The sequence below is a fragment of the Saccoglossus kowalevskii genome, chromosome 18, assembly GCF_978046115.1.
Source record: "Saccoglossus kowalevskii chromosome 18, keSacKowa6.1, whole genome shotgun sequence".
In the NCBI taxonomy this organism is placed as follows: Eukaryota; Metazoa; Hemichordata; class Enteropneusta; family Harrimaniidae; genus Saccoglossus; species Saccoglossus kowalevskii.
In genome coordinates, this window is record NC_140658.1 from 20215899 (window position 1) to 20287987 (window position 72089).

General features: G+C 35.8%; 4 protein-coding genes and 1 long non-coding RNA gene across 5 annotated transcripts; 2 read left to right on the forward strand and 3 right to left on the reverse strand.

Moving 5' to 3' along the window:
• Nucleotides 1-8547: 8547 nt before the first annotated feature.
• Nucleotides 8548-23626, forward strand: LOC102808374 (methyltransferase-like protein 27). The gene is made up of 5 exons (XM_085493288.1): nt 8548-8744; nt 19759-19881; nt 19989-20124; nt 20376-20468; nt 20620-23626. Exons 1-5 carry the CDS (start codon nt 8622-8624, stop codon nt 20796-20798), a joined length of 654 nt encoding a protein of 217 aa, XP_085349414.1. The 5' UTR covers nt 8548-8621; the 3' UTR covers nt 20799-23626.
• A 1041-nt stretch (nt 23627-24667) lies between these two features.
• On the reverse strand, nt 24668-37980 carry LOC144346753 (uncharacterized). Its single transcript, XM_085493287.1, has 7 exons — nt 37809-37980; nt 35220-35355; nt 30080-30187; nt 28747-28854; nt 27044-27094; nt 26191-26263; nt 24668-26082 (listed from the first exon to the last, which is right to left on the reverse strand). Exons 1-7 carry the CDS (start codon nt 37893-37895, stop codon nt 25965-25967), a joined length of 681 nt encoding a protein of 226 aa, XP_085349413.1. The 5' UTR covers nt 37896-37980; the 3' UTR covers nt 24668-25964.
• LOC146731661 (uncharacterized) lies at nt 33613-35196 on the reverse strand. The gene is made up of 2 exons (XR_014927093.1): nt 34274-35196; nt 33613-33785 (listed from the first exon to the last, which is right to left on the reverse strand). It is a non-coding gene; the product is annotated as an uncharacterized LOC146731661 (long non-coding RNA).
• Nucleotides 37981-50741: 12761 nt separating the features above from the next.
• LOC100366648 (uncharacterized) lies at nt 50742-55699 on the forward strand. Its single transcript, XM_002732289.3, has 7 exons — nt 50742-50759; nt 52463-52589; nt 52723-52941; nt 53724-53936; nt 54467-54697; nt 54975-55187; nt 55578-55699. Exons 1-7 carry the CDS (start codon nt 50742-50744, stop codon nt 55580-55582), a joined length of 1026 nt encoding a protein of 341 aa, XP_002732335.2. The 3' UTR covers nt 55583-55699.
• A 7151-nt stretch (nt 55700-62850) lies between these two features.
• LOC102805396 (uncharacterized) lies at nt 62851-70974 on the reverse strand. The gene is made up of 10 exons (XM_085493360.1): nt 70203-70974; nt 69400-69521; nt 69087-69256; nt 67837-68075; nt 65887-65925; nt 65622-65688; nt 64663-64916; nt 64305-64472; nt 63994-64134; nt 62851-63234 (listed from the first exon to the last, which is right to left on the reverse strand). Exons 1-10 carry the CDS (start codon nt 70950-70952, stop codon nt 62869-62871), a joined length of 2316 nt encoding a protein of 771 aa, XP_085349486.1. The 5' UTR covers nt 70953-70974; the 3' UTR covers nt 62851-62868.
• Nucleotides 70975-72089: the final 1115 nt, after the last annotated feature.

The window sequence follows — 72089 nt, forward strand, 5'->3', positions numbered from 1 at the left end:
AATTTCAGACTTTGCACACACCGTTTTAAAAATAGTGTGCACCGCACACTACCCGTGATGACCTTGAGACTTGTGACGGGAGCTTTGTACCGATGTCAATGCAGACACTGGTTAATTTCAATGGGGTTTGTTTGAACGAACGTGTATATCTTTGTCCAGCCTGGGGGCGGATCATTAATTTTTTTAGGGGTATGTAAACCAGGGATTCCGGGCATTACACCTTAATTTAAGAGAAAGCATAAAAAACGTCTGTGCGATGCTGGAATCAGGGTATGAATTATATATATAGATTAATAAATTGCAAATTTAGAAGTAGCCTATTAAACAACTTGAATAATCTGAAATACATCTCTGCTATTTGAAATGTCCAATGTGAAAAAAATTCAACCACAATATTGAAGTTGATAATAGTAAAAACAAAACTATAAAATACAAACAAAATCTTAAAATCGTGTAATTATTACGCAAACTATATATTTAATATCAGAGTATTATTGTTCAAGTGCTTCCTGATACAGTATTGACCATGTAGAAAAAATAGAATTGTTGATATTGGCTGTCGAGGTGTTCCCTAATACATAATAATGGCTATTTATGAAAAAAAGGCATTTCTAATTTTTGAAATTGACTATGGTGACCCATAGCACGACAGTGGCCTTATAATACCAACATACATCGTCGTGAAATGTTATTTGCTGTCACTTGCCACTATATATAGCACCAACACATATAAATGTTGACATCGCCTGCCAATGTGAATCACAACACAACATTGGCTATATATACGTGTTTTGCCTTTCGATGAATACACAATATATATGGTGGCATATCATCATTGCTCACCGTCTTACACCCCATGTTTTATTTTCCATCAGCTTGACGAATTCCTGATGAATTGACGAAGATACCTCCGGTACACTTAATCAACATGGAATCCGTAACAACATTCGACTTAGCCCTGTCAACTGCAGAACCTGTTACGAAGGAATCAGAATGCCATATCAAGAAAAAAAAACCTGTTACTCCTGTGACGCATAGCAAGGTAGATGAAATTGAATATTTTCAAATGATAAATACAAACGGCAAGAAAAATAGGTCGGGATGCTCTGAGATAAGAAATACCAAAAACAAGAAAAATGAATCGGGATGTTCTGAAACGGGGAATCCAACAAGCAAGGTAGATGGATCGGGATGTTCTGAAATAGGCAAGGAAGATGGATCGGGATGTTCTGAAATGGGAAATCTAAAAAGCAAGGAATATGGATCGGGATGTTCTGAAATGGGAAATCTAAAAAGCAAGGAAGATGCATCGGGATGTTCTGAAATAGGAAATCCAACAAGCAAGGGAGATGGATCGGGATGTTCTGAAATGGGAAATCCAACAAGCAAGGAAAATGGATCGGGATGTTCTGAAATGGGAAATACAATAATCAAGGAAGATGGATCGGGATGTTCTGAAATGGGAAATCTAAAAAGCAAGGAATATGAATCGGGATGTTCTGAAATGGGAAATCTAAAAAGCAAGGAAGATGCATCGGGATGTTCTGAAATAGGAAATCCAACAAGCAAGGAAGATGGATCGGGATGTTCTGAAATGGGAAATCCAACAAGCAAGGAAGATGGATCGAGATGTTCTGAAATGGGAAATCTAAAAAGCAAGGAAGATGGATCGGGATGTTCTAAAATGGGAAATCCATCAAGCAAGGAAAATGGATCGGGATGTTATGAAGAGGGAAATCCAACAGGCAAGGAAGATGGATCGGGAAAAAACATGTATAAATGTGAGGAGTGTGACAGAAAATTTCCTTACATGAAGAACCTTAAAATTCACATGAAAATGCATAAGACTGAACGTCCCTATAAATGTGATAAATGTGAAAAGAGTTATGCGCAGATAAATTATTTGAACCGACACATGAGGTCACATGTGCCTCTTAAATGTGAAAAGTGCAATCAGGTTTTTTCACAGAGAAGCGCTCTGAAGAGGCATGTGAATGAACATAATCATGCAGATACCTATCCATGCAAGGAGTGTGGCAAAGAGTTCAGTTCATATGCTAGTTGCAAACTGCATGAACGTATCCACAATGAAGTTATCCCGTACAAATGTGATATCTGTGGGAAACGATGCAAGAATCTGCAATTCTTAAACCGACATTTGCAATCCCACAAACTCGGAATACCGGAACGAGAGTACAAGTTCACCTGTGATGTCTGTGGGAGACGATTTCATTTTGAATATACTTACACAATTCACATGCGATGTCATACAGGAGAAAGGCCATTCAAGTGTAAGGAATGTGACAAGGCCTTTAAAACAAAACATGCTCTGGTTGTACATGAGCGATCACACTTGGGGCTCAGGCTTTTCAAATGTGAAATATGCGGGGCTAAATATTCGGCTAAAGAACACTTAAAAAGACACACTAGGACAAAACACACTGGTGAGAGGCCGTACAAATGTGAACAATGTGACAAACGATTTTTCTCGAAAAGTGACCTCAAAACTCACTCGCTGACTCACACTGGCGATAAACCTTTTGAGTGCGGGGAATGTGGTAGGCGCTTTTTGTTGAAGACACAGTTGACGAGGCATGCCGTAGTGCATACTCATGCAAAGCCATTTCAATGCGATCAGTGCGGAAAGCTGTTCTCTTGTAAACAGTACCTGGTGCAGCACATCCAGCGACATACAGGGGAGAAACCACACAAATGCAAACTATGTGATGCAAAGTTTGTCACTCAAAGCCACCTATTGAGACACGAGGCAATACATGGTGGGAAAAAAACATGTACATGCGATGTCTGTGGTAAGAATTACCTCAGCAAGGGTTATTTAAGAATGCACATGATAACACATGAAAATGTAAAACGCTTTCAGTGTGGACAGTGTGGCAAAAAGTTTGCTTTCAAAGATAAACTAAGAATCCATCTGAAATTTCACAGTGGAATCAAGCCTTACACCTGTGAATTGTGTGACAGTAGTTACGTAACAAAATACCATTTAAAGAGACACATGGAAACACATAAAAGTGAAAAACCCTACCAATGTGACGAATGTGGTCAGAGCTACAGATTGCAAAGTAACTTTGAAACCCACAAGCGTTCACATGCTGGTGGAGAAGCGTACGAGTGTTGGTTGTGCGAACAGACGTACACTACAGTACGAGCTTTGAACTACCACACCAAAATTCACACTGAAGAACATCCTCACCAGTGTGAAGTTTGTGGGAAAGGCTTCAGTCAGAACCAGCATCTTAAAAACCACATGATAAGAAAACATGGCTATAAAAGTAAACCACGTGCTGTGAAACCGACTTGTAACATATGTGGGAAGCAGTGTACAAACCTTTCAAATCATAAAAAAATACGTCACAGTACGGAGAGACCATTCCAGTGTAAGTTATGTGATAATAACTACAAAATGAAGGCACACTTAGACAGGCACATGATTTCACATACCGGAGAGAAACGGCATAAATGTGAGAAGTGTGGTAAATGTTTCTTATTGAAGCAAGGTTTGATGGTTCACCTAAAAACACACACCGGGATAAAGCCATTTGTATGTCAGAAATGTGGCAGAAGATTTTTCTCTAAATGCATCATGCAAACACACGAGGCAATTCATTCGTCGGCCAGGCCCCATAAGTGTCCAGTGTGTGGCAAAGCATTTAAAGTCTCTCCTTACTTGAAGGCCCACATGCGAACACATGATAAAAAACAGCTGCACACATGTAAAGAATGTGGAGTAACTTTTAAGCGAGAAACTTCGTTCACCAAACACGTGAAACTACATGCCAAGGAGATTCTGGAGCGTGAGCAATATAAGTATCTGGTACGCTTTGAGAAAATAACCGATTTTATGAATGAATTGAATGGAACAGAAGTATTCCGTATTCGTTGGAAAAAGTTTAATGTTAAATGAGTAGATACAATCTTGTTTCTACTCACCCCCCAATACGAATAGTACTACATGTGTATAGCTGTGTGTATTGTTTCATCAATAGGTGATTTTCCGTACAATTGCGAGATCTCGCGAGATGCATGAAAGACGCGCGTCGAACGTCTGCCGCAAAAATCGAACGATTTGATTTTGAACTAGAATTTCTTTATTTCGTAGCTTACATTGACCGGCCGATCTTCGACAGAGGAATATTGCTTCCGAATACCCTTACTTAATCGAAATTGCCTATCATCAAATGTGGACAGCACATTATTAAGCATGGAAATGTCCCCAAAATACTTTCGCGTTTGTCGAATCCCACGCGATGTTTGACGCCACTACGACGCTATGACCTTTGTTTGTCCTGTTTTTACGTTCGATTTCACGCATAACGCGTGATTCTCGCAGTGAACGGAAAATGGTCTATTCAGTAAATGTTTAATATTTGTGTTACTATCTATTGTTACTTCACGTGTTAGGTTACACATATTGCGAGTGCATGTTTATGCACAGGTAGTGTTTGTAAAGGTGTTAGATTGGACGATACTTAATATATATATATAATGTCTGCAATGTCTGGGAAGACATACAATGACAACATTAGCAATAAATTAATTGTTGCTTATATTAGATAGTATAACAATTCATAAACATAAACATATTTTGGGTTATATTTAGATTTTTTTTTATAGAGTTCATAAACTTTTCAATAATAATATTCAATTTTTACACTTGGTTTTAAAGTTATTGGCCGACGACAATGTGGACACTATGACTCAAAAGAGATCTCACTAGAATACTGCTAGCCAGGACGCATGCAGTCCATATAAACATACGTGTTTCATTAATAATTCGATACATATGCGATAATATTGCACCATACTTGATCATGTTCAAGTAGCATTGATAAATCGGCTGAATAGCTTAATAGTTGTGATCATACTCTAATCATCATTATTTTTTACACGAATTGAGGAAGAACTCCATACCTCGTGTCGCATCGACTTGTGGTTGTTGCTAAGTTACAAAAGTCTGTTACAATCTACTTAAAACAATGTAGGTTTGCAGGAATAAACAAATAGTCACGTGACCAAGATCAGTTAAGATGAACAATAATATGAAGCATGGGCTTGAGTTAATCTTCAATTTACATACGATATTGGTATTATGAGATGACAGATTGTTTGGTCTTAAATATCTTTGTTTTTTTATTTTTGTTAGTCACTATGTGTTAAATATACTCTTTATTTGAGATAAGGTTAGAAAAAATGCCTAACTTCATAGATACTAGTAGTTAACTTCATTTTAATAGATGATTTATGAAAATGAGTAATTAATTAAATAATTCGCAGGAAAACAAGCTTGAAGTTTCCATAGTATTTTCAGATTAATGAGCAATACTATTACTTTCATGAAGATTAAATATTTTGTCAACTATTCAATGCTTTTAATATAGAGATTTCACAGATTTCATTGTAGCCGCATATTCCAATTTAAAATTGCTGTCCTAAATGTTTTTTCTAAAATAGCCTACCCTTTAGTTTTTGTGTAGAACTCGATGCCTGTTTTGATTTTATGGAAAGGGTTTGGAACACATTGCCCGCTGGTAATACATACTACGTTGCTGTTGATTGGCTAACATTTAAGCTACCGTCTTTCTCCCTTTATCACCTCCACTTTTGTCATGGCCTATGTAACTATATTATTTGAGGGCGAATGTCAGGAGAGAATGGAACATATTTTGGTAGGAGGGGCAAAGCATGTCCGAATATGTACGCAGCAAGTTCTACACAGTTTCACAAAAGACGGAATATATAAACTCATTTATCGTTTTATTTTTGTTTGGAGATATGCACGTTTTCAAGCAGTGAATTCAAGTTTTCAAATGCAATCATTGTAGTCAATATGGCCCATCACTGTCTGCCTTATATCTTATCTTACTTATATCAAACATTTTATTATTGTTTCAATTAATCTTAGGCGCGAATGGATCAATAAAGCCACAACACATGCCCGAACTCCAAATGGTGTTTCATTCTCTTACATTATAACGTTCTCGTTGTTTACCTTGCCTATGTAAAATTTGGAACAGAGAACTTGGTATCGGGGGAAAATGGCGCTCTATTCGAAAGAAAAAAACAAATCCCGTGGTTCTCTCGCTCCCAACGAGATTTCGTCCGCCATTTGTGTCTAAGGTTGATTGCCACTACATGATGTATTCTTAAAATATTTCGATAATTTTGTAAACGCTTTTAAAAACTTCAGTAACTAATGGCTTATTGACTTCGCTTACAGCCACGGTGTTCCAGTTTATCACTTAGCATTTAGATACGTAGGCTTGCGGTGTAATTGACATCATACTAGAATTCTTTTTGTATTTGAATATTATAAATTAGGAAATAATAATTTTGTTTACATTTTAGTACGTGGTGACACAAATGTAAATATAGATTAATTTGAAGTGGTAGTTTTATTAATAAAATATAAATCTAGCAGACAGAACTATATATTGTTGTGTGGTTTGTCAATCCAACAATGTACCAGTATAAAGACCTTCTGAATGGAGGATAATAATGTATTGCTTCCTTCTTGCATACTGTCACACGCAACGTAATATTACCGTAATTGGTATAGTACAGGTGTGATGGTTCAAATACCAAAATGGCAACAGTAACATAAAGACTTCCCTGGCGGCGATGATAACATACGAACACGGAGCCAACAGATGAGGTTTCAACTGGTACTGGTATTATTATACTCTGCAAACATCAAGTACAATAACGCGGTAAAACTCCAAACCTCCAATAACTAGATACTTAAACTCCAACACAATTCAACGAGATCTCCGATCTGAACTCAGTGCTGAACAACTCCCCTATATATACCTCCACTGTCTATAAATAGACCATTACATCAGCATACATAATGAGTCTGGAATTTACTATAAATTTCTAGAATGTTCCATTACCTTCTATTGCCTCCTACAGTGTTCTATTACCTATTCAACCAGTTTCTAAAAAAAATCTAGAATATTCCACCCAGACACAGTACGGTTCTAGAACATTCTCAGTGACACGGAAGTGGTAAATAAGTCGTATGCGACACATACATTCATTTGATTGTAAGCACGTACTAAAATGACAATTCTTAAAATCAATCTACTGTAGAATACTTTATTTTAGCTGAAATTAATTTTCGCTGAAAAGACATTTTGGGTGTTTTGTATGGAATTTATTTTCACTGATTTTGACGAGTTGAATGTAAAATATGGGAAAAAACGGTATATTTGCTGGATTTTATTTTCACTGAATAATTCCTTCAGCAAAAATATCAAAATTTAAAACCAAGCGAAAGTATTTTACAATAATTGAATTCCGAAGTATTTATAGAGCTCATTTTTGGCCTTAACTGCCATTTTTCGTTTGTTTGTTCTATTTTTGTCTGCAATTGTTATTTTTTGTTTTCATTAGATTTCTAAACTTAAAAGGCCAATAATAGCAAGGTAGATTGTTATAAATGTTATTGAGTTTAGCTATAAGACAAATATTTGCTTTTACAGTGGTGTCCTACATAAACGTGAATTACATTCATATTTGTCCTCTGTTACAATTATATTTTAAATGATTTTTTTTTTTTTTAATTTAAATTTGTATTTTTCTTTTTGCGGAAGCCCATGGTTCTGATCAACCATGGGAGATCTCGTTCAACTCTCGCAAACTTCAGTAACCAATCAGAAAAAGCTTTATTCATATGCAGCCATGGTTGAGATCGTGCATACTGTATACAAGGCCTTCTCTGATCGGTTATTCTAGATCTAACGAACGAGACTTTCTATATGGGTTGTTCAGGTCTTTAGGCGATCGCAGTCAGAAAAATCAAAAAAAGAAAAAAAAAACATGACTAAAATATAACAAAATTATCAATTAAATGTAGAAAAAAGGGAGATTTTGTGAGAGTGGGTTGTATGTATGATAAAGATTGTCGTATTAAAAGTGCTAACAAATATTTGTTCAGATAGAAACATTATGTTCCAAGGTAACCATTTTATAATTTGTCGGAACACGATTCCCAATTGGGTGCTACGAGTTTTAGATACGTTATTAATTGTCTCTTCGTGTTTTATAAACACAATGGATACCCATATAAGTAATATACTAGTAATCATTCCCTAAATAGAACATATGAGTTGACCCCCATAGAATAGATAACAATACGATAGAAAGCCAACACTAAGGTCGGTTATCACAGGTTTTCATAGCAACGCAACTTTAATTTGCCAATTAATAAAACTACAAATAAAACTGTAAATGCTGAAAAAATGCTGCGTTATGCATTATTGTGTTGAACATATACATTATTTACATGCGATTTTAAAATATACTAACAATACAGTAATCTAATAATTGCAACTGCAACCACTCTAACGTTTTTTCTTTCTTTCGAGAATAAAAACGCGATAAAATTACGAAATAACAAAATTACGCTCGCGAAATGGAGGAGTGGTCAGCATTTGTATTAGGTCTATTTGATTATGGTTCCACTAAGTTGAGTAGCAGAGAGACCAGTCTAAATAACACACAAATTATCATACACTTAGGGAGTAATGTGGGTTCAAGTCGGGCTGTCATTGCGTCAGAATTTGAGTCGTAATTTACTATCTACTAGATCAGTTCAAACAATGGCCATATTTTTTGATAGCTCAAAACCATTTGTTGAAAATATGAAACCTTTTTTTGCACCCGGTGTGTCACAAGCGGAAATTATCGCCACATACAATTCTCGTAAAGATACGTATGAGAAGGTAAGTCGATATCTATTCACGTCCGACATATGGTACGGTACGACATAAGTGTTCTTTTACAGTTTTATAATATGTATTTACGTCATATATGGCACGACTATTATCAAACAGTACGGTACTACATGATTACTAGTTTACAGTACGGCACGGCACGACTGAGTAATAATATTCAATACGATACGATACTATACGCAATGACTACTGTGAAACCATTTATTTTCACTGACATTTAATTTCACTATTTTGATGTTTTGATCATATTCACTGTGTTTTAATTTCACGAATGTGTCAAGAAAACAGTAAGTGTTATTATTATGTTATATGTTCACATAGATTTAATATAGTGAATTTTACTTGTCAACGAAAATAGCGACATTAAAACCCGGTGAATAATTAATGCATTTACCCTGAGAAAACTAATAATTTATTAGTTGTCTGAGATTTACAGTATTATTGGGGGGTTAAAGGGCGACGCATTGTCGCGAGATCAAGGACGGTTATGTGCGCATGCGTCTTGACCAATCAAGTGGGCATCCTCGTCCGAGCTACATATCAAAAGTGTTCTCCGTGAACACCATCGGTTGCGAAAGGCATCACACAAGAGGGTTGGCAAGGGGTATTTTCGTAAGCTGTAATCAATTGTTTTTATTTTCGTAATAATGTAATTTAAATAAATAAAAAAACGTAAATTCGTAAAAATGAGCAAGGCGTAAAATATAATCAGATTTATTCGACCGTAACTTATACAAAGATCGTATTTTTTGTAAGTGTATAAAGCATTTTCCACGTTAAATGTCGCAATAATTACGCATTTTCCAATTTCCATTCTTAAACAAAAATTATCAAGTATATTAAAAAAATGTAATTAGGAATTTGCTTTATCTGTAAAGAGTAAAATCCTATTTTTTACTGTAAATGGAACTTTCATTTTATTTCCTGTATTTAGGTCATCGCCAGTTAATATTAAAATATGTATGTATTATTAGAAACTTAAGTGGCTTATTTACTTTATACCTAAATTTGTAAAGGTAGGTAGACGTTAAACACCATATTGCCTGGCTTCCTACCTCCAATTCCAGCTCCAAACTCCAATCTTTTACAGTGTGTGTTTTGTGTCAACCACAAATAACTGCAAGTAATTGATAGATTGCGCAGTTTCTACTTCTCGGCTCTGAAAGAGTAAATAGACTTGCAACAGTATATTGGCTGTTGCACAGATCAACGAGTACAAACTGGGACGTTACCAGCCTTTAGTAAGGTATTTTAGGTGATTGGAAGGTATCGATGGTCATAGCGTCGTAGTCGCGTCAAACATCGCGTGGGATTCGACAAACGCGAAAGTATTTCGTAGCTTACATTGACCGGCCGATCTTCGACAGAGGAATATTGCTTTCGAATACCATTACTTAATCGAAATTGCCTATCATCAAATGTGGACAGCACATTATTAAGCATGGAAATGTCCCCGAAATACTTTCGCGTTTGTCGAATCCCACGCGATGTTTGACGCGACTACGACGCTATGACCTTTGTTTGTCCTGTTTTACGTTAGATTTCACGCATAACGCGTGATTCTCGCAGTAAACGGAAAATGGTCTATTAGTGCAAGTCGCGCCAAGGTCAAACCTCATACTTGTGATTTCCACAAGAAGAGCGCATTGGAATTTGGGAAATTCGATGTTTATCAACACAAATGTCGCACGTGCGCAGCGCGACAACTATCGCCCTTCAACAAAACATCGTGGGAAAACAACATGTACGTGATTCTCTATCAATATGGTGACACATACACGTATAAGCAACCCTAGCGTGCAGGAGTGTGTGTGTGTGCGTGGTTTGGTTCCTCGGATCAGGGTTAGACTTGCTTGCAGTCTGTTGCGATTCCGATGAAAAATTCTTGAAAAATAAATACAAATTGCGTAAACGAGGGGTGAACGCGAAAGTCACGTGACCGCGAAATCCCAACAGACTTGCCATCAGTGTAAGCGCCCTCACATTACCGGCCAGATTCGGGCTTGTAATGATTGACATGTCTAATTGTAGACGCCAAAATTGACTATTAGTTGGCAGGTCGGTAGGGCGCCACCACAGTTCATTTAATTGTAAGTGGAGGTAATACAGGGCGAACAAACACGTCAGGTTTTAGGAAAGGTCAGATGAAAATAGACGGCAAGTTGGCGTTTGGTAATCTTTAGGCCACGGACTTGTATGATTATTTACGGAAACTTAAAGAACAGTGGCAGGGTTTGTGAAGTTGTCAAGTTGAAGTATGCAATTAATCGTATGTATTAAAGACTGAAGTTTCTTGGTACTGCTTGTGTTGCTATATATTTACGTACACACTGTTGTGTTTGGAATCGCGTGAGTATTATCGAACATATTGACGGTTTTTGCTGTAACGTAGCGGCCACCCGCCCTTCGTCAGATAACATACAGGCTCTATGTAGATGCAGTAGTGCAATCGCCAACCGAAATTATTGCGTCAACATATGGTAAATAATCGAGGTCAACAAAGGAAGAATTCAAGTAAATTGTATATTTGTTATTAACTTGAATGTGAACCCAGTCTTGGCGATATTGAAAATCCAGGATTTCGCACGAACTTCATAAGTATTGTTGTGTTTGTGCTTTTTTAGGCTGCAGTGTAATTAGTTAAATTTAATTGCATTTTTCACTGCTGTTGGTGTTTGGCAGAGTCATTTCCCATCTGTCTCAGCTTTCTGTTTTCTTAATAGTGTAGGGTATTTATTCACAGCACCGTTAGTGCTAGACTGGTCCACAAGTGACATTAAATCTGTTTGGTATTTATTTCCACTAGAGGTGTGTATTTGTTTGTTTACAATTTGGTGGTGGAATTCAGGCATTGTTTATTCTATCATTGATTTGAAATTGTATTAAGTTTATACTTGTCAGCATAATTAAGATGGCTTCTCCTGGTAATGACAGTCCATTATTAACGTCTCAAACTGACAAGCGTGTACCAGCCATGACTGAAAAGGCTTTACAGGCGGAGAGAGATCGTTTGAAGTTAAGTAGAGCAGCCTTGTGTGGTAAAGTTACGCAAAAAACTAACGAAATTAATGAGCTGGTTAAGGATAAAAACAATGTGCTGGAGGTTAAACACAAGTTGCTGGAATGGGAGTCTACCTATGAATGCTTCAGACAAGCTGATAATAAATACCGCAGTGTTCTGGAGGAAGCAACAGGTCAGACTGATTATGCTGATTGGTCTATGCCCCGTTTGGTGGAATTTGATAGGTTTCGGGTACATACTGAAGGCTGGCTTCATGATAATACTTCCCATGACATGAATTTGAGTTTTGATGATATCAAGCCTGAAGACAGTGCTTCACAAGTCGGTTTTAGTCTACATAGAAACACATCTACTACACCAAAGTCCCATAGTAGTAAAGTGTCATGCACCAGTAGTGTGAAGTCTGAAACTTCAAAGGTCAGTGCTGCAGTTAGGCGAGCAGAGTTGCTGGTGTACATGGCAGCTTTGGAAGAAAAGCATTTATTGGAGCAGCAGGAAGCTCAGTTAAAAAGACAAACAGAAGAGCGTTACTTGCAAGAAAAATACCAGCTCGAGGAATTACGCAAGAAAAGGGAAATGTTAGATTTGAAAACCCAAATTGCAGCAGAGAATGCAAAAATTGAAACATATCAACAACATGAAGATGGGGACAATCCAGGTGACATCGCAAAGTGTTTGTTTCCACGGAAACCCTTGCCAGATGTGGGTGTTGTTAAACAAGGAGTTAGCACTGCTATATCTAACAAGGCAAGTTTCTACCCATGTGATGGACTAAGAACCAGTGTAGGCAATGATGAGGTAAATCCTAGTGATGATAATTCAAAGACACACAACAGTAATGGTGACAACAGGAAACTGGAAACACAATCAAGTACTAGTCATCACAGCAGTTCCAGCTCAGGCAGTAATGAGGATCTCTCAGCAGTTATACATCAACAAAATGAGGTGACAAAGATGTTAATTGATCACAACAAGCGAGCCTCATTGCCACCGCAGAAAATAACTCCATTTTCAGGGGATCCTTTGAAGTACAAAGCCTTCATTAGAGCCTTCAAACATGGTGTTGAGCTGAACACAGAGGATCCAGAAGACCGTTTATATTATTTAGAGCAATTTACTGAAGGTGAACCAAAGGAAATTGTAGGTAGCTGCATTCACATGGAACCGTCTGATGGATACCAAAGAGCTAGAAAACTACTAGAAGATGAATACGGTGATCATTATATTATAGCTACAGCTTACATGAAAGAAGCAGAGAAATGGCCTGAAGTAAAATCTGAAGATAAAACAGCCTTGAAGAATTTCTCTTTATTTCTTATTAAATGTGATAGTGCGATGAAAGGTGAATCATACCTGCGAGAGCTAGATCATCCTAAAAATATCGGAATGTTGGTTGAAAAATTGCCATTTAAAATGAAAGAGGCATGGCGTAGAATATCATATGGTATACTTCAGCATAGACCAGTCCAATTCCATGATTTAGTTGAATATGTGAATAAAGAAGCTAAAGTGATGTCTAATGTGTTGTTTGGTGACTTAAATGGAGCTCGCGGGAAGTTTTCAAAGAATATCAAGAAAAATGACAACACTTCAAGGAAGCATACAACGTTTGCTGTTAGTACAAATACAGGTGGTGTATCAGACGGATCATGTGTGTTTTGTGACGAGAAGACTCATGGGATACAGAAATGCAAATCCTTTGAACGCAAAACATATAGAGACAAAAAATCGTTCATCAGATCTAAAGGGCTCTGTTATGGGTGTCTTAGAAATGAGAACCATCTTGTAAAGAATTGTCCTAAGAGGTTGGTGTGTGACAAGTGTAATGGAGAACATCCTTCAGTGCTGCACCGTGAGTTCAAACCAGAAGAGAGGGTTGTTTCTACTTCCGTTGGTATGATTGATGCAGATTGCCGGGCAGCAGTGTCAACAGAGATTACCTGCAGACCAGTCATCATACCAGTTGGTATCAGATGTAAGTCTACTGGAGCAAGTATACAGACCTATGCCTTCATAGATAATGGAAGCGATAGTGTATTTTGTACTGAAGATGTCAGACAGCGACTAAATGTTGGTGGTAGAAAGACCAAGCTGAACTTACACACCATAACAGGAAACAGAATCATGGAGAGTCGCATGATTAAAGGACTGGAGGTTACAGATTTAGAAGGAAATCAAGTCATAAAGCTTCCAACTGTTTATACTCAAGATAAAATTCCTGTATCTAAGAAGGACATCCTGACTCAAGCTGACATATCTTGCTTTCCATATCTGAGTGGAGTGCACTTGCCGCATATAGAATCAGATATTGGTCTTCTCATTGGTAATAACGTCCCTAAGGCCTTTGAACCACATCAGGTGATCAACAGTAGTGACAATGGTCCTTTTGCTGTACGTACAGTGCTAGGCTGGATGGTCGGTGGATCCTTTATGGGGGCTGGACGAGACGAGGATGACTCTATTACACCAGTATGTGTCAACAGGATACAAGTTGGTCCATTGGTAGATGCACAGTTAGCTAATTACTTTAACCAGGAATTTAGCGAGAGAGCGATAGATGACAAGCCCGAAGATTCAGTTGAAGATAAACGTTTTAGGAAGATTGTGGATTCTGGGACAGAAGTTCTTAATGGTCACTTTCAAGTTGAACTACCATTTCGAGATAAAGATGTTGTGATGCCAAACAACAGAAACATGGTAGAGCAACGACTAAGACATCTGAAGCGAAAGTTTGAACGGAATGCACAGTATCGCAATGAGTACACAAAATTTATGAATGTTATCATAGACAAGTCGTATGCTGAGAAGATTCCTGCAGAAGATGAAGCTATAGATGGAAGGATTTGGTATCTACCACACCATGGGGTTTACCATCCGCAAAAGGGAAAGATTAGAGTTGTCTTTGATTGTGGTGCTGAATATGGTGGTACCAGTTTGAATAAGCAATTAATGCAAGGGCCCGACCTAACAAATTCACTGGTGGGAGTCTTGTTACGATTTCGCCAGGACCGTGTTGCTCTCATGGCAGACATAGAGGCAATGTTTTCGCAAGTAATGGTACCCAAGAAGCATCAAGATTACCAAAGATTCTTATGGTGGCCAAATGGTGATGTAACTCAACCTGTAGCAGAATACCATATGACGGTTCACATCTTTGGTGCAACATCATCTCCTGGTTGCGCTAATTACGCCTTAAAAAAGTCTGCTGATTCCAGTGAAGATACTAATGTTAGAAGCACTATTCAGCATAACTTTTATGTAGATGACATGCTGAAAGCAGTTCCAACAGTGACAGAGGGAAGAGCTCTGGCTGAAGGTTTAATAGATACTTGTAAGAAGCGTGGGTTCCGTCTTACAAAGTGGATGAGTAATGAAAGACACGTTTTAGAAGTTATCCCTAAAGAGGAAAGAGCCAGTGAGGTTAAGAATCTGGATTTGGAACAGGATAGCTTACCTATAGAACATGCATTAGGAATGCAGTGGAACGTAGAAACAGATGAGCTTGGATTCCGGAATGGCATTAAAGAAAGGCCTCCAACTAGAAGAGGTGTGCTGGGAATGGTGAGTTCAGTCTACGATCCGTTAGGTCTAGCAGCTCCTGCAGTATTGCCAGCAAAGATAATACTGCAGAATTTGTCCAGAGATAAATTGGATTGGGATGAAGAGATTCCCGACAAGCAACGTAAGCAGTGGAACAGATGGTTACATGATCTACCCAGACTAGAAGAGAGCTTCGCAGTCAGTAGGTGTATTAAACCAGAAGAATTTGGTGAGCTAACTAACACTCAGCTGCATCACTTTTCAGATGCCAGTGAGTCTGGTTATGGGACAGTGACTTATATTAGAATGGTCAACCAGAAGAATGAAGTCCATTGTGCCCTGCTGAGTGGTAAGGCGAGAGTATCACCACTGAAGACAATTACTATACCGCGTATGGAGTTAACTGCTGCCACAGTGTCTATACGTATGAACAGACTTCTGAAGAGAGAATTGGATTTACCAATTACCGAATCTTACTATTGGACAGACAGCCAAACTGTATTAAGATATATCAACAATAAGACTGCTAGATTTCACACATTTGTGGCAAATCGAATATCTGTTATTCATGAAGGTTCTGAACCAAGACAGTGGTTTTATGTGAGTACCAACGACAATCCTGCTGATGAGTGCTCAAGAGGGCAGCCAATTGGTACATTTCTGAATAACAAGCGATGGCTCAGAGGCCCAGAGTTCTTATGGAAACCAAAGGAGGAATGGCCAAACAACCTTTGTGATGCACCATTAGACTCAGATGATCCAGAAGTGAAACAGAATGCCAGTGTACACAAGATAGATGTAGATAATTTGCAGAGTCCAGTAAATGACCTGATTGAGCACTACTCAAGTTGGTACAGTCTGAAAAAAGCTGTTGCATGGATTCTAAAGGTAAAGAAACACCTTTTACAGAAGATCAGAAGTAGAAGTATGGATGAGGAGAATGTGACACATGTTCAAGTGTTGAGTTTAAGTGATCTACGAGAAGCAGAAAATGCCATCATCATTTTTGTTCAAAGGAAGGTGTTTGATAAGGAGCTGGATGTCTGCAAGTCTGCAGACAGTAGTGGTAAGAGGTCACACAAACTTAAGAGTACAATCTGCAAGTTGGATCCCATTGTAGGAGAAGATGGCATACTACGCGTGGGAGGACGACTTGATCTGGCTTTGATTCCTGAGGAGTCAAAACATCCTGCAATACTACCTAAGGAAGGCCATGTTTCCATGCTGATTCTTCATGATATCCATGAACAGGGTCAACACTTTGGAAGGATGTATATGCTTTCTAAGTTACGAGAAAGATATTGGATAGTAAGTGCCAATGCAGCTGCACGGAAATTGATTAACAAGTGTGTTATATGTCGCAGACAAAAGGCCAAAGTAGGAGAACAGAAGATGGCGGATCTACCTGCTGATCGTGTTAGGTCAGGTGAACCACCATTTACTAGTGTAGGCGTGGATTATTTTGGCCCCATTGAAGTTAAACAGAGAAGGAGCACTGTGAAACGGTATGGTGTAATTTTCACGTGCTTATCCATACGAGCAGTTCACATCGAGAAAGCCGATTCCCTATCCACAGATTCTTATATTAATGCTTTAAGGAGGTTTGTATCTCGCAGAGGAGCTGTGAAAGAGATGAGATCAGACAACGGTAGTAACTTTGTTGGTGCCAAACGTGTCCTTAAAGAAGAGATAGACAAGTGGAACCAGTCCAAAATAAGTGACAGCATGTTGAGAAAGGGAATTCAGTGGAAGTTCAACCCACCGTCAGGCTCTCATTTTGGTGGTGTCTGGGAGCGCCAGATCCGGACCATACGGCAGCTCTTGTTGGTAATTACAAAGCAGCAGTTACTGACAGATGAGAGCTTGGAGACGTTTTTCTGCGAAGTTGAACATACAATCAACAGTCGACCCATAACAAGGTCATCGGATGATGCTAAAGATATGCTAGCATTGTCTCCAAATATGCTACTTACCATGAAGGGTTTATCCCCACCACCTTGTCTAACAGATAAAAATGATTTGTATCCAGTTAACCGATGGAAGCAAGTCCAGTATCTAGCTGAGCTTTTCTGGAAACGCTGGAAGAAGGAATATCTACCCACCCTCCAAGAACGCCAGAAGTGGCTGAGACCAAAACAAAATCTGAAGGTTGGTGACGTGGTTATCATTAAGGACGATAACACTCCTAGATGTGTATGGCCCCTGGGCAGGATAGTCAAGGTGATGCCTGACAGAAAAGGTCTAGTGCGTAGAGTACTAGTGAAGACTAGGAACAATGTACTAGAGCGTCCTCATGATAAGCTTTGCACATTGTTAGAAGCAGAAGACTAATGGTAGATATTGGTGGTTTATTACAACATTGTAGTCCTTGTGAGCAGTGATGTTCTGCATGGTTTGCTTTATTATTTTACTAGCTTACCTTTGGGTTCATTAAACCCAAGGCTTCTTAGTATGTAGAATAACAAAATTCTCACGCAGTAGAGTTTACTCTGCTGTGTTCAACGTTTGGTGAATGGTGTCCTGTATTATGTGGACCAACATTAGTGAGCCCTATGTCTATAGGGCGGCCATACCATGAACGTGTATGGTGAAGAGGGTCTCAAAAGTGATGACTTGATTCTTCTATTAACATTATATAGAATATATAGATGATCAGATCAAGCGCAAGTTTAGTTTATAGATTTCAAATTTCTTCGCTTTACTGTTATGTATTTTCATGAGATGTTTTGCATTTTTGAATAGTTGTTATTCTCGATTACCTTTTACATACTACTTCGCTTTTATATGAAGGTTTGTGTATTGTATTTGAATGTATTTGTAATTTAGTTGGCGTCAGTTATATTAAGTTTAGGAAATGTCCATATTGATTTATATGTCCATTTGGGGGCTGGTATGTAGACGCCAAAATTGACTATTAGTTGGCAGGTCGGTAGGGCGCCACCACAGTTCATTTAATTGTAAGTGGAGGTAATACAGGGCGAACAAACACGTCAGGTTTTAGGAAAGGTCAGATGAAAATAGACGGCAAGTTGGCGTTTGGTAATCTTTAGGCCACGGACTTGTATGATTATTTACGGAAACTTAAAGAACAGTGGCAGGGTTTGTGAAGTTGTCAAGTTGAAGTATGCAATTAATCGTATGTATTAAAGACTGAAGTTTCTTGGTACTGCTTGTGTTGCTATATATTTACGTACACACTGTTGTGTTTGGAATCGCGTGAGTATTATCGAACATATTGACGGTTTTTGCTGTAACGTAGCGGCCACCCGCCCTTCGTCAGATAACATACAGGCTCTATGTAGATGCAGTAGTGCAATCGCCAACCGAAATTATTGCGTCAACACTAATATGTTTCAACTAATCAGAAGACAGGCTAATTAACATATCAACTGAGACCCCGGAAAACATACACACTTTCTTGGATAAACCATGGAAGGTATAAACTTAGATCCCGAAAACTTTACCTACTTTCTCATATCCGAATCGTATAAGTATGCCATTTTATTTTAGATTGAATTTCAAAAAAACGTACAATGTTATCAGGAGAATGTTTGGAGCTAGCCTTAAAAGTATTAGGATACCAAAGCTTTCGTCGATATCAACGAGAGGTCGTGGGGGCCTACTCAGATGGCCGAAACGTTTTCGTGTCTGCGCCTACAGGCAGTGGAAAATCACTGACTTTTGAAATGGCACCGTTTTGTATCGACTACAGGCGTTGTGGTGAGTTTAAAAAATGTTCGCCTGTCGTCCCCTGCCTTTACGGTGTCATAACCGCACACAATACAGATAATTTCTTGCGTTCTCGAAGAAACGATGGTTGTTTTACTCAATTTTGTTGGCGTCAACATCTCTTTTTACCTCCATGGCTTCAACCAGGTTATGATACTGGCTCGGCTGCTCTACCCACTGTTTGACCTGGTTATGGTCCGTCGATCGGCTGCTCCACCCACTGTATGACGTGTATGCAAATTTACAAGCCCGAGTCTGGCCGGTAATGTGAGGGCGCATACACTGATGGCAAGTCTGTTGGGATTGACGCAGTTTATATTTACGCAATTTATATTTATTTTTCAAGAATTTTTCATCGGAATCGCAACAGACTGCAAGCAACTCTAGGTCAGGGTGTGATCACGGGGATCGCTTGATCGTATGATCACAATCCTCGACACAGAGTCAAGTCGTCTTGGCAAGTGGCTATCCCGGCAAACAAGACATACCCGTAAACTCATCTAGGCAGGTTTTTTAGTCAACGCAGCAACATTGACTCCAATTTGTTGTCTTCCACTAGTATTTGATGAACATTTATTATATAATTACAGCGCCATCACAACAATTCTTTATATCCATCATGTTCCCATGTATTATCTAGTGCTATACAGTGTAGAGGAATGGATAAATTCTTAATAAATAAATAAATCTTTTTTTTTTTTATTTCGGTAGGATAACCCGCCAGATTTGTATAAAGCACCTACAATTACTGCTGAGAAAACCACTGAGGTTGTATTTAATAAGTGTGCCCGGATACTGGATGTTGGCTCCGGGACGGGACTGGTAGGCGAAGAGGTGTGGTCATTTTTTTTAAATAAACCAAAATATCAATAAGAATAATGTAATTTTGTTATTGAGACATGGATTGATTGATTGATCTACATTTTTTGGTTCATTCATAGTTATCAAAGCGAGGTTATTGCAATGTGGATGCGTTGGAACCTTCCATGGGATGTATTGAGACTGCACAGAAAAAGAAAGTTTACAAAAATATCATGTGTGATGTACTTGGCGGGAAAAAAGTGCAGATTGAGAATGGTAATGGAATGGTTTACGAGCACCACCTCTTTTTTAGATCTCTAAAATAGTTTATCTAAATGCACAATGGCTACAATGAAAAGCAATATATCAAAGTGTTCTTCATTCTTGTCTTTAGGTGAATGGTATCCATTGTATCGTTAATTCACTGCAAGCAAAAACAACTCCAGTTCGTTAATTATGCACATACCAGGTTCTCTTACACGTCTTTTTACTAAATGTTTTACTAAATGATACCTTTCTACACACAGGGTCTTACGATGCTGTTGTTTGTTGTGGCTCGTTTATGCCAAACTTCATTCCACCCTCGGGGATTAAGAAACTTGTGAGAATAGCTAAAAGTGGTAGGTTGCACTGTCTTGTAAATTTAGGATTCTAAAATTAATGGCTGATCGTTTAATTTAGAAGATTATCACAAACTTGATTCAGTCAGGTTAAGAGATTTTTAATTATTCTCTAACGAATATGATGAGTATACTTTTTCTTCTTTTATAGGTGGGTGTGTCGTTATTTTATTGCGGCGTGAATTTTGTTACGAAGGAAGCTATGGTCAAGAATTGCAATTATGTATTGATGAATTGAAAGAGTCGAAAGAAGTTGAAGTGATAGAGATACAAAATGCGCCATATAGAGTTGGTGTACCAGGAGTCTGTGTCGTATTACGGGTTACATAGTGTGTATTGACAGGAGTATGTGTCGTATTACGGGTTACATAGTGTGTATTGACAGGAGGCTGTGTCGTATTACGGGTTGCATAGTGTGTATTGACAGGAGTATGTGTCGTATTACGGGTTACATAGTGTGTATTGACAGGAGTCTTTGTCGTATTACGGGTTACATAGTGTGTATTGACAGGAGTCCGTGTCGTATTACGGGTTACATAGTGTGTATTGACAGGAGTATGTGTCGTATTACGGGTTACATAGTGTGTATTGACAGGAGTCTGTGTCGTATAACGGGTTACATAGTGTGTATTGACAGGAGTATGTGTCGTATTACGGGTTACATAGCGTGTATTGACAGGAGTCTGTGTCGTATAACGGGTTACATAGTGTGTATTGACAGGAGTCTGTGTCGTATTACGGGTTACATAGTGTGTATTGACAGGAGTATGTGTCGTATTACGGGTTACATAGCGTGTATTGACAGGAGTCTGTGTCGTATAACGGGTTACATAGTGTGTATTGACAGGAGTCTTTGTCGTATTACGGGTTACATAGTGTGTATTGACAGGAGTCTGTGTCGTATTACGGGTTACATAGTGTGTATAGACAGGAGTATGTGTCGTATAACGGGTTACATATTGCGCATTGACAGGAGTATGTGTCGTATTACGGGTTACATAGTGTGTATTGACAGGAGTATGTGTCGTATTACGGGTTACATAGTGTGTATTGACAGGAGTATGTGTCGTATAACGGGTTCATATTGTGTATTGGCAGGAGTATGTGTCGTATTACGGGTTACATAGTGTGTATTGACAGGAGTATGTGTCGTATTACGGGTTACATAGTGTGTATTGGCAGGAGTATGTGTCGTATTACGGGTTACATAGTGTGTATTGACAGGAGTATGTGTCGTATTACCGGTTCTATAGTGTGTATTGACAGGAGTATGTGTCGTATTACGGGTTACATAGTGTGCATTGACAGGAGTATGTGTCGTATAACGGGTTGCATATTGTGCATTGACAGGAGTCTGTGTCGTATTACAGGTTACATAGCGTGTATTGACAGGAGTATGTGTCGTATAACGGGTTACATATTGTTTATTGACAGGAGTATGTGTCGTATTACCGGTTTTATAGAGTGTGTTGACAGGAGTATGTGTCGTATTACGGGTTACATAGTGTGTTTTGACAGGAGTATGTGTCGTGTAACGGGTTACATAGTGTGCATTGGCAGGAGTATGTGTCGTATTACGGGTTACATAGTGTGCATTGACAGGAGTATGTGTCGTATAACGGGTTACATAGTGTGTTGTGACAGGAGTCTGTGTCGTATTACGGTTACATAGTGTGCATTGACAGGAGTATGTGTCGTATAACGGGTTACATAGTGTGCATTGACAGGAGTATGTGTCGTATTACCGGTTCTATAGAGTGTATTGACAGGAGTCTGTCTCGTATTACGGGTTACATAGTGTGTATTGACAGGAGTCTATGTCGTATAACGGGTTCCATAGTGGGTAATGACAGGAGTCTGTGTCACATTACGGGTTACATAGAGTGTATTGACAGGAGTCTGTCTCGTATTACGGGTTACATAGTGTGTATTGACAGGAGTCTATGTCGTATAACGGGTTCCATAGTGGGTAATGACAGGAGTCTGTGTCACATTACGGGTTACATAGTGTGCATTGACAGGAGTATGTGTCGTATTACCGGTTCTATAGTGTGTATTGACAGGAGTATGTCTCGTATTACGGGTTATATAGTGTGTATTGACAGGAGTCTATGTCGTATAACGGGTTACATAGTGTGTATTGACAGGAGTCTATGTCGTATAACGGGTTCCATAGTGGGTAATGACAGGAGTCTGTGTCACATTACGGATTACATAGAGTGTATTGACAGGAGTATGTGTCGTATTACGGGTTACATAGTGTGTATTGACAGGAGTCTGTATCACATTGCGGGTTACATAGAGTGTATTGACAGGAGTATGTGTCATATTACGGGTTACATAGTGTGTGTTGGCAGGAGTCTGTGACGTATTACGGGTTTCATAGTGGGTATTACTTCGTTAATGTAGTTTTTCGATTATCGTTAAAGCGGGGGGGTCATCCCCTGCGCACGCGCGGGAATCGTGTCCCAAACTACGATAAAAACACTCGCTAAAACGCAAAGGCTCATGGGTAGATGCTTGTTTGTAAACAATGACACGCTATGGCCATCTGACGCATGCGCAGGTGACGACTCCCATGCTTTAAATCATGATAATACTAGTAGTGAGCCCAACTCTTTTATATGTTACAGTATATGAGCATGCAATGCGTACATCGGGGATATGTATATGAAATCATCTCGCTAATGTTGGTTGCTACACAATTTGCATATTTTACCTTGTTGTCCAGCCTCGCTCCGGCTACAAACTGCCGAAATTATGAAAAGTGATTTTCCACCGTGACTCAGAAATATCAAGCAAAACATTAGGCTGGAATCGAGACATTCCTATTATACTCAAGTATGTTCTGCTAAATCACCATGTAACTACGTAGTCGACACAGATTTCTGTTCCATCGCTGCCAGTGAGTGTCTGTCTTCATGACTTCAGTACATTACCATGGGAACTCGCATGCACAGACTGTTCTCTAGCCTTTTTATTCGTAGATTTTTCAAAATCTTACGATCATAGACGGCAACACATCGCCTATAAAGTGAAATATATATCGGACTTGTGTGAAGGCATCCGATATGAAAATTAGCTATAATGATTGGAATAAAATGCCAATGTTAAATTTTTAAAATGATTAATAAGTTGAAATAAACATTATTCCTAAATTGTGGTCATGGAAATTTTAGTTAAAATTTTTATTATATGGCGAAACACGGACGCAATAATACGTTGGTTAGTTTACGGCCATTAAGTATCCTCTCTCAAGTATGTAGTAGAGGTTTTCAAAAAGTAAATTTACACAAAATATTGTTTGTGTAAATATCATAATTCACCCTAATTAAAAATCTGCTTCAGCCGAATTACCCTGGGCGGTTCACATATATGTCTGAACATAGGCGAAAGTGACGTTTTATTGACTTGTCTACATACTCACAAACATGTCTTTTTCGCGAGCATGTCCTTTTAGCGAATTCAGCGAGAGAACTGATTCGCTAATTCAGGATGACGCTAATGACTTATTATAAATTCAAAATGGCCAAGTCTTGGGGATCCGGAAATCAGGGGGAGGGGCTTCAGGACAGTTTTGATGGAGGTGATAACTGTGCATTTGTTTTGGCACGCGACAGACAAGTATTGTGAAAACAGGAAATCAACAATGACAAGAGAGATTCGCTAAATCAACATTTCGCTATTACGTCATTTGACCACAATTCGCTAAAACTGCATGTCGCTTTTTCAACATGTTTTAGAGTAATATTAATACTTACGTATCTATTTTGGGTTTTTAAATTGTTAACTTTGTTAAATATCATTTTTCATAATTGAATTTAGAAAGCCATAACAGCAAAGAATGGTTAAATCCAAATTTGTCGTCAATACAATTTTCCAGCCATATTTATTGGACTGAAAATCTCTTAAACTAGGTGAAATATACACAATGAATAAATGCACAAAACCCAAAATGGATGCACAAGAAAGAAAAGTCGGAAGTATTTTGGGGTTCGTTGGTTTCAGTCAAAAAATCTACAGTGAAAACTACAATTTGCTTTTCTGCCTGGAGAGCGATATTCACGATCGTACAGTAGGAATTAACTTGGCGAATGGAGAAGAGCAAGACAAAGCCGAATTCAAACTTTTCAATCCATGGTCGATTTTTTTAATATTTTAATATTTTGAATATATTGAATATCAGTCTATCCACTTCATTGTATACAATGCATCTTTTTATCTATTATTTTTTTTTTCAATTTTATTCAATTTGTTATTCGATATCTGTACACGCTGGAGATTAAGAAGAAAGATTTTAAACTCAAAGAGTGATATATAATAATAACACAAAAAGACCGTATACGTGACCGATAAATACTCACAACTTGTAGTATCAAACAATAATACATGTGTTCTGTTGTCATGGTTATCAATGTAATATCAGGGGGGAATTCTTCTCCACGGGGTTCTCCACACGTGCCAGGGGGGAATCTCGTCTTGTCTCTTTGTCACGCCCCCTTGAGGTGCGGGATCGGGAAAGTCACTTATACTTTACAGTAAAATAAGACACACACAACTCTAACCAATTACAAAACAGTAAAAAGACTCTAGGGCGTAACTTTCAATCATAAAGCCAATCACACTAAGGACTGAATACGTCATATCTTTTGATTAATCGTTCACTACATTAATAACTACGGATACCAACTGTCAGAAATCGTAGTCAGAATAGCGACGGTTATCTCGTAATTAGTTCCAAATCACTGAGTTGAGTTCGTCCAAAACTTCAAATAGGCCTAAACGATGACAGACATAACACAGCCATTCAGCTAATTAAGTCGGTCAACAGATACACGAAAACAAATTCATGATAGTAATTTGAAGAACGTGACCCTGTTTAGTAGGTTGGGATTTGGTTCTGAATAAATATTTTTAAAATAAACATTGATCATCTTCGAGAAAAATTTGTTTCTGTTGTAGTTGTTCATTTGAGCTAACTTGTGCCCGCCTTGTCAACACGCCGTCACCAATAGACCACATGCGCAAATGGCCGTCGTGATCTCGTTGAGAACGAGACTTTTCTGTCAAATAGTGTCCCATTGTCCGTCCGCTGTTCCTCTGCCCCACATAACCAAGTCTCCTGTCTCCCTCGCCCTCAGCGGACACGGCTATTTGCGAATAACGTCAAATTCAAATATAACAAATGTTTTTTATCCTTGTCAAATTTGATTTTGATTTCATGATTTTCGTGCCTATATACATTAGATGTTATTTGCATTGTTTGGTTTATGTGTGCAGGTTTCTAGTTCCGGGTAGTTATTTTTGACGAATCATTTTCTTCTCATTTTCCACTGACGTAGGATGTAGGATTGTCATTTTTTATGGAAGTAGATGATTCTGGCACATCTTTCCCTCCTAAATTAATGCATCACCTTGGTCACCCTCCTTCCCCGAAGTCGATAATTCTGACGGCTGATATTCCCCCGATTTCTCACTAAACGCACATGTATCATATTAGGGATTAACGAACCGGACATCCTTCTGTTCTCCCTGACTTTCTTGATTATTGTCAAATTGCGGTTGTGCACGATTTTTCTTCTTTTGAGTAATCTTTAGGAAACCGCTTCTGATTCTGAAACCATAAACGAGTACATGTTACCAGTAGCTATCGAGAGGAGTACCTCGCCATGGTAAATGTTTTACAAATTAACAAGATAGGATTCGACAGAATGCTTCTCACCTGCTTCTGAAAGACACTAGCAATGCGGCGACTCCTACGACAGTCACAAGAGACACAACTACAATGATGATCACTGAAATAAGAAGTCATTGAACTGTGTGATAGGCGATAGTTTCATATATGATTGGTGGGCAGTGGAAGGTAATAAAAAACCGTGACGATGTCAAGAACAACAAAAAGGCTGATAAATATGACGTAATCAAACACTAATGTGATGTGAATGATGTGATGTGAATGATGTGATGTGATGTGATGTGTTTTGGTGCGATGTGATGTGATGTGTTGTGGTGTGGTGTGATGTGATGTGATGTGATGTGATGTGTTGTGGTGTGGTGTGGTGTGATGTGATGTGAACGCAAAAATCGAACGGTTAGATTTCGAATTTAAATTACTTTGTTATAGTACAATGTCTTTGAAGAGGGGATACTACGATGAGTTACGTTGATTACGCGTGATCTTACAGCGAACGGAAAATGGTCTATTCGCTCGAGTTCAATGGAATCTTCATCGCATACATTCGTCCCAACGGACAGAACGTACAAGATACGTTCACGTTATTCTGTTTCTAGTTGTAAAAAAATGGGCGTAAAAAATGGGCGGATACGAATTTATGTATAATGATATCTCATTATCATTGTTATTATTATATTTTTATGCTTCATTCTTAAATTTGATTTTGTATACATGTATTTGAAAACACACATACGTTTAGGACTACTTTAATTCAAGCGTCAGAATAAATACTTTTGTAATAGTGTCACCTGATCGCCTGGATGTAATGAGTGTAAAAAGTAGAGCCGTCGCGCTTATAATGAGATGTATATAGCGCAGTATGCATGAGTGTACAGCGAACCTGGTATCAAATTGTCTTCATCCTTCTCTATCAATTCTCCCCTTCTAAGTTCTGTGTAAAGGGAATAGAAAAAAAATGCCTTCAAAAGTTCATAAGAAATATAACAATGTGTTCAATTTACTTAAGTAATTTTCGTAAATTGGAAAATCAGTACAATGTATCTCGATATGCTATATACATTACACGTAATAGCGTAATTGGTGTACAATATATCAGTTAACTTCGATGTAAATGTTACGTAATAGTAGTAATAATATACATACATTAGGACAATGCTATAACATGTAACGTAATCAATGCATATGATTAAGTACAATGCAATCCCGGTATGCTATCTACATTACACGTAATAGCGTAATTGGTAACTTTGATGTAAATATATAATAATGTAATAGTAGTAATAATGTACATACATTAGTACAATGCTATTACTTGTAACGTAATCTTAGTAATCAATGCATATGCTTTAGTACAATGCTATCCCAGAATACTATCTACTTAAAACATAATCGTAAGTAATGCCAAAAGAATTAGTACAGTGTCATGTAAATGTAACTTACGTAATCATAGTAAGCGATACATATATATTTGTACGATGTTATTTACAAGTTACGTAATCATGGTATTAGTAAAATTCTATGTATTTTCAACAAAATTATAGTAATCAATGTACATACAGTAGTACATTGCTATGTACTTGTAAAGTAATCAGTAAATGTACATACATCAAAAAGTATTACATTAATTACTATGCTTACGTTAAAATCACTATACTAATACTTTGTTCATTCATTACTATGATTACATTACTTAAACAAAGCATTGTGATACTCATCTTAGCACATTTAATGTAATCACAGTAATCGTATCAATCAATGTACACATTTATTCGTTTCACGTAATTATTACATACATAGGACAACGCGGTACATGCATTGAGAAGTATTTGCTTTTCACTTTCTGGATGGTCGGCAAGGGGTATTTTGGTAAGCTGTAATCAATTGTTTTTATTTTCGTAATAATGTGATTCAAATAAATAAAAAAACGTAAATTCGTAGACATGGACAAGATATAAAATGTAATCAGCTATTTTAATCGTCGGCAATTTGTACAAAATATTATTTTTTGTGAGCGTATAAAGCATTTTTCACATGAAATGTAGTAATTCGTACGCAATTTCCAATTGTGATTTTTTAACACAAATTATCAAAAAATATTATAAAAATGTAATTTGGAATGTGCTTGATCTGTAAAATGTAAAAACCTATTTTTTTACTGTAAATAGAAATATCATTTTATTTTCTGTAAAAACGTAAAATGCCGTTTTTATTTCCTATAACATATACCAGCTACCCCCTTGCACCTCCCCTTTCTAGTAGTCGTTTGCGCGAAGCTCCTTAGCCCAGGATAATGAAGTATGTTCGAACGCTTAGCTCGGGCTCGGACATCGAATGTCCATTTGACAGATTAAGTTTTTTCGGTATGCCTTTTCCCAAATGAGTAAAAATTACTGAAGATTTGTATATTTTTACCAAGTTTGAGTGTTCTTTAGCCCGTGCTAACTGTTGTTTTCTCCCATGTGTGAACGCAATTAGGTATAGCCGATATGAAAATGTATGTGTCTAAATCTTAGCCCGTACTTAGTGTAGTCTGGACATGACTAGTGACAGTAGTAATCAGGTTTTTTATCACGGTATATTTACCTGATGATGTTTCAGTCATAGTAAGAGTTGTTTGTTCTGATACGTCTTCTGTTGTCCTTGCTCTTCTAGTCCTGTCTTCTGTTGTTCCTTCTTTTGCTGTTGGAATTTCTGAAATTGGAGGTACCAGTGAGAAGATATACACCGAGTCTCACGCACATGCAATTTGTACACAGTTGTATTAGTGACATGTCTCGCGTCATCGATAATCATCTATAATTATTTCCGGTATCAAATGTTCACGTGTACAATGTTTTGTATTGGAAAGTATATGGGAGGTCATGACACTTGTCCACTGTGTTACACGTGACCTGGGCTAGATGCCACCGTATCTCGAATGTATACCACTCATGAAAAATCAACAATCCCGTTCTATATGTATTAGCAACCCTCGTACCCTGAATGGTTAAAGCTAACAGATTGATTTTTTTAAACAACATGGCTAGGAATATTTCAAAAAAGGAAAATATTTGGCGATTTTACACTGAGGTGTTTCCTGAAGTATTTTGTTGGGAATTAAAGTAAATTAAGTGTTACTGGCGATCTAAGATACGAATTAAATTGTTTGTGTTATAAAGCCACGTAGCAAAAAAAAACTAATTAATTCTTGAATCTCATCTTTCTTGTGCACGTACGTTTGTTTCACTCATTTCTGCACAGTGGAATGTGTGAAGCCCATGGATTGAATTTACTCCAAAACTAAATATATATATATATATATATATAATTAATACCATAAATTAGATGTATATAAATTACATATTGTTTGCTTTTTCTTGACATCGCATACATTTTGTTATCGCAATGCAATTATGTTTCTTTTTGTTTATTTTTTTTTCAGTTCTAGCGACAGTCCTTATTATTTCTCGATGAGGGTGTTCATATTCACAAGTAATACCTGGTTGCCAGTATTGAGAATGATTTGGCGTTCTTTATTTAAAAAAAATGGCAAATCTGTTTTTAAATTCTATCAGAACCTCAAGTCAGAAATACGACCGTGAATGTTAAATAGTACCAGTGAGTGGTCATTATCAACGAAAGTTGCCATGTGAGGGCGCTTCAGGTGTAATTGCACTTTCTGAATTTGCTTTGGTATTTGTTTATAACAATAGAACTAACATGTATACCTTCCTGGTTGCTATAATGAGTACACATAGTTTTTTTTTCCAACAGTTTTGGGTGTTCTGTAGTCCTTGCTAACTGTTGGGTGAACGCAATTAAGTATAGCCGACTCGGATATGAAAACGTATGCAATTAGCTTAAATCTTATCCCGTAATTGGTGTAGCCAGCGACTAGTGACAGTAGTAATAAGTTTTTTTATCACGGTATATTTACCTGATGATGTTTCAGTCATAGTAAGAGTTGTTTGTTCTGATACGTCGTCTGTTGACCTTGCTCTCCTAGTCTTATCTTCTGTCGTCCCTTCTTGTGTTGTTGGAAATTCTGAAATTGGAGGTACCAGTGAGAAGATACATAACGAGTCTTACGCACATGGAATTTGTACAAAGTTGGACCAGTGACATGTCTCGCATCATCGATGCTCATCTATTAATCGATATCAAATGTGTACAATGTTTTGTATTAGAAAGTGTGTGGAGGTCATGACACTTGCTCGCTGCGTTACTTGTAACCTGGGCTAGATGCCACCGTAAGATCGTGGGAATTTGTAAATTTTACAAATAATATCAGATGCACTTGGTTTCGATTACATACCACTCATGGTTTCTCAACGCCGTTCTATGTATTGCCAATCCTAGTAATATGATTGGTCGAAGCAGGCAAATTGAACTTTTGACAGCATGGCTAATATTCTAAAAAGAAAATTGCAATATTTTGGCGATTTTACACTGTGTTCCTTCAGTTGTGATTTCAGATACGAGTTACTAAATTGTTTGTGTCATAAGAACGCATAAACAGTGCAACATAACGTTCGTTCCACTCAATACTGTATTTGCTCCCCAAAAATGTATATATTTCAAGTTAATATCATAAAGTGATGTATATAAATTACATATTTTGTCAGAAATACGACAATTTACCGTGAATGTTAAATGATGGCAGTGAGTGGTTCTTTTTAGCGAAAGTCGCCATATGAGGGCGTTTAAGTTCGATCAGGTGTATTTCAGTTTTTTAAGTACTAGTAACCTGTTACATTTTCACTAACCCAGTTTACAAACCATACATCAACCAATCAGCTGTATCCATTTGAAAAGCCAGAATATGTAAATGTGTTTTCACATAGAAGATCAAGACTTGCGTTTCAAAACGTCGCCATAGTTACGCCGCGCTAGGTTCTATATTGGTCCCACGTGACATGAACAATAACGTAAAATACTTATTCTCGAGGCGAACATCCGGGGATTTTCACCTTTTGGCAAGCTACGAACACATTAAAGATAATACCAACTACCACAAATTCATGATGAACATCCCCGTAAAACGGCCGGTCTTTCAACGGCTTATTTGTTAAAACACGATTTTATGCCAGTGTGGGTCTAATGGAAGTTTGTTAAATGAAAAGATGAGTTATACACAAACTTGCAAACTTCAAGTTGCAGTATTCGTGATCGCATAATTAGCATCAAAATAAACAACCCACGACTTGTACTGTGACTGGAAGAGAATATTCCCATGATGATGCAACACTAAAGTTGCGCAGTCCATGTGTTTCCTGTTAGACAAGTATCTCCGCGGTCCTCCATCATAGTAAAATGTATAAATACGCACATGACACGTACGCACGTATTTATACCATGGCGGGGTGGGGTGGGGGGGGGGATTGTTGGTTTTTCCGCTGGTAAATAATAATTGCGTGTGCCTCAAAAGGAGGCTCTACATTGTTTACATGCAGTGTCCAATTGTCAGTCTATGACTATTATAGTTCTTGATAATCGACAACAAGAGTTGAACAGGCATATATGCTATCCATTCCCACGTGAAACCCGTTCGTTTCATGTCAACAGAAAAAAAGAATCTGCAATCTTTGCTCAAAGAATTAAGTAGAGGACGATATCATTTTATAACAACTTGTCTTTTTTTACAGCGATCAACAATCAAAGAAAGACATTATTTGAGCAAGCCGGAAAGCAAATAAATGATTTCATAAATTTGACAGAATTGAAAATAAAATGATAAAACTTTGCAATGAACATTGCATTGGCAAAATTTATATTAAAAAAATTATCATGAGACAGCAACATCTCTTGTCGGCTTAACGTAACCACGATATGTTTAAACAATGTATTAAAATGTAATGTATTTTCGTATGTTAATGGACAGTGAATCTTGTAATAGTGTGTAAATGTAATTTTGTAATTTGTTTCCACTTTTTGACTCCCGTGTGCGAAGCACAAAAGGGAGTCTTTGCAGTTACCCTGTCTGTATGTCTGTATGTATGTCTGTATGTATGTATGTGTGTATGTATGTATGTCACTTTTTTTGTTCCACCGTTATCTCAAGAACCACTAATCAAATTTTGGTGAAACTTGGTACATAGATGCTCTGGGATAATGCGCAAGGCTGATTAGGTTTTGGTAAAAATCTATGAATATTAATTACCTAATTTGCATGATAATTAGCTGATTTTTAGCTGTTCCAAGACTGTTCCACTGATATCTGAAGAACCACTCATTGGATTTTGATGAAACTTGGCACATGGATGCTCTGAACTAGTGCGCAGGTTTGATTAGTTTTGGGTAAAAATCTATGAATATTAATTACCTAATTTGCATGATAATTAACTGATTTTAAGCTGTTTTATGACTGTTCCACTGATTTTTGAAGAACCACTCATTGGATTTCAATGAAACTTGGCACATGGATGCTCTGAACTAATGCGCAGATTTGATTAGTTTGGGGTAAAAATCTGTTAATATTATTAATTACCTAATTTACATAATGATTAATCAATTTTCGGCTTTTCCACTAATATCTCAAGTACTAATCATAACATTTCAATAAAACTTGGTACATAAATGTCATATGACATTGCACAGACCTGATAGTTTTTAGGGTAATATCAGTACATATTAATTACCTAAATTGCATAATTAATTAATTTTCAGGGATTGATATTTCAAGTACTTGAGGACTGTGCAGAGAGCTAATTAGTTTTGGGTAAATATTTGTGCATATTAATCACCTTATTAGCATAATTAGTTATTTTTTAGCTTTTCACCTGATATCTCAAGTACTAATCATCACATTTCAATGAGACTTGCGACATAGATTTTCTAGGACTACGCAGAGACCTGATTAATTTTGGGATAAATAATTGTGCCTATTAATTACCTAATTTGCATAATTAGTTAATTTTTTGCTGTTCTATGGCTGTTGCACTGATGTCTAAAAACCACTCATTGGATTTTAACGAAACTTTTCAAGAGTACCTGTCACATTTCAATGAACCTAGGACTATACACTATATTAGTTTTTGGTAAATATTTATGCTTCTTAATCACCTAATTAACATAATTAATTAATACTGTATATCTCAAGTATTGATAATCACATTTGAATAAAACTTGGTACATAAATGGTCTAGGACAATCTGATTAAAATCTGATGTAGTGTACGGGCTTTAATTATTTTGGCTATAAACTTATTTTAATTTTATTTTTTATTACTTTTGTTATTAATGCCATTTTATTTCATTATTTTACTTTGATTTTGATTTTGTGATTTTTTTTAATTCTGCCCTACCTACATCTGATCCGACGCCTATGTAAGTCCCGTTCAAATCTCGCGTAAGTAACAGCCAATCACAGCCCCCCTTTTATACAGGCTGTCGGTTGCTTACTTTTCAGTGTATACGGGCAATCTTTCTGTACATTATATTTTGCCCACTTGAATAAACCATTAATAGAAAATTGCTAGTATATTTTTATTTGCAAAAGAAATTCCACAGCATTTTACAATTTTTGTCATTACATTGAATATTTGTTCACTTCCAACAAATGTGTACACTTCCAGATACATCTTCGCCAGCCAAGGTTCGTTCATTCAGTCATCGCTTCAATTTTACATCACTGAGCATAAGTATCTAGAATGGAAGCAAAAAATAAGTAAATCGTAATGATTAGAACACTGTAAACAGCTATAGTAAACAATGCAAACTGATTTTAAATTGTATAACGGTCACCGGCCCACGGCATCGACGCAGAAAATTGGAGCAAACATATATTTCCTGATCAATTGCGATGTGTTCCAAATAAAAAATATTTTATTCCAGTCCAAATCAGCTCAATTACTTTAATAAAGAGTTATTGTATAATGTACAAAATGTTGATACAATTTGATGAATTTTTACAGCTTCAATACCGTAGACGATTTTGGCCCGATCGTCAACAAAACATCACCCGTCTCCAGGGCAGGCGACTGGAAAAAGACACTGGTGTTCGGTCGAACCGGTGGAAACAAAATCGTCACTCCCAGAATAACTATGCGAAATAACGATCTAAAGTCGAACCATTCGAGCCACAATATTAACATAAAAATGACTTTCGTTGCATTTGACAATGATAAACTTACCGAAAAGCCGTGTTATTCACGGTCGCTAACGTCGGTATAATCCGCCATTTTATTTGAGTGTGTTTGCCACCTGACTCTGCCCGGTGACGTCATCATGTGCGCTATAGAAGGAGGTCTGTGATTCGTTGACTAAAATCGTCGATAGTGGGTCTCGTTGAAATCTCGTTACATAGGCATCGGCTCAGATGTAGGTAGGGCGGAATTAAAAAAATCATCAAAATCAAAGTAAAATAATAAAATAAAATAAAAGGGCATTAATAACAAATATAATGAAAAATAAAATTAAAATAAGTTTATAGCCAAAATAATTAAAGCCCGTACACTACATCAGATTTTAATCAGATTGGGTCTAGGACAATAGACAGCCTGATTAATTTTTGGTTAAAATCTGTTCATATTAATTCTCTAATTAGCATAATAATTAATATTTTTTTGGTTCTAATCACCTTTCAATGAAACTTGGTACATTGTGCAGACCTTATTAGTTTGACACTTAAATCTGTTCGTTACCTTATTTGCATAATAAATTTTCTGCGTTTCCATCAACATCTCAAGTAATTTTGAATTAATTTTTAATGTGTCTCCAATACTCTCAGCACACGGGAGTTCTTTCTAAGCTTTCTTTGATTATCTTTTACTGTTACTTTGTTCATTATCTTGTAGTTTTTAGTGATCTTACTGCCGTACTTTCTAAAGTGAGTGTTGTGTCAATAAATAAAAAAAATTCTAATGGGGTGTTTATTTTCTCAAAATGTGTGATGATCTGGATAGGCTGCTAGGCGTCCTGTCGGTAATTCTCATTGCCAAAGTAGTACACCCCCGGAATACCATGGACCATTGAGTAGAGCACCACGTGATGCCGACATTTTAATTACAAGTCAGATGACGGGAACAATGCACTCCCTGAGGAACATTTGAGACAATAAATCATGACCACGTGACTCACCAGTTGTTGTCAGGCAAATCATTCCTGGGCAAGTAAGACTAAATTCGAACATTGTCCGACAAGTACAGTTGATTGTTATAAGCCTTTCCGATTGAACACGTGGCGGCACGTGACAAATATCATTCAGGCATACCACCTAGAAAGAACAGGAAAACGCACGGAAAAATGCATTACGACTTCGTAATTGTTATGAATAGCTCCCTCATATACATACTAGTATATTAGACCCATAATAGTTAGTCATATATCCACCACCATTTACATTCGGTCGTCGGTTGCCCATACAAACACCAGCATGGATCCTGCTCTAGCAAAATGGGGTGGGTGCGTAAAATAAAATACATAGCATCCTCTAAAACGCCGTAAAACAAGAGCTAGACTGTCGACAGTCTTCAGACCTGATTTATTTGTATACTAAATGCCAAGAAATGGTACAGGCATTGCAACGAAGGGCAAAGGCCTGAGAAATCTTCACTTCTGCATAGTTGTCCTTGATATTAATTATGTATGCATGCGAATGATTGGCTGGTTGCTTCGTGACGTTGCATGAGCTGTCAATCATTCTCTGTTCAGCATCGGTGAAAAATGTCGTAGTGTCGCGTGAGGGCGTTTACAAGTGAAATGCCTGCGACATTTCATGCAAAAGCCATCGGCGTTATACTAACAAACTAGGCCCGGGGACTTTCGACAGTCTAAACAAGGGCTAACGTTTGTCACAATTATCCAAGTCCCCTTAAGACAGTACAACACAGTACAACAGGTGCACACGAGTGACTTCTACATGTACGTTATTTTCCCAATCGTTTGCGCCTTCAATTCCATTGATGAACAAGGTTTCCCCTGTCGCGCCTATAAAGTGTGTTGCGAATACTAACAATAAAAAAGCCCTCACCAAACGCATGATGATTCATATCATCTGGATTACGCATAGCTTCTCTGCGATTTTCGCTCCGTATATCTTAAGCGAAGCTCCCCCCCCCCCCAATACATGTTGCTGGATCCGCCACTGGTATAAACTTTGCACAGCTTTAAAAGTCAATATTGATTTGTGTTTGAGGTTTGAATGCTGAATTGAATCCACCTAAGATTTCGTGTTGTTCATTCATCCCAAAATGTTATAGTTTTCGGATCTCTACCGCTTCTGCTGTTGTGCTCAGTCACATCTCTGTTCCTTATACGTAAAGTTTTAATCTTCCGTTGACATTGTAATGACGTCCTGTCCAACCTCTTTCCAGCCGCTTTCTCTGTAATCACAGCATATACTTTAGCATCCCAAGACGTTCCGTCATTCTTTGAATATTCGATTCTCTCCATACAGATATCAGTAATCTCGTGTCTTCGTCTGATCAGTTCGACATTCGACCTGTAACCTCTGACGCCATCTTGTGTAATGACAAGCATAAATAAGTCGGTAATAAAGGGCGTTTGGCCGTCGTATTGTGTTCACGCGGCACATTGCGTTGTGCAAAAAGCTGATGTAACAACGGTTCACCCTTTTTACCACGGTGTTAAAAACGCCGACGCCACAACGGCGTATTCTGCTCACACACGCATTTTAACAACGTTCTCAAATAAAAAGCGCTGTGACAACGGCTTATTGTCCAGTGAGAACACCACTAATTTGATAGGCAAAGCCACGCGACACGCACGTTTCAGGCAAATTCCCTTTGACGCAAAATGATCAACGCCCCTTTCACGCCAAACCTCTTTTTGTAAATACTGTGTTGGTAACGTTACGTGGCCCATATAGCACTACAAGTGCCAGTTGCTAAATCCGCCTAACACGACAAAACAAAACAAAAACAAAATCACTCAGGCAAAGTCATCTCAAGCAAATACGCATGTCCAGCAAACTTCCCTCTCACATTTGAGATGACGTCTGTTAAGTTGGCAGTAGTGCGCATGTGAGCACTTTCTTTTCAAGATGGCTCTTCTAAGGGTGTTGTTACCGATCGCTTGAGTGATTTTTTTTCAAGCCTGCAAACATGACCGATCGTATTTAACAAGGTAATGACTGTGATCGACCGAGTCTCCTGTTTAAGGGATTACAACATTGTTAATTAGTAAAATGTGGACAGTTTCCAAGTTGGTGTAAAAAAGAATTGGTCAAAGCTTTCGTACCTCGTTTATATTCATTACATGCGTGTACGTATGTAATCTCGTTTTTACACATACAGACAACTGATTAAAGGGCGGTAGTCGTCGTGCCGCGTTCTGTTCGATATGGGACTCATAGCCACGTATACAACGCCCGTAAAATACATTGTTTATTGACGTCAAGGAACGTGGCAAGCGCCTGTGGTCAAACCCTGGTGGCAGCCATGTTGTTTTTATTATTAGAGGACGCTTACGCGCGTAATCATTTCATATTTAGAATTCGCATTTCTTTATATTTTACTCCTTATGGCGTTACGATGACAGATGTATATAATAATAGCGAATACAATCCCCTTCCGCGACGTTCCAGCTTTCACTTCCCCCTTATAGTTTAGGGCAAACTATCGGAATACGAGGGACTGTGGAATAACTTAACCAAATTGTGCTCAGGACATTAAAGTTATCGATTAAATAAACCGTATATATACTCACCTTATCAGTGTACCAATATATCACGATTATTAACCAGCTGATCGCAGATACATAACGTTGCTTGAAAAACGCGGAAAACAGCGCCATGACTGAGCAAAGCAGAGTCTATGCGGTACCTATGTTTGCGTGAGGTAACCAACAACTAAAGAGGGATCGCTGGAGTTAAACGGACGTTGACAAAATATATTCCTCAAAGGAGCACTAACATATTTATTGACTGATTCAGGTCACGACCTCTAAGTTTATGTTGACGCAACACACCCACATGTGTACACGCTCAGTATATGCCAAAGGCTATTATTTATTACTGCCCGAATATGTTCGTTTTTGCCCGAGCGCAGGTGATCATTTGACCGACCTTAGGAGGACAAATGATCTCTTAATTGAAAGTTCTTGAAATATAATTGAAAGTTCTTAGATCGTCTTCTCACTTGCCAATTAAGATCGGTCCAATTATAACTGTTTTTCCGCAGAATGTCTTCGACTAAAATAGCGCTGTATTAAAGGTATTAAAATGGATTAAAACAAATAAACGTATACCTCTTAATCTTTATGAATATTAATCAATTTCACAATTTAAAAAAAGAGAAGTTTCTGTTTTCAAATGACATTGTTGTGTACTGTGCTCGTTGGCTGCCTGGTTGGATTAAACTGCCATCATTTATAAATACTCGTATCTATGACGATAAAGGGATGCCTTGAGAGTACAACACATATAACATGTTGTTTTCCATTACAAATTACCGAATGTACTGTCAACTATTATTACATGCGTTAATCGCCGCAGTGTCATCGTTTTGTCCTGTTAACGTATCATGTACTTAGTCATGCAAGTAAGTATTGTGATGCATTCGTGTGGAACTAGTCATGGCTGTCTGCGTCAAGGAATTTATATGTGGTAAACATATCGTAGGTCATCGTTCAATTTGTAGTACAGTTTCACTAAATCCGACCATCCATGGCTGTATCCACGAACCTTTGTGTGATCGCGTTAGCTTTAATTGACCTCAGCTCATTTGATTACTTGATTGGGCGCGCCAAAGGCTATGAACCACCAATCAGCGGTCCAGTAACAATTGCAAATCATAACTACCTTCTATATGGCGGAGGCGGAGTTAATTACCCATGAGCACTTGGTGCAATCCATGGGATTGAGCGATTCCCCTTTAACTGGTAAAAGCTCACGATTTTGCGTTCCCGACATCACAATGTGTAACGTCGTGTTCCATTTACCATGGAAACGCATCAGAACAATGTATGTATTCGATTTCGTTGATGGTGAATACAAAGTTATAGTAGAAATTCTGCCTTGGTATAATGGTAAGCCGACAGCTTACAGTGACTATGCTCAGATAAGTTGGTGTTTATTCATTGTCGTCACATCCCCGTCAGAATAAAATAAGCGACACGTTTTGTAATTCAATTTTGGTCGGTCACTAATGTTTTGATTGTGACCAACAGGAGAATAAAAAGGATTGTCCACGCGAGCAACCACGTGAAAAAACTAAGTTCGAGCGAGTGAGTTAAAACCGCATTTCCTTTGCATCGTTAATGAATCTATAAAAGTATTTGTAGATATGCTACCAAACACACTCACCTTACCAGCATGATGGAAAGTTAGTGTTAAAGACAACGTGACGAAGACAGTACAATGATTGCCGATTCATACAAATCTCGAATGATGCCTAGACGAAATAATATGTTGTCTCGACATGCTCTAAAAACAGTTTTCACTCTTATTTGCCAAAAAATAGATATAATTCGCAAATTGTAGCTGAGGTGTCATTAAGAGCGAGATCGACAAGCGGACTTGACGCTTCCATCTGCGAATTTGACGAATTTTTAGATCTGTTTTATCTGCCACAACATTGGGATCGTGTATAACGTGTATAACGTTAAAGGGCGGTGGTCGTCGCGCTGCGCATGTGCGACATTTGTGTTGATTTCCCCACAATCCAATGCGCTCTTTTAATGAAAATCACAAGTATGAGGTTTGACCTGGGCGCGACTTGCACTAATTACCGCCGTCACTCCTTCGATACCTTCCAATCACATACAAAATACCTAATTAAAGCTTGGTAACGTCTCAGTCAGTACTCGTTAATCTGCGCAACAGTCAAAGTCGCCATGTTTGTTTATATGAGACCCACATATATCTCGCCCATGCGTGGCGCGGCGACTACCGCCCTTTAATTATTTGCATAGAAGGGAAATGGGCGAATAACGGGGTCAATGACCTGTAGTATCGCATCTGATTCATCCGTTTATCATAGTGAACAACATACTGCATTCCATCACATGTAGCTGCTTAGCCCATTCACTTGAGTGAAAAGTCCATTGGTGAGTAGTTAAGCTCAAATCTAATTTTGGTCAAAGATTTTGCTCCACAGTTACTTGGGGCCTTTAAAATTTCAAGATGACATACCTTCATTGATTGATCAATTACATGAGTGGCAATTGAGTCAAAAATGAGAAAACTGTACAAGAAATGTGCCTAATATACACGTATCGGCAATGCAAGCTGTACAGCAAGTTCCCCATTTGACGTCACAAGGGGAACTTCTGTATGCAAATGAGAAGCTAATGAGGAGCCACGTTTTAAAATACACAAAAGTAAATTTGCCGTAGACTTGTTTGAAATGCATTTTTTCACTTTAAAAAAATATTCTATGTTTAGAAAAATAATAATATTGATGTACCAAAGAATGATTTTAGGCGAGAAAAACAGCAGCCATTTCAGAGGCACTTTAAGGTTAAGAAATATACCAGCTGAAGCAGATACCAATAAAAATGATTATTATATCAACAAATTTACCTCACTAATAAAAAAAAACACTTACAATTCTGTGGTGCCTGCCTTGAAGAGTGAGTGAATGACGTCACACCTTGCGCATCAAGGAGTGACATCACACTACGCACATCTGCACCGTTGATGGCGTACTATCTCTTCCGTTCCCGGCACAAGGCATATTGGTCTCACAATACATTATTAATGTTATTTAATTATGACTTGAGATACGTTATACATAAAAAGAAATTATGGAGGTCGAGTTCAATTCTATGAAAATAATCTTTGTTGCAGCATTTATTTACAAACCAACGTCAACGTATTATATTTATGGGATTTATAAACAAACATTTGTCGTTTCGTAAATAATCAGAAAGGTGTGTAATATTATTTACATATCATGCAGCAAAATGCATTATTTATAAATAATAACCATTATATTTAAGTAAGCTCGCTTTTTTTTAAATAGTAATACAGACTTGTGTATTTTTTATTTCATTGCTAAATACATTTGAATAAGCGCATTGAATGTAAATAACGAAGCGCGAACATCAAAGTGTATGAATAATTGCAACTCGACGAATATAACTTTATTTGCAAACCATGGACGTTGGTGGCGTTTTGATGATTTATAAAAAAAAAATGAGGGTCTCAAAACTGTTTATAAATATTAATGCACGCCAGATTTGTACAGAGTCCCTGTATACAAATATTACAAATATTGATAAGGTTTACAAGTTCTAAATATTCTGATAAGTAAACAATAAAAATTTACCATTTTTTGCACACTCTGCGCGACTAAAATCATTATATAGCAAAAAACGGTAAAACTGGTGTGTTTGATTCATAAAGAAATGGTTTTGGCGAGCTAGAAATGTTAGCACAAAGATATCACTTCTACATTTGAATGGTTTGCATACAATTTCTTGCAATGTAAACCGTGAATTATATAATAAAACAACGTACACACCATTATCATTACATATAAAAAACATGACTTCTTTAACGTGCAATATTATGTATGATTAAAGTAAAATATATGAACATTTTGAATGAAATATGTGGATGGTAGCTTCTCTGCCGCAACGCATTGGATGATCAACACTTGTACAATTACAAAACACCATCCTTCGGTGTACAATAAAACGCCCTATATCATGCTACGTTCGGTTATTTTTTATAATTTGGTGTATAGTAACAAATATTTTTTTGCTGGTATTTTACTATATAAGGGTATTGGAGGTGAATATTAACAATTGGAACGAGGGCAGAATAATCCGATTGAGCTTAAACTCGTTTAATTTGTAGCTTAGTTTGCTAAAAAATGATTACATGTTGGCAACTACAATGTTGAATCCTGCAAGTCATGCTCAAAAAAATAATTATTGTGCGTTAAGTGATATTAAACGAGTTTTTATATATAACGAATCTTCACGTCTAGTTTCAAATTCACCACACCTGAAATATTGAATGTATAGCATACATAGCAAGTTACTAAGTGTAAAGGCGTGGGCATATTTCAGATGAAATATCATGCTGACTAAAAAACTTGAAACAAAACGCAGTAATCATAAAAAATAGCTTTTCGTTTATTCAACTATGTTTTCTAAAATATTTGATGAAGGCTTTCTCATTTTGAATTTCAGTATAATTTAATATTTCCCTATTTGACTATTTTCATAATTTTGTGTATAGAGGCGAACAATATTTGTATACTGGTAGTTTGTTAGAAAGGTATTTTAGGAGAAGATTAAAAATCGGAACGTGCTCGGAATATAATCCGAATGAGATTAAACTGGACAGTAAAATTAGTATTTCACTGCTTTTACTTAACTAAGAATGTTTTGAATTCAATAAAACATATTGTCCCAAAACCATCGTTCTTTGCAAGTGTTACACATTTTAATATTGATTTTGTTTATTTATCTTCCTCCTAAAAACACTAAGACCAATGCGTGGATTTATTCTGGATGTGTTCTCAGTAAACAACTTTAAACCAGCCACGTCAGCAAGTTGGACATTCATTTGTGACTTTTTTCATATTCAATGACACACCCTTAGCACTACAGTGAAGTCAGTTCGGAAATCAATATAAAATTTATATAAAGCATGATATTGTTTTGTTTAACTCTGTATTTGTGACCTTAGGTCAGGATGACACTAATACGCTCCCCCTTGTCAAAGAATCTGATACCACTTATTGATTTTAATAAGTCACTGATTTGACAATGTTTTGTCATGTAGACTCTCGGTTCTTCGGTTTTAGTAATATCAAGATCTAATTTGTTATTCTACTCATATTTTTGAAAGTGATGAAATCATTCACATTTTTATTTGTGTGACTACATTAATAATTTGTAACTTATTTTGCTTAAAAATTAATTTGTTTACATGTTGGCATTCACAATGTTGAATCCTGCAAGTCATGTTCAAGATAATAAATATTGTGTATCAAGTGATATTAAACGAGTTTTTGTATTTAACGAGCCTTCACCTCCTTTTCCAAACCGATTTATTATGTTCAATGTATACCCTATAAAGCAGTGATATGATACTAAATGTAAATGCGTGGACATATTTCAGTGAAACGCTTGAAACAAAACGTATCAGCAGTAATCAACAGAAGTAACTTGTCGGTCTTTCAATAATCCAATTCGAAAATATTTAACGAAAGCTTTCTTATAATGAATTTCAGTATAATTGTATATTTTCATATGTGGTTATTTTCATAATTTGGTTTATAGTGACACATATCATTTTTACTTGTATTTTGGTAAAAAGTTATTTTAGGTGAAGACTAACAATTGGTGCGTGCACGAAATGATTCGGATGAGGTTAAACTCGACAGTAAAATTAGTATTTCACTGCTAGTACTGAACTAAGACTGATTGTAATAAAACCCATTGTCTCAAAACCATCGTTCTTTGAAAGTGTTACACATTTTGATATTGATTTTGTATATTTATCTCCTGAAAACAATAAGACCAATGCGTGGATTTATTCGAGATACAATGTGTTCTCAGTAAACAACTTTGAACCAACCTTGTCAGCAAGTTGGACATTCATTTGTGACCTTTATTCTATTCAATGACAACCCCCTACCACTAAACTGAAGTCAGTTAGGGAATCAATATAACATTTACATAAGGCACGATATTGTTGTGTTTAACTCTGTATTTGTGACCTTAGGTAAGGATGACACGCTCTTCTATGTCGAAGCATCGGATACCACTTTTTATTCACGGTAATAAGTCATTGATTTGACAATGTTCTATCATGTAAACTCTGGTTTCCTCGGTTTAAGTTATATTTTTAACTTAGTTTATTGAAAGCTTTTTCATAATGAATTTCAGTATAATTTAACATTTTCATATGCGTTTATTTTCATAATTTGGTGTAGAGTTAATAATAACAATATGTTTACTGGTAGAAAGGTATTTTAGTTCGAGATTAGCAAGTGGGTTGAGTTGAATAATCCGAATGAGGTTAAACTCGACAATAAAATTCGCATTTCACCTATAGTACTGAATTAAAACTGTAATTACAATAAAACCCATTGCTACTCATTTTTTGAATGTGGTGAATTCATTGTCATGTTTTATTTGTGTGACAACATCAATAATTTGTAACTTATTTTGCTTATTTTTTTACATGTTGGTAATTACAATGTTGAATCCTGCAAGTCATGCTCAAAAAAATAATTATTGTGTGTTAAGTGATATTAAACGAGTTTTTATATACTAGTATAACGAACCTTCACGTCTAGTTTCAAATTCACCACACCTGAAACGGATTTATTATATTGAATGTATAGCATACATAGCAAGTTATTAAGTGCAAAGGCGTGGGCATATTTCAGATGAAATATCATGCAGACTAAATTACTTGAAACAAAACGCATCAGCAGTAATCATAAAAAATAGCTTTTCGTTTATTCAACTATGCAATTCGAAAATATTTAATGAAAGCTTTCTCATAATGAATTTCAGTATAGTTTAATATTTTCATATTTGACTATTTTCATAACTTTGTGTATATAGGCGAACAATATTTGTATACTGGTATGTTGTTAAAAAGGTATTTTAGGAGAAGATTAAAAATCGGAACGTGCACGGAATATAATCCGAATGAGATTAAACTGGACAGTAAAATTAGTATTTCACTGCTGTTACTGAACCAAGGCTGTTTAATTACAATAAAACATATTGTCTCAAAACCATAGTTCTTTGAAAGTGTTACACGTTTTGATATTGATTTTGTTTATTTATCTTTCTCCTGGAAACACTAAAACCAATGCGTGGATTTATTCCAGATACAATTTGTTCTCAGTAAACAACTTTGAACTAGCCATGTCAGCAAGTTGGACATTCATTTGTGACCCTTTACTTATTCAATGACACACCCCTAGCACTAAACTGAAGTTAGATAGGAAACGAACATAACATTTCCGCAAAGCACAATAGTGTTGTGTTTAACTTGTGTTGTATTTGTGACCTTAGGTCAGGATGACACAAATACGCTCTTCTATGTTGAAGCATCGGATACCACTTTTCATTGAAATTAGTCATTGATTTGACAATGTTCTTTCATGTAGACTTTGAGTTCTTTGGTTTTAGTTTAATCAAGATCCAAATTGTTATCCTAATTATAACTTATTTTGCTTACATGTTGGTAATTACAATGTTGAATCCTGCAAGTCATGCCCAAGATAATAATTATTGTGTAGCAAGTGATATTAAACGAGTTTTTTATATAACGAGCCTTCACCTCCTTTTCCAAATTCACCACACCCGGAACCGATTTATTATGTTGAATGTACACCATACAAAGTAGTGATAGGATACTAGATGTAAATGCGTGGGCATATTTCAAATGAAATGTCACGCAGAGTGAAACGCTTGAAACAAAACGTGTCAGAGTAATCAACAGAAGTAACTTGTCGGTCTTTCAATAATCCAATTCGAAAATATTTAACGAAAGCTTTCTTATAAAGAATTTCAGTATAATTGTATATTTTCATATGTAGTTATTTTCATAATTTGGTTTATAGTGACAAATATAATTTTTACTTGTATTTTGGTAAAAAGTTATTTTAGGTGAAGACTAACAATTGGTGCGTGCACGAAATGATTCGGATGAGGTTAAACTCGACAGTAAAATTAGTATTTCACTGCTAGTACTGAACTAAGACTGATTGTAATAAAACCCATTGTCTCAAAAACATCGTTCTTTGAAAGTGTTACACATTTTGATATTGATTTTGTATATTTATCTTCCTCCTGAAAACAATAAGACCAATGCGTGGATTTATTCGAGATACAATGTGTTCTCAGTAAACAACTTTGAACCAACCTTGTCAGCAAGTTGGACATTCATTTGTGACCTTTATTCTATTCAATGACAACCCCCTACCACTAAACTGAAGTCAGTTAGGGAATCAATATAAAATATGTATAAAGCACGATATTGTTGTGTTTAACTCTGTATTTGTGACCTTAGGTCAGGATGACACGCTCTTCTATGTCGAAGCATCGGATACCACTTTCCATTCACGGTAATAAGTTATTGATTTGACTATGTTCTGTCATGTAGACTCTGGTTTCCTCGGTTTAAGTTATATGTTTAACTTAGTTTATTGAAAGCTTTTTCATAATGAATTTCAGTATAATTTAACATTTTCATATGCGTTTATTTTCATAATTTGGTGTAGAGTTAATAATAACAATATGTTTACTGGTAGAAAGGTATTTTAGTTCGAGATTAGCAAGTGGGTTGAGTTGAATAATCCGAATGAGGTTAAACTCGACAATAAAATTCGCATTTCACCTATAGTACTGAATTAAAACTGTAACTACAATAAAACCCATTGCTACTCATTTTTTGAATGTGGTGAATTCATTGTCATGTTTTATTTGTGTGACAACATCAATAATTTGTAACTTATTTTGCTTATTTTTTTTACATGTTGGTAATTACAATGTTGAATCCTGCAAGTCATGCTCAAAAAAATAATTATTGTGTGTTAAGTGATATTAAACGAGTTTTTATATACTAGTATAACGAACCTTCACGTCTAGTTTCAAATTCACCACACCTGAAACGGATTTATTATATTGAATGTATAGCATACATAGCAAGTTATTAAGTGCAAAGGCGTGGGCATATTTCAGATGAAATATCATGCAGACTAAATTACTTGAAACAAAACGCATCAGCAGTAATCATAAAAAATAGCTTTTCGTTTATTCAACTATGCAATTCGAAAATATTTAATGAAAGCTTTCTCATAATGAATTTCAGTATAGTTTAATATTTTCATATTTGACTATTTTCATAACTTTGTGTATATAGGCGAACAATATTTGTATACTGGTATTTTGTTAAAAAGGTATTTTAGGAGAAGATTAAAAATCGGAACGTGCACGGAATATAATCCGAATGAGATTAAACTGGACAGTAAAATTAGTATTTCACTGCTGTTACTGAACCAAGACTGTTTAATTACAATAAAACCTATTGTCTCAAAACCATAGTTCTTTGAAAGTGTTACACGTTTTGATATTGATTTTGTTTATTTATCTTTCTCCTGGAAACACTAAAACCAATTCGTGGATTTATTCCAGATACAATTTGTTCTCAGTAAACTACTTTGAACTAGCCATGTCAGCAAGTTGGACATTCATTTGTGACCTTTTACCTATTCAATGACACATCCCTAGCACGAAACTGAAGTCAGTTAGGAAACGAACATAACATTTCCGCAAAGCACGATAGAGTTGTGTTTAACTTGTGTTGTATTTGTGACCTTAGGTCAGGATGACACAAATACGCTCTTCTATGTCGAAGCATCGGATACCACTTTCCATTCACGGTAATAAGTCATTGATTTGACAATGTTCTGTCATGTAAACTCTGGTTTCGTCGGTTTAAGTTATATTTTTAACTTAGTTTATTGAAAGCTTTTTCATAATGAATTCAGAACCATTAATCCTGGAAAGTGGTTCACATTTCGATGTTTATTTATTTTTGTTTGATCTCCTTCGTTGAAACACTAATTTAAGTGCGTAGATATATAATTCCAGATTGAGTGTCGTTGTGAGAAAACAACTTGAAATGAACCACGTCCGCAAGTATGGCATTCATTATTAATCTTTTACCTATTCAACTCTAAGCCCCAGCGCTAAACTGACGTCAGTTCGGACCTGAATATAACATTTTACGTGTTGGAAATTGCATTGGTGAATCCTGAAAGTCATGTCCTGACAAATAATTATTGTGTGCCAAGTGATATTAAAAGATGTTGTTTAACATAAGACGAGCCTTCACGAGTTTCAAATTCACCACACCCGGAACAGACTTATTATTTGCAGAGTAAACGACTTAAAACAAAACACATCAGCAGTAAAAATAAAATTGTCGGTCTTCCAATCATCCAATTCGACATCCTCTTTGCTGAATTTTACTTTGGGCTGCTAATTCAGTTTATTTCCCTTTGTAGGGATATCCTTTCATGACTTGGTTATAATTGTACACAGGTTTGAACATAATATTTTAATAACATATATCTAGAAAGAAGCCTTTCAAATTGAATAAGCACAGAAGGAAGCTAAATATTCAATGATATCTTTCTCATACTAAAATTCTGTGTATAGTGACAAATACTTGTCCCAGAATATTGCCCTTGGAATGCTGAACACATTCCGATATTGATATTATTTATTTATTTTTGTTTGATCTCCCTCGTGAAAACACTAATTCAAATGCGTGGATATATTCAAAACAGAGCGCCGCTCCCAGAAAACAGCCTGAAATCAGCCAGGTAAACAAGTTGGAAATACCTCTGTGACCTTCACCTATTCAAAACCAAACGCCCCAGCGCTCAACTGGAGTTTGCTAGGGACTCAATAAAAAATGTATATAAAGCACGATATTGTTCTGTTTAACTCTGTATTCTGCTGCCATCATTGTGACTACAGGTCAGTATTAATCAGATGCGTTCTCTTTTTCAAAGCATCGAATACATGCATTTTGGAATGATTCAGGTAGTGTCTGTTTTCTTTGGTGCTAGTTATTTTTCAAAATCCATGTTCCATTAGTGTGCCTACATTGTTTTCACTTTGTGTCTTTCTTTATAATTAAACTCTCCATAGCGAGTTTAAAATTCACCATACCCAGAACAGATTTATTACGTTGAATGTATATTATACAAATCAGAGACATGATATTAAATGTAAAGTAATATATATTAACTTTATTCTTGGAGTAGTAGTGGTTAGACGTTGAATATGGTAATTGTAGTTAAATCATTGATTTTTTAAAATGATTATTGGATGACACGCATGAAATTTATATCGTATTAACTAAAATATAGATAAAGTGCCACAAATACGAAATCGTGGTCTTCTAGGTGGCAATAACTAATGTATAACTTTTATAAAAATGTTTTCTGTTCAACTCGCAGAAATGAAATCGGTAACTACTGTGCGGGCATTCGCATTATTGGTTCTTGTGCATTGGCCTCACACGGTGAGTATTTTTACCACAGTGTAAGTTATCACATTCTTCATTTATTATTATTATTATTATAATTAATGTGACAGCTCATATTTTTTTTTCTCACAGGGTGGTGTGAATGTTGAACCACCTGAAGAAATTCAGAGTCCTGGTGCCTTTGAATCTGATATGATGTTAGATCCTGTACAGATTGCTGCGATCACTGAAAGCAGTGACGCTATTAATAATGGAGTGGATGCACGTAAAGCACTTACTGCTTTGGCAAGTCGTTGGCCAAATGCTATTGTACCATATGTGATATCTGCTGACAGTAAGTATTGTTTCCAAACCTGTATCCCAGAAGGGCTTGAACCGACCACGGGAACGCACGTCGTTAATACACTACTCGTGCACTTCGTTAAAATTATTTCAACATAGGAGAACTCAATCTCGGGCGTGATATCATCTTGGGAGTTTGATATACGTCATCTATTTTATTAATGAGTCAACTTTATGATAGCAGATGATCAATCGATACTTGTTTTAGACTCAGAGCACATATCACCTGCTTCTTCAAGTAGTTTTATTACATCCTTGTAACAAAAAAATACTATATACAATATACTAAAAAATACTATAATAATGTATTTGCAAGTTGATGAATACTAGGATGTAGTCATAGTTTACTGCATTTTTTTTGATGCAAAAGAACCGGGTGATGATACATATATAGCCATCTGATCTCTGACATATTGCTCATCCGCACTCAATGAGTTAGATGCAAAGCAATCACGATTGTCTGTGTAAAACACATTGTGGTAGAATACTTTTAAGCAATGTGCATTTGGATGTTTATGAACTTAATTCATGCATGTTGTGGACAACGTTAACTCGTGTGTTAATTGTGTCTTGCTCAACCAGATGTTCTACTTGTTTCTAGATTGAGACTTGATTGCATTTTGTCAACTTTTGTGGATGTTTGATACATTTCGTTTTATCAATTTTCAGGTCAAGGTGACAGTGCTGTTATAAGAGAAGCACTCAAATACTGGGAAGACCGAACCTGTCTTACATTCCCACCCTATGACTCAACTAAAGGACACACAAGTAGGATTAGGTTCATGAAAGATGAAACATAGTATGTTTTTAAATATATATATATTTGTATTCATTTTTTAAATATATATATATATTTGTATTCATTTTTTGAAATTATCTAATCCAGCGAATGCCCGCAAGTGCCCGTGTTCATAACCATTATAATCGACGTTATTGTTGTTTTATTAGTTGCTGGTCATGGGTAGGAGTCCATAATCCCGGTGGGTCGCAAGATATTTCAATTGGACAAGGTTGTGCTCAGGTATGACTATTTAATATTACAGGAAATGTTATGCTTCGAAATCGTAATTCTAAATGTGTCTTATATTCATCATTTGTCTGTCTGTACTATACTATTTCTCAAATAGAGAGGAACAATCGTACACGAGATCGGCCATGCAATTGGTTTTTGGCATGAACAAAGCCGTCCAGACAGAGACACTTATGTACAGATACATTTCGACCGCATTATACCTGGAAAAGAGAGCAATTTCCTAAGATACGCAGCTGACACTGCAAATACGTACAACATACCCTATGACGTCAGTTCCTTGATGCACTATGGTCCAACGGTAAGTGGATTTTTTGCATTCGGATTTATGGGGGAACCAGAATTGAAATTGTATATTACAGCATATGACATGACATGTTTTAAGTTTGTTTGTTTGTTAGTCGTTATCAATTTCTAAGAGATTGATTTTCTTGTTTTGAATGATTTTAAATAGGTTTGTATCAAATAGTCGAAAGTGAATGGAATTAGTAGAATTGGCTATATTATTGATATAGATTAAAAATAAAATTGGAACCTACAGTCATTCCTTAGGAAACCCCGCAGATTATAGAAATGATGAAATGTTACAAATTGTTGACGATTACAATTACAAGGTAGTTTTTTAAACCAAAGTAGAGGAAGACCTCTACTACTATAGTGTTCTAGTTTACAACACAGAATTTCATGATTAATAGTGTCGTAGGGTTTTTTGAGAATGAATATTTGACGGTAGTAGTTGACATCATTAGTAGAAACTTTTTTTTACAAATGATCTTCGCTATTTTATGATCATGTGAAATATACTTTGGCGGAGATAACAGTTGATGTGGACAAGGGTGTGAGAGATTATATGGCATGCATGCTTGATAATTTTAGGGGGAGGCCACCATGTCCCACTGATTTCCCAGGATCAAGGGCACTGATTTCATTGATTATATCCCTGTCATTCACAAGTCGAAAAGAAAAAATAGTCACAATAATAGTTAACAATTGAGTAAAATCGCCCAGGTAGTAATGTTATACGCGAGTTTTGATCCAATATTGGTAAAAAAGTGGTTAAACTCTTCAACAATATATGTTGTTTCTGTCAAGATTATTTCGCAGGGCAACTGATTAATAGAATTCAATGTACGTGGTGATGGTTTAGTTGATTTAATTAAAATATTATTGATCACGTTTTGTTAGTATTGCCATTCGTGGACTTGAGAATTTATTTTAATTGCTGACTTGAGTTTAGTCAAAATGTTTCTTTATGTTTTATATTTGGTTTGTTTTTCATTTGGCAAATTTGTATTTGGTTTGGACTGATTTAATTACATATAGCATCGGCTTCGTCACATTGTAGTACATAAAGCTTACTGGTGACTGTCCATACAAATTTCCATTTGCACCGTTTTCAGGCCACGTTTGCGTTGTGAAAGAGATGTTTGTTGCCAGCTGTTCGGTTTTCGTTAATATAAACGGTATTTGTTGTATTCCGATCTATATTCATTCCGTTTCCTGATTTTCTTGCGCTATATAGATTTTTGCGGACAGATCCTTAAATAGATCGCATGATAATAGGATGCGGGTTTGGATAGTAAGCAAAGACTCACGTCAATGTCGTAAGGTGTAATATTGATTCCGGCGGAGAGCGTGACCTGCAAAACCAACGTATCTGTATCTCCATTTGGTTGTTGTGGAATGTCATGTATTTCCAGATTTTTGCGCCTTGTTGTTGTATATTGTTTCGGGTCTTGTAGTTCAGTGGTGGATGAACTTACGTTGGTTTGTATTATCTCCAGTTTGATTTTTAACTCGAGATTTTCCTTAACAATGCACGCATATCTCTCTATTTCTCCAATCTTCTATTCCAATGATGGTATATAGTCGATTGTATGACCTCTAGAGCCCCCAGAGTGGACATAACATCCTTTTAGTAGTTAGTTACATACACCCCGGTTTTAATCATTACTAGTTTTGTGGCGCGATACCAGCATAACATATTGGTTTGCATTGTTACAGTATTTTTCTTGGAATGGGCTAAATACAATTGATGCAGTTGATCCAGACGATCAGGCATTATTGGGTCAAAGGAACCACCTTAGCGCCAACGACGTTCTTTTAGCTAATATAATGTACGACTGCAGGAGTAAGTACTATAGAGTAGTTGCTAAAATTGTATAAGACGTCAATCCATCATAACGAAAGTTATCAAAAATCTTCCGTTTTATAAAACGACCATTAAAATAGTACTTACTGTCGACAAACACTTATATCTGTAGGGTTAGCAAATGTGGCGTTGGGTAAGCCAACATCAGTCAGTTTCTTGCGGTATCCTGAATATCCTTCGTCAAATGCTGTGGATGGCAACACAGATTCTTCTTGGTATGGAAATAGTTGCACTCACACTTATAAACAGTTCCAACCCTGGTTCCGAGTTGACCTTGGAAGTAGTAAAGTGGTTCATGAAGTGATTGTTACCAACCGAAAGGACTGCTGTGGTAGGTGATATACTATTCTTGTTAATTATAGATATTTAACTCAAAATAGTGCAAATATTTAACTACATTTAAGGCAGAACTTCAAAAAAAAGTATTTTCATTTTAACTGTGGAAACACCATATATGACATGAAATTACATTGCGTGGAAGAACATTTTGGGAGACTTAGAAATCGCACACCATGTGTGTGTGTGTGGCTTTAAATTTATATTTAAACATATATTTATATATAAAATTCCTGACATTTCCTAAAATAATATAATATTATATAGTATGAGATATATGTCAAGACTAGTCAGAATGATGTCAACATTGATGGTTACCTGCATTAATATTTATTATGTAGTATTTTGTATTACATTCAGTATTTAAGGAACAATCGTAAAGGTGGATCAAATATTAGTAGTTAAGTCGAAAATATTGTAATTACATTCTGAATATCTAATGATTATTATAGGTGTCTGACTGGGGGAAAGGGTTGTAATGTTGTACTACCATATTCTAGTGGAAGAGTAAATCCAAATACTATTACATGAAATGCAATACGATAATACAAACCAGAAAGCGATTTTAAATGTTTAATGTTATTTAGAAATGAAGTGGAAAAGATATTTTTAATTTAGCACAATGTGATATTATTCTTAGCGACTGTAATGTATTGAAATATAGTATTATTTATGGAGATAATCATGTTACTATATACTGTATAATATAACTGTAAAAACAACTGTCACATTAATTAAAGATAGTGTTTAATTCAACCAATCGTTATTTTGTTACAGCTGAAAGAATTACAGGTGCCGAGGTTCGTGTAGGACAAAACCACCCAGATTTTGAACTAAACACTAAATGCGGAGACAAGGTGACCGCCGCTGAATCATCCCAAACTACTTTGGTGTTCGAATGCTCCCCTGCTATAACTGGTCGCTACGTAAGTTTGCAGCTGATTGGAGTGACAGAAGTCTTAAACTTTTGTGAAATAGAAGTCATGGCAGGTATGTAAAACGTGGCGTTATCAGAATAGACAGTTCCCCGTTAACTGTAATATTTTGCCGAATACGTAAGAGACACGGACGAAAATTCTGCCATAAAATACCCTGTAAATTGAAATTCTTCAAATGTGCACATTTGGCTTGAAGGAGAAATCAGTTTAATTTTGGTCTCAATCAAAGATTGAATGATCGGAATCCAGCAAATTGTTCATATGATTTACATGTATCTACATCAGCCTCTCCCAAACTATGTGAGTGATGATGACTTAAAAACGCGGGGGGGGGGGGTCGTCATCTGCGCACGCGCTGGAATTGAGTCCCAAGCGATGCTAAGAACGCAAAGGCCAATTGCTAGACGCTTGTTTGTAGAGAATGACACGCTATGGCCACCTGACACATGCGTAGATGACGACTCCCCCGCTTTAATTGCAGTTGAATTGAATAGTAAAACATTATTCCCGTATTTTAATATGTGTCCTATTTCACTGCCAGATCTTACTGACAACTAATATGATATTTATTTATTGTTTCAGAATCATCTCCAAGGTTAGTTAATGTGGCTGTTGGTCATACAGCCTCCATAAGCGGACTGCAATATGCCAACTACCCGGCTTCATTGGCAGTGAACGGAAACACTAATTCTAATTTTTTTGAAGGCAGTTGTACCCACTCTACTGACTCATATGAACCATGGTTTAAAGTAGACCTTGATGGAACCTATAAAATTCATGAAGTGGTTATCACTAATCGCAAGGACTGCTGTGGTGAGTGAAATACTTCATATGCGGAACACACAGAATATAACAGTACATTTTTCAAACAGTTGTATTAAAATATGTAACACAAGGATTTAAGTTGAAGGCGACAACTAGGGACTCGAGATCATTATATAATGTTCTATACCTAATTTTTGGTAGCAAATCTCACAATATGAATAATTGATATCACATTATAGAGTGTTGCATTGAAATATAAGCAATATGTAATCTGTATAGATATACTCACATAGCTAAGATACCATACCCATCAATCTTCAAATAGATTTTCGCATAGCGGACGGGGAAGTTCGTGCTGGACTTAGTACAGTCATTTCGGAAAATACTCGCTGTGGTACCCGTGTCACTCAAGCCGAAAGCACTCAGACCACTTTGACCTTTGTATGCGACCCTCCTGTAAATGGCCGCTATGTAAGCCTGCAGTTGATGGGGAGATCTGGAGTAATGAATTTCTGCGAGATGGAAGTCATGGCTGGAGGTATGTATATTTATTTTAATTCCATTTTTGATATAGCCATCAATAACAAGTAAATGAATGGATGGATTGACAGCAATGAGTCGAGACTCACATAATGCATTATGATTCTTACCTGCAAACAGTGATACACTGCATATTTAATGTTTTGTATTTGTTCAGCTGATGTCATAATAATTGTCATAAGCCTTTTTGGCGACACATTTTTTTCTATGATGTTAATGGTTACCCGCGTGTTTTCGTTTTGTTCCATAGTCGCCTATCAAGTACAATTGTCTTTGAAAGATTTTACTTTATTTGAGATAGCGACATGACAAACACTGTTTGAATGACAATGCATTCTCCAATTACGCCATGTTGTCTAATACTTAATTAATTTTTTTTATATTGCAGCTTGATGATTTTCCCTGAACAAATGAACTATGGACCGACTAGTACAGATATGTAGATGACATCTTGGTTCTTATGTAATGTTTGTAGTCATTAAGGTAGTACAATAAAATATGTAGACATAAGCCTAGTATTGATTTTTCAATTTATTTACTGCTTTGAATTTCTGTAGTGCAACATAAAACTACAGAGAATAAAACTACATGGTTAGTTCTAGTTCAATATGAACCTGGCAGTGACATATTTTGTATATCGGTAGCCACCACTATATATGACTTAAAGAAGTGTGTGAAGTCATGTTGGGTTGTCATAAAGGCTGTCTAATGATAACACCACACAGAACTAACTTAGTCATTTCATGGACACTGTAAAACAGATATTATTAACCATCGTGCACAGGATATGGCTTCTCATATTGATGGATCGTTTTTTTATGTCAAACATTGCTATGAGATACACAAATCGGTGCTCACTTCACTGTACAGGATGAATATTAGAAACACGTTCTATACACTTTTAACTGGTACACACACGTCATCATACAAACATTGGTGTAATTCTGAAAGCTAATGATGTCAACACTGCTCGAATAAAATCACAGTATGCTCTCACAATATTTGCCACAATGGTAAAGATATTGGATATGAATAACATTAGTTACCCTTTACACTTAATATGAATACATTCTATCGATGTGTACTAAGTTGAAAGCTGACAATGGATTGTATAAGGGAAACAATTAATTCTGGGCCCAGAGTTCAAAATGTCATCATACCGATGATGTCAATGTTGTCACATGATAATGTAATCAACAATGAACAATAAACCACCATATTGCACAAACTAGTCACGCTCTACAACAACAGGAAAATCACTGCTAAATTAAACATAACATACCCGAAAATATTCAACCTCACAGTCAGTTATCAAATTTATAAGTCCATATACACTAGCTGAATGTTAAACACAATAGAGTTCACAGAGAAATAAAAAGATGATAAATTTATATTATGCTATACACAATGTGATTACAGATATTTCCAAAAACGTGAGCACATATTGTTTTCGCATATTGCACCCACCATACATCTGTCTGAGTTGTAATCAAAACAATGTTTTCGAAAAATGAAGACAATGTCTCTTAAGAAATTCGTCACATGTACGGAATGAGCTGAGAAATAAATATTCCACTTAATTCACTTTGTTGGAATATTCTTTTATGACTGGTTATAATTGTGCACAGGTTTGAACATAATACTTTAATAACATATATCTAGAAAAAATGCGTTCAAATTGAATAAGTACAGAAGGAAGCTAAATATTCAATGATAGCTTTCTCATAATAAAATTCAGTCTAATTTAAGGTAGAGATGCAGTTTACCTGACAGGTATTTTAATTAGTTGATCAGGAAACCAAGATGAACTCCCCTGTCCACAAAACTATATATTTTCGGAAAGCTTATTGTATGAATTTTAAATTTTTTTTAGTATTTTTGTTATGGACACTGTAGTTTGAAATGTGCACAAAAATGTGCTTTTTTGGTCAAGTGATTTAAAAAAATAGCTTCTAAACCATGCTTCTGTTTACTGTCAAAATTGGTTTATGGGTACATCTGTTTACTATGAAGAAAGTGCCGTCCTGAAAACTGTCTACCAGTTGTCAATTTTGCAAGGCAGCAGCCCAAATTTTACTACTTCAAGTTTATGCATATATTAACACCCAGACTAGTTGTCTGTACGATTGTTGTAACACTGTTCAACCAAAAACAATACCCCGACGGTGTTTTGAAGATAAACACATTGTCAATCATTTGTGAAAATTTCAAAACAAAAGGTCAAAGCGACGAGGAGCTATATTTTTTAAAGTTCTGGGATGTGCACTAAAAAGAAGCTGAGATAATTGCTAATTTGCATAACAATTCACTCAGTAAGAAGTTTGCTAATGCTCATAATTAAAATGGCTGTAACAGTTCCAATTTAAACCTATTATCGTTTTGTAAAAAGTTAAATATCGTGCATTATATGGAGATCCCGTCATTACTTTTTTTTCACCATGTTTCTTTTTGATTATTTATTTATAGCCTTGCTAAATCTTGCTAAGCATTCAAAGGAGAGAATGTTTGTACCCGTTTTCTATATTTTAAAATCGTATTTTGAGTATGTTCCACTATTCACAATTCTACAAAATTTGAACAGTCTATAGCCAAGACTGTTTGTGTAATAAAAAGCTAAAAAAAAAAAAGTGCCCACGAACCTACATTTCTACCTTAACTCTGTATTCTGCTGCCATCATTGTGACTACAGGTCAGTATTAATCAGATGCGTTCTCCTTTTCAAAGCATTGAATACCCCTTTTTTGATTGTAACAAGGCAATGATTTTGGAATGCTTCGTGTAGCGTCTTTTTTCTTTGGTGCTAGTTATTTTTTCAAGATCCATGTTCCAATAGTGTGCCTACATTGTTTTTAATTTGTGTCTTTCTTTATAATATTAAACTCCCATAACGAGTTTAAAATTCACCATACCCAGAACAGATTTATTACGTTGAATGTATATTATTCTAATCAGTGACATCATATTACATGTATATGTAAAGTAATATACTTTGACTTTATTCTTGAAGTAGTAGTGGTTAGACGTTCAATATAGTAATTGTATATGAATCATTATTATTATTGTTATTGTTATTGTTATTATTATCTAAAAATGTGACAGCTCATAGTTTTTTTTCTCATAGGGTGGTGTGAATGTTGAACCACCTGAAGAAAATCAAACTCCTGGTGCCATTGAATCTGATATGATGTTAGATCCTCTACAGAGTGCTGCTATCATTGAAAGCAGTGACGCTATTAATAATGGAGTGGATGCACATAAAGCACGTACTGCTTTGGCAAGTCGTTAGCCAAATGCTATTGTACCGTATGTGATATCTGCTGACAGTATGTATTGTTTCCAAACCTGAATCCAAGAAAGGCTTGGACCGACCAAGGGAATGCACATCGTTAATACACTACTCATGCACTTCTCGTTTAATTGATTTTATTTCATTAAAATTATTTCATTATAGGACAACTCAATCTCGGGCGTGATATCATTTCTTAGGAGTTTGATATACGCCATCTATCTTGATGCATTATCTGATTGAAAAGTCTGACTGGTAAAATTTGTTTTCGTGATATGCCAGAACTGATTGTATTCAAACAATACACACATGTAATATATTCAATTCAATGTGTCCAATAGAACATAGTTTATACAAATATACATTATAACATTATAACTTTATTTCTTATTGTTACAAGATGTATACAAATTAAATTGGATACAAAATAAAATTATTAAGTGATTTTCCTGCTGTAGAGCGTGACAAGTTTGTGTAATATAGTGGTTTATTGTTCATTGTTGATTACATTATCATGTGACAACATTAACATCATCTGTATGATGACATTTTGAACTCTGGGCCCAGAATTAATTGTTTCCTTTATCCAATCCATTGTCAGCTTTCAGTTTAGTACACATTTTGAATCGAAGGAATGTATTCATGTAAAGGGTAACTAATGTTGTTCATATCCAATACTTTTACCATTGTGGCAAATATTGTGAGAGCATACTGTGATTTTATTCGAGCAGTGTTGACATCATTAGCTTTCAGAATTACACCAATGTTTGTCTGATGACGTGTGTGTACCAGTTAAAGGTGTATAGAACGTGTTTTTAATATTCATCGTTTTGCAATAGCTGTACAGTGAAGTGAACATCGATTTGTGTATCTCATAGCAATGTTTGACATAAAAATGATCCATCAATACGAGAAGCCATAGTCTATGCACGATGGTTAATATTCTCGTTTGCAAACAGTGATACACTGCATATTCAATGTTTTGTATTTGTTCAGCTGATGTCATAATAATTGAATATGCAGTGTATCACTGTTTGCAGACAAGAATCAAAATGCATTATGCGAGTCTCGACTCATTGCTGTCAATCCATCCATTCATTTAATTGTTATTGATGGCTATATAAAAAATGGAATTACAATAAATAAATTTTAAATAGCTTTTTGGTTTCTATTATCGTATTGCATTTCATGTGATAATATTTGGATTCACTCTTCTACTAGAATATGGTAGTACAACATTACAACCCCCCAGTCAGACACCTGTAATAATTATTGGGATAGTCAAAATGTAATTACAATATTTTCGACTAAACTACTAATATTTGCTCCAAATGTCACGATTGCTCCTCAAATAATGTATGTAATATAACATACTATATAATAATTATTAATGCAGGTAACCATGGATGTTGACATCATTCTGACTCGTCCTGACATTTATCTCATATATACATTATATCATTTTAGGAAATGTCAGGAATTTTATATATAAATATATGTTTTGGTACTTTCGGGGAACACCTTCTGAACTATTTTGGGATATTCTTTTCCTAAGTAATTGCTAATATGTGCATGTAAAATCTGTATTTGCAGCTTTATTGACAGCTGTTACATAAACTTTTGTATCACAATTATAAGAAATGTGAAAATAGAATATTTATTTTTACTTTTACACTGTCCTAGTGCAAGCATTTAAGTTTTCCAACTATCAGCAGGGGATTTTATTTTTAAAATAAAATGACTAGGTTTTCATAAAACAGAATAAGCTTGGCTATATACTAAAAAATCATTGTCCCAAAAATTGTTGAACAATTCAATTGCATAAATGCAATTTTTTATCATGCGAAAGGAAATCTTCCATAATATCATTCATAACTGACACAATGACAAACTGCACAAAATAAGTAAATACAAGTCCATTATAATTTATTCCTTATTATGAAGATTGAAAATTCATTTTACTACAGCACTAGATGATATAAAGTTGTTTACTGTACAAAAATGTAAATATTTTGAGCCTTGCATGAATTGGCTCAATACTGAGAAATAAACTATAAAATATCAATTGTAATTATCAATAATCATAGCATACTTTAAAGCTGTGTTTTAATGGTGCACAAATGAACACAATCATTGTCAAATACAAAGCTTTTAAATAAGTAAAATTAAACTATGGCCATCAGTGGTGCACAAATGAACGCCATCACTGTCAAATACAAAGCTTTTAAATAAGTAAAATTAAACTATGGCCATCAGTGGTGCACAAATGAACGCCATCACTGCCAAATACAAAGCTTATAAATAAGTAAAATTAAACTATGGCCATCAGTGGTGCACAAATGAACGCCATCACTGTCAAATACAAAGCTTTTAAATAAGTAAAATTAAACTATGGCTAGCAATGGTGCACAAATGAACACCATCACTGTCAAATACAAAGCTTTTAAATAAGTAAAATTAAACTATGGCTAGCAATGGTGCACAAATGAACGCCATCACTGTCAAATACAAAGCTTTTAAATAAGTAAAATTAAACTATGGCCGTAGCAATGGTGCACAAATGAACGCCATCACTGTCAAATACAAAGCTTTTAAATAAGTAAAATTAAACTATGGCCATCAGTGGTGCACAAATGAACGCCATCACTGCCAAATACAAAGCTTTTAAATAAGTAAAAATAAACTATGGCCATCAGTGGTGCACAAATGAACGCCATCACTGTCAAATACAAAGCTTTTAAATAAGTAAAATTAAACTATGGCTAGCAATGGTGCACAAATGAACGCCATCACTGTCAAATACAAAGCTTTTAAATAAGTAAAATTAAACTATGGCCATCAGTGGTGCACAAATGAACGCCATCACTGTCAAATACAAAGCTTTTAAATAAGTAAAATTAAACTATGGCCATCAGTGGTGCACAAATGAACGCCATCACTGTCAAATACAAAGCTTTTAATTAAGTAAAATTAAACTATGGCCATCAGTGGTGCACAAATGAACGCCATCACTGTCAAATACAAAGCTTTTAAATAAGTAAAATTAAACTATGGCCATCAGTGGTGCACAAATGAACGCAGTCACTGTCGATTATAAAGCTTTTAATTAAGTAAAATTAAACTATGGCCATCAGTGGTGCACAAATGAACGCAGTCACTGTCGATTATAAAGCTTTTAATTAAGTAAAATTAAACTACGGCCATCAGTGGTGCACAAATGAGCAAGCAGCCTGACGGTCGAAAGAGCTCTGCTGTTTAACACAAGAGTGTAATGGTACATATTCTGTGGATATGATATGATATGTGGGCTCCATTTGAGTTCCCGCAGTCGTTATACATCATACATATACAAGCTAATGCCCTTGATCAGACACTAAAGATCATTGGAAACATTTCAATGTCTCTAATTATTACACAACACTCATAAACAAGCCAAAAAACAAGTGACCTTGATTATGTTGGCTGCAAACATGGGACTACATGGAGGATTAGTCATACCATGAGCTCTGCTCAGTCATCTTCGATGACAGCAGAGCTAAAAAAAAATCACTAAAAATAGAAATTTGCATATAGTGTAATGAAATTGATAATTATGAGTCTACTCTACACCAGGATCATTCATACCAAATTTCAAAACAATATGATATAAGTTTGTAATTTAACAATTTTGACAGGGAATAAGCCCAATCATCTTTGGTGCAAATATAAAAGTATTTGGCTAAATCGTTCTGTACAAGATAAAAGTTGACGCGGATATGGACAGCGGCGACGACTGAGAATCAGTCATACCATAAACTCTGCTCAATCTTTTTTGATAACAGCGGAGCTAAAAAGGGCCATTAAAACAACATCCCACTAAATTAATGAATCTGTAAATTGTGAAGTTTTCCTGATTTAAAAAAAAAAACTATCACATGACTGACTGCAAATTTGCATTGGACACACATATTACCACACCCTTTGTACAATAGATTTACTCTGTTTTACAGCAGGTACAATAATAATTCGTTTAGGAAAACTGCAAAGCCCCTATGAAGTTTCTTTGCAATATTGTTGTTTCCATAAAAAGTTTGCTGTCAACTTTGCTAGGCATGTTATATAACTAGTGCCAAGACTGGTAAATTGTATCAGTGTATGAAGTCGTAATATGTATCAGTAACCAGCGACAAGTTAGACTTGCTTGAAGCCTGTTGCGATTCCAATGAACACTAAAAATAAAATATAAAAAACTTGTCTAGCAAAGCAGGCAGGAAACTCATTAAAAGAACAGTTAATGTGTTTAGTTGGTTTCCTGAATAAATGATTATGGCAGCCACTGTAAATGTAGTGGCCAAAAAAAGGTCATACGCATTCTCAAAACAAGACAATTGGGGACTACACTGCAATTGTTATATTATGAGTTTTCAATTTTCAGAGTCCTGTATCTAATTTTCAACTCTTCCACAGTTGTTTTTTTTAGCATTTTCCTAGCTGTCAGATGAAAGTCCCATAGAAGAGCAGATTCTTTTGGTTGCCAATCCTCCCATGGTGTCTTTTTCCTCCCAATTCTTTGAAAATGTGGTATCCAGGCTGTGTTCCACTTGCCACAATGCCAGTGAATTTTAAACTGGTCATCTGTCACATCCACAACTTTCCCAATTTGTGGTAATTCGTTATATTCTGGGCAAAATACAGCTACCATTACTCCTACTTGTAATGTACTGTAGTCCTCTACCTGTTGCACATCTTCAGCTCTTCTACCCTGATTACCAATAACAACCTGAAACAATTAAGGAAATAAAGTTAACATCTGACATGCTTCAGCACTTTACAAGAATGCCACTCAAGAACAAAAATAATGTAATGTCAATTGTACCATCAACATGTACTGCAAAAAAAGTACTCATCTGTACATCGCACCTACAAAAATATTGTTATGTAATGTTACCAAATGAACTAATATACAAGAGGACCATCATCAAAGTACAAACACTGTAAATAAAAAAGCAACCTAGATACTTATATAAAAATATAATGAAAAAAAAGTCATTTAAAGTCAGGTGAGCTACCCATACTCCCACATGTTTTGTGTTCTTCAAGCGTGATACAAATTACATGGTTAGACGTAAAATATCATTCCTAAAAAAAAATGGTTCATCCCTTATTTAGCCATTTTTAGTAAAGATCACCAAATAGAGGTCATTGTTTCATGGAAACACATTCCTGGATACAGTTTTTATCTTGGGTCAAAGTTCATTTCAATTAACATGTTGACTATATACAAAGCCATTGTTAAGTCTATGTGAATTTTGAAACTATATTTTCATAAATATTTCCAACAATATATGAGCTAAACGTGTTTGAGATGTTATCATTCTTGACAACATATGATTTGAAAAGAATTGGATAAAATCCTGAGTTATTGAACCCACAAAATTGTTTAAGCCAGATGGACAATGATGACAACAACGACGCAGGCGGGACAGACATTACCCCTCTAAAATACCTTTCCAAGATTAAGGTAATAAAATGTACATACTGGAGGACATGGTCTTGCCAATTTATTTTGTATTTCTGTTATATTGTCAGGAACTGCAGTATTATCTACGTTGTTGGTGTTTCGTGCTTCCATTGCTTCAGCCAGTGTCTTCAATGGCCATGTATTAAATTTAGTTGGAATCTGCATAGATAAAAGGTAGAAATGATTTCGCATTGGGTTAAACAATATGAAAAAATTTTAATCCAATATTTAACAATCATATAGTTTTGTTGGCAACTTATATACTTTGTATATATTTATACTTTGCAATTAATATTTTCCAAGTACTGAGCATAAACTGACTGATGTACCTGTTCATACTCTCCTATGGCATCAAAAAATGTCTTCCAGTATTCGTGTGCACCACTTGGTAGTCGTGACCCATAACCGTTAGGTATGTCCTTCATCAGTTTAGGAACATCAATTTTCTCCAAACATGGTTGCACAAAGTCTGGAATGTCATCCACATCTGGCACACTCTGTAATATAATTAGTTTAATTTAATAAGTAGCATCTTTGAATTAATGCTGGGGAACTTTTTTTTTTGTCACCAATGATCAAAGTATGCATTTTGATGGCTCTGTGACATGTTATTTTCATGGTTAATTCAACAAAGGAATCTGCATCTTATTAATCGATAATAATCTTAGACAGACAGATTTTACTTACACTACAGCATATTAACCCATACGAATCTTCATCGCCCTCCGTGTATTCTGGTATCCATGGATCAGAAGACCACATCTTGTAATGCATCCTTACAACACCTCTAAATCTTCTAAACCGGAAACAGTGGGGCACAGAATGCCCTCTGAAGGTAGACTCCATGTGTGGCTCGAGCCATTCCTTGATATTGAACATATACTTAGTTTCTTTGACATCAATGGTTGGGGTATAACTATTATGAATGACATTTTCCAAATCTAAAAATTACCAAGATATCATTTTGAAAACATGTCACATTGTTTCAATGGAATTAGTTGTTATTTATGTATAAATGATAGCCTGAATCTCTGTGCACAAGACACGTAGAGTCACTTGCAGATTAACAAAACAGTGATCTCTCTGGAGTATGTACAATTGCAATAAGATTAAGTTCGTATTTGCCAAATCAGATTACAAATTAGCCAAAAAATAAAAACATATAATCTGAAGCAAAGGCAGTTAATAGTAAATAATGGTAACATTCAGGAAAGATTTCAGTTTTGACTAAAAGATTTGTAGCTGAAATTTGACCAAAAATCCCATACTTGCAAGTAGTTTATAGCCAGTAAATGACTAACTTGGCAAGGAGGGAGGCTCAGGTTTTGACTGATAATCATATCATTAAAGTGTGGCAGTTGTCCCAGCACGTCTTGTTTGAATAAGCCCAACACATTAATGTGTTGTGAAATGTTTATTTACATATAATTTACACACTGGGATGACATGACTGTTGGTCTTTTAAGATAGATTTTAATCTAATTTTTAAATACTCTACTGGTAGTTTATTTTAATGAATGTTACCAAAATAGTGTGAAAAGTATTAACCAGTTTAGACAGATGAAGAAAAAATTTAAGTTCTTCACAAATGCAGTTTATTTTTATTGTGTGTGGTGAATGATAATGCTGAATAATGTTGTATCTACCTGGTATTGTGTATGCATTTGTTTTATATAGAGCAGTGGACACTCTGCTGAACATTTGGTCCACATCCTGAAGGCACAAAGAGAGAATGGGTTTTATAACTGTACATGTTTTTGCTAAAACATATGCTGAGTGATATTAAATGAACTACCGGTAATGACATTGACAACCATTGGAATCCTAAAAGTCACAATTTACAGTTTCATTAGATTTTAGACTTACTGATTTTGTCATATCATGACTGCAGATACAAATGTAACTAATTACCTCATGAGTGTGTCCAACTGGCAAAAAATGAAACAGCACCTGCAAAATTTAAAAGCAGAAGAGATTCATGAGGTATTAATTTATATTTAAACAATAATATTGTTTTATCGTGAAGAAAGAGAAAGCATCTTTAGAAGGTGTATCCTAAAAAAAATGGTAAAATATTTTATATACATGATTATATTATAACTATATACATACAGTATGTTTTAAAGTTGTTATGTTTTAATTTTTGTTAAAAATGTTTCACTATGCTACATACAGTATAAAGCCTGAAAACAGTCTGCTTCTAAAGACTGAGTTCTCAACAACTCTGAGAGTCTCAAATCAAGGACAGTCCCCCAACACCCAATTAGGGAACACTGCTAGTTCTATTGTCACAGTGCGTGTTTCGCGTTTGATGTATCTCACCACAGAATGCGAAACATTTTTTACTCTCTTCATTTACATAAAATTAGCATATGATATGATAACATTTTCGTTCTGTGCATGCGTACATATCTTTATTTCACCACAAGTTTTACTTTCTAACTTACAGTTTTCTTATATCAACGTAATGCAGGTAAAACATGCCTATCCTTTCGATTTTAAGGACAATGGTATTACCTGCATATAACAGACCAGCCATTGGAATAACATTCATCGTTTTTTGAAGTATACACATATATTAGGTTTTTACAATTAGGAACCCTCATAACGGCGCAACAATTGTTATTATTATACCTCATGACCATGACAGCCAATCAGGTTATTGTAATAGAGGTTAAAATTTTTGTATGTCTACCTCTTGCCATAACTGTATGTTAACCTCAATCCGGGTACCTTCTTCCTCAATTTACCTGATTTATGCCAATAATTTGTCAGGGGAACACGATATGAGGCAATATTCGTAAATACAAATTTCCAAATTCAGTATACAAATACCCAGAATGCACTGTTCCCTCATGCAACCTAGGCCAAAAGGTCATCAATCAATTTGCCTTCTCCATGTTGTTTCATGATGAAAATCAAGGGAACGTTATAAATACGACTAGAATTTTCAAGTTTACATGCAATCTGCTAATATATTTTTTATTTTGTTTGCATATATTTCGTTCGTATTTACTCCCTTATTTTGTGATCGGAAGACGATTACTAAAAATACAGCTGTGAAGTGAAACTGCTGTAGTTGTGTATTGTGAGCAAATAAGTGTCAACAATGCCAGGCGACAATGAATGTAGGCGATTGACACATTACCATGAATACACTTGATAACTGCTTGCAGACTTCCAGTGGTCATTGTTTATCTCTGGACTCTTGAAACAATAGCAAAATAAAGAGCCGGGCAACTACGCTTTTGTTTTGGGTTGGGAAGAACAATGCAAGCTTTTTACAAATCATTTCAGCTGGATGTATGTTAGTGAGCGAGTGGAGACAGTAACTAGGCGACTGTAACATTTTATGGTCAAGCCGCCCACCTAAAACCCCTTATGGAGAACTCTGAACATAATACAACTTTAAGAACACCTTTGGCTGTAGCTGGCCAGGCATATAATATAGGCCTATTTTTGCTGGTGGTGGTAAAGAACCAAATTAAGCTCAATGCCCCAAAAATATTTTTTTTAGCATTGCAGGTGTGCTGTTGGTCAAGGAGGGAATAATCACATATAAATTCACAAAATCATCATGTATTTTTTTATTACCACCACTAAGCTTAGACTCACTTGCAGGCTGCTGTGGAAATTTATGTCACTGTTCCTGAAACATGTGCTAAAAAGAAAATATGTTTTATCCCAAAACAAAGGGCTTCACATATGATGTTAGCCACACACTGTATATAGCTGGTCGTAAGACACAAAATACTGTGAAAATCATTTGTTCATTTACATTGATATAATCATGTGTGTATTGAACAGATCATCAAACTGCGCTTATAAAACTATCCTTACAAAAATCACATGATGACATACCTCATGAAAAATATTGAATTCCACTAGCAAACTTCCTAGGCACAACATGAATCTGTTCTTGTTTTCCCGAAAACAGTTGTCAAACTGGGCATGCAAATTACGCCCAAGTCTGTCCACATTATCCTCCAATGTCCAAAGGAAGTTGTTCATTGTCATATTACTATCATGTGGGAATTGATTTATATCAAGTCTCACAGATGCTATTTTACCCTCTGGTACATTTGTATGGAACAAACAACCTAAGCACAGAAAAAAAGCCTTTAATCACAAACACAAAAAAACACAAGCTACATCGTGAATAGGAGGTGAACTCCTTGTCCTTAAACAATTTTAGTCAGTTATTATTATATTGTATTTTTATTGGCATTAGTTTCAATTTGAAATTCTCTTATTTATAAGTCTCAATCAGCTTCTTCTCACATGAAAGTAAAAAAACACTGATGTGGATAACATTTTTAACAGGTGGTTACATCAAAATAATTAGTGGGCAAGTATTGTAGCCTTGCACCTGTGTGTAAATTTCTACCATTTGATTTGAATTACAAATTAGGATTACTGTATTTTCTCTGTTAGAAGTACACAGGTAAATGACAGAGGTGTTTCTATGGTCAAAATTTTTGGGCTAGATGCACTTCTATTAGAAGTACACTTCTAATAGAGGAAATAAAGTATACTGATAAAATCATGGTAATGACCCAAATACATACGAGTACTATGACAAACCCATCCACCAAGTACTGTAAGGGGATTAACCATTCACTGGGTTTTATTTGCCCTTATTTTGACAATTTAAACCCAGAGAAAATGAATCAATTTACAGTATATTGGGCCATTCTGATGATGCAAATATTGTAATGACCTAACCACAAAGCATGCAAATTAATCACTGACCAGTATTTGCATGTTCATTTACCAGGGTATCAGAATTTGTGTTAGTGTCTTTGCAAGAAGAGTCCAATTGAAAATATGTTACTATTAAAGCGGGGGAGTCATCACATGCGTATGCGTCAGATGGCCATAGCGTGTCAATGTTTACAAACAAGCATTTGAGCCTTTACGATTTCTAGCATGTGTTATCATCGATGTTGTTATCAAGATGGGACATTCTTCAGTGATTCAAAATTCAAGAGGAAAAATATGGGGTTAATGCAATTATATTAGCAGATGGACCATGGGCAAATGATGGGTTTTACTAGCATTCATTTGTTGAACTAAACTTTCAGAATTACAATAATGTGGTATTTATTCACCTGTTGCATGCATTGGTACTCGTAGAAGATGTTCTGTGTTTTTGTCATTTTTTGATAGCTTTGGCACATTCGTTTTTTTCTGGTCCATTCCATCTTGTATAATGCATGTTAGCTCTTCTGGTTCTCTTACAGCCATTTCACGTGCAGTATGGTAAAAGTTTCTTTCTGTGCTGCATGTACAAAGATAAGTTCGGAAATCATCTCGCAATACATACATACTAGGTACTTTCAACACCTTTTTGCACAGAGCATGTTTACATTTAATATTGAAACTGCGATTATAGTATAGAATGGAATGTACAAAATATCTTACCTTATAAGATGTTCATGCTGATGTTTTGTCTTTCTTATTGCATTTCTTTCTGCTTCTGATGTTGCTTGTTCCAGTGCCTCTGTTATTTGTACACAATCTCCACACACACTAAATTCAGTTCGCTATTCCAAAAAAAATTACATACTGTTTGTCAAATACAGAATACACATTTTTAAGTACAATTTTTTTTTCAGAATATAGACACAACATTTTGCTTTTTATGTATCTTTTATGTATTGTTTGTGCAAAAACTCTCCATGAGTTAGTCGAGTCTAGTTTTGATTTTTACATCCGATTTTAACTTTTTTAAGCAAAGATAAGAAAATCCCTGTAAATATAGTGCTAGATTTTCAAAATGGTACCAAATACTGGTTGTGATATCATTCATGGGAACTTAGAAGTAGGTTGTCTGTCATATGAATCAAGTACAGACTTTCCAACACATTTTAAAGGACCACCAGACATGTTTTTCCTGCAGCAAATTATTATCTGTCAGCCTTTTTGGTTAATAATTAATAGTTATATTAATTGTAAATTCACTAGATATACAGGTAGCACTTCTCACCAAATATTGATGCAACTGGGTTCATTCTTTCGAGACTGAAAATATCGCTGAAGTAGAAAAATTTATTTAAATAAATGTTTTTCACACAAGTGTTATAACACAAGAAACTACTTAAAGTGTCAAGTGGGCAATTTGTTGAGATGCTACATGTAATTATGAACAAAAATAACTTTAGCTGATTTTTCCACAGATTGAACAAATGCATTGATATTATGTACAAAAATGTCCATGTACTTACTTGTTCAATTACAAACTCTGGCAGAAATTTCAGCCAAACAGCACGGAAATATGAATAACATATCACATCAGTTTCACTCCAAAGTCGTTCAGCAAGCTCCCTCTTCATTCGGTCATACAGCATAGTGGCATTATAGAAGACGGGTAGATATATTTTTTCTTTATGTGGCATAAAATCACCAATTCTTTCAAAGCGAAATCTCATCCAACCAAGAGCTTTTGCTGTTTTATCCATCTGCCATCTTCTTCCCTTGTTTTTATGAACAAGCTCTTTCTTATTCTGAACAAAAGCATGCACACATTCTTTGTATCTTTTATCAGATACATTATACACAAGGCACCATGCTTTTGGGCAAACCCTCTTACCATTTATTACTAACACAGTTGTCACAACTGCTCTATTCTTCACATATTTAGTGTAAGAATGTTGGCGAATCTGGCTTAGTATGTACTGTTTTTGTGCACTTTCACTGTATTGTTCTTTAAATACTGCTTCACTGTCTTTAACATCAAAGGGGCTTAAGTGAAAAAGACAATGATCTTCACAGCATTGTCTAAACAGCACATTTCTTGGATCTTGTAAGGGCATTGATATGCGACGTCTTTTTTGGGGAGTGGAAGCATTCAAAGGTGATGACTGCATACAATCAGATATATTTTCAATGTCATTATCATGTATGCTTAAATCAAATTCACCATCCACGAGAGTTGTACTGAAATCATAAATGTCACTTGTATCACTGTTATCCATGCTTGTATAAACTTCTGTGCTATACTCTCCATCCACAAGGGTTGATTCAAAGCAATCTATTATTTCATGCGAAAGAAGAAAAAAATTGTGTCATAATTATCTATAATAAATACAGGGCCTTACGGGTTTTGGTTTTTTATATAAACAATAATGAATGATATATATCATTGTTATAAAATATGTTCATATTTTGCTATTTTAGCAGGTTTTCCTAAAAAAAAAAAAAAAAAACATTTTCACATCTGACACAACATTCAATTATTTAAGATCAGTGCAGTATACATAAATCATTATCTAATAAACATGATAGTGCTCTGCTGGACATTCCTTGGCATCTCCCTGAATTTTTCAAATTCACAAATATACTATACACACCATTGCCAAACTGTATGGGGTGGTAGACTGTGCTACTCCAGTTATTCCAGAGTCATATTTCAGTAAGTTTGTTTTAACAAAATGAGTAATGTAATACTGTAACATTATAATTTTGCAAAAAACAGAATATCAAATATATTCTTAATATTACACAGACACATTTTTGGTGAAATAATTAGAAGCATGATGATGCACTTCAAACATGGGCTACCTAATAACTAAAAGAATTTTGTTACCATAAAATCTAACTTGTCTGACCTTTTACTCATGAATGGACTACTCCTAGTTTTTGTGTATTTTGTAAGCTGAAGTGTGCATACTCTCTCATCATATCATATCATCTATTCTATCTAGTTCCTGAATGAATCATTTTTACCACTCAGGTTTGAAAATATATATTGTACATAACTCAGTTTATGTATTTTTTCCATGAATAAACATTACTGGTACCTTAAATATCTTGGTAAATATATAAAGTAAAATTAGGCCTGTCAGTTCATTTGTTCTCATAAATTCTTTCAGAAATGCCTCCAAATGCCATCAGAATGCAGTTTTGGGTACTTATTTTGCAATTTCTTTTTCTGAGGGTAGGGGATGCCCAGGCCACTAAAGCTGGCTTTGTCGTGTCATGGAGGTAAGAAAAGAGGAAGAGTCAAGATGATGTTTAAGCCAGTGTCAATCATATAAACACCTTTTGTCTTCGCTCTTTATTTAGAATTTGTTTTATCTACATGATGAAAGCTGCTTATTGACACAAGAAAA

What these genes read in the sequence shown, in the direction of transcription:
- LOC102805396 (XM_085493360.1), bottom strand. Translation starts at nt 70,952, where the DNA reads ATGGATAACAGTGATACAAGTGACATTTATGATTTCAGTACAACTCTC. An exon ending in AATTCAATATTTTTCATGAG is followed by an intron (nt 65,926 to 67,836) that starts GTATGTCATCAT and finishes TAAATTTTGCAG; the next exon opens with GTGCTGTTTCATTTTTTGCC. An exon ending in TGGCAAGACCATGTCCTCCA is followed by an intron (nt 63,235 to 63,993) that starts GTATGTACATTT and finishes TAATTGTTTCAG; the next exon opens with GTTGTTATTGGTAATCAGGG.
- LOC144346753 (XM_085493287.1), bottom strand. Translation starts at nt 37,895, where the DNA reads ATGGCGCTGTTTTCCGCGTTTTTCAAGCAACGTTATGTATCTGCGATC. An exon ending in TATATTGGTACACTGATAAG is followed by an intron (nt 35,356 to 37,808) that starts GTGAGTATATAT and finishes TGTTCTTTCTAG; the next exon opens with GTGGTATGCCTGAATGATAT. An exon ending in TATGACTGAAACATCATCAG is followed by an intron (nt 28,855 to 30,079) that starts GTAAATATACCG and finishes CTCCAATTTCAG; the next exon opens with AAATTCCAACAGCAAAAGAA.
- LOC100366648 (XM_002732289.3), top strand. An exon ending in TATAATGTACGACTGCAGGA is followed by an intron (nt 52,590 to 52,722) that starts GTAAGTACTATA and finishes TTATATCTGTAG; the next exon opens with GGTTAGCAAATGTGGCGTTG. An exon ending in TGAAATAGAAGTCATGGCAG is followed by an intron (nt 53,937 to 54,466) that starts GTATGTAAAACG and finishes TTATTGTTTCAG; the next exon opens with AATCATCTCCAAGGTTAGTT.
- LOC102808374 (XM_085493288.1), top strand. Translation starts at nt 8,622, where the DNA reads ATGGCCATATTTTTTGATAGCTCAAAACCATTTGTTGAAAATATGAAA. An exon ending in AAAAGTGCAGATTGAGAATG is followed by an intron (nt 20,125 to 20,375) that starts GTAATGGAATGG and finishes TTCTACACACAG; the next exon opens with GGTCTTACGATGCTGTTGTT. An exon ending in TGTGAGAATAGCTAAAAGTG is followed by an intron (nt 20,469 to 20,619) that starts GTAGGTTGCACT and finishes CTTCTTTTATAG; the next exon opens with GTGGGTGTGTCGTTATTTTA.